This window comes from Rana temporaria, chromosome 2 (genome assembly GCF_905171775.1).
Source record: "Rana temporaria chromosome 2, aRanTem1.1, whole genome shotgun sequence".
NCBI lineage: Eukaryota > Metazoa > Chordata > Amphibia > Anura > Ranidae > Rana > Rana temporaria.
In genome coordinates, this window is record NC_053490.1 from 114,742,914 (window position 1) to 114,815,002 (window position 72,089).

General features: G+C 44.4%; 2 protein-coding genes across 7 annotated transcripts in view; both read left to right on the forward strand.

Annotated features, from left to right (window-relative positions):
* The first annotated feature begins 6,291 nt into the window (after positions 1 to 6,291).
* GTF2H4 (general transcription factor IIH subunit 4) lies at positions 6,292 to 54,604 on the forward strand. 3 transcript variants are annotated; one of them, XM_040340794.1, is made up of 14 exons: positions 6,292 to 6,376; positions 10,725 to 10,844; positions 13,885 to 13,989; positions 21,135 to 21,266; positions 29,900 to 29,996; positions 38,934 to 39,022; positions 41,963 to 42,071; positions 43,454 to 43,522; positions 43,650 to 43,733; positions 45,555 to 45,687; positions 47,343 to 47,473; positions 50,230 to 50,277; positions 52,459 to 52,537; positions 53,975 to 54,604. In XM_040340794.1, the coding sequence occupies exons 2-14, from the start codon at positions 10,726 to 10,728 to the stop codon at positions 54,142 to 54,144; spliced, it is 1,365 nt and encodes a 454-aa protein (XP_040196728.1). In that variant the 5' UTR covers positions 6,292 to 6,376; position 10,725; the 3' UTR covers positions 54,145 to 54,604. The 3 variants fall into 3 exon arrangements, with proteins under 3 accessions (XP_040196728.1, XP_040196727.1, XP_040196726.1); XM_040340793.1 differs by having other exon boundaries at positions 6,298 to 6,380; XM_040340792.1 differs by lacking the exon at positions 6,292 to 6,376 and adding an exon at positions 6,488 to 6,649.
* A 10,709-nt stretch (positions 54,605 to 65,313) lies between these two features.
* The window catches only part of LOC120929394 (E3 ubiquitin-protein ligase TRIM39-like), a 23,044-nt gene continuing 16,268 nt past the window's right edge, over positions 65,314 to 72,089 (forward strand). Inside the window, exons 1-2 of one of the 4 annotated variants that reach the window (XM_040340797.1) lie at positions 65,635 to 65,771; positions 71,463 to 71,574. Coding sequence is in view for 1 of the 4 variants with exons in the window: in XM_040340795.1 (XP_040196729.1) it covers positions 65,315 to 65,528 (214 nt within the window). In the remaining 3 variants the exon portion in view is untranslated. Of the gene's footprint in view, positions 65,529 to 65,628; positions 65,772 to 71,462; positions 71,575 to 72,089 lie in introns of those variants that run through there. The other 3 variants (XM_040340795.1, XM_040340798.1, XM_040340796.1) reach the window with 3 other exon arrangements.

The window sequence follows — 72,089 nt, forward strand, 5'->3', positions numbered from 1 at the left end:
TCAGATCCGCTGGCTCTGATAGGCACTTCCGCACAGCCAACCAGCTGCCGTTATTCAGGTGGTCGGCGCTCAAGTTGAATTAGACCAGCGGCAGCTGGCAACAATAACATACATTCATGCAATGCATGAATGTATGTTATTTCAGTGGCGGTGTGGAGCCACCAGAGGGGGCGGCGCTCCAGCGCCCTCTATAGACGGACCGCCACTGGATGGAAACCTCTGGAGATTTCATTACCATGTGTGACCAAGATCCATCTTTTCCACACCTCATATAGTCTAGGTGCTATGTACATGTCATATGCTGTTGTCATGACTAAATAATATGTGCAAAAGTGAATGAGTCCCTCCACTCTCGGGAGACCTATAAAACTTTGAGGCTGCTGACTGAATAAAAATGGCCAGCATAAGGGGATTTGGCTAGTGGTGGTAACAAAACCACTGCTAGGGGTATGTAGCAGCTGCACTTCTGAGGTGAATAAAAGCATTTACTGGGGACCCTTTAGGGACAAATATCAAAACTCTAGAACTGTTCCTTAATCTTGGACAGCTGTGAATTGTGTAGAAAGAATAGATAAAAATCACACAAATGTAAAAATATAAGAAAATATCAAATAAAATGACAAAACATGTATTATGTATATTTGTTAAAACAATGCCAAACTTCGCTTAGTGGTATATAAGAAGAAGGAGATGTGTTTAGTCAGTGTTCATGAAATATGCCCACATGGGACATGAGTTGTAAAATGTCTGCTACAGGTCAGTAGTTATTAGTGAAGTCACTCCTGAAATCTACCCCAAGAGAGGCAGAAAGGTCATCACTACCAGAAAATGATTCAATTTGTTCACTTCATCAACATAAGTCTGCTTGTTCCAAACCATCACAAGAATGGATAAGGCCCATACATTCTAAATTCCTAACCTTGCGCACTTCCTTCATGTGTTTTTTTATTGTTCTTTCTGGCTGAAAGCACTCCGGCAAGTCAAAGACCACATTGTCCTCTCACATTTAGAGAAAATGCCTGATGTGCGTTATCCAATACAAGGATCCATCTGGTTACAAATAGTTAAACCATTGTACTATTTAAAGCAAGCTGTAAGTAATCTCTCCTGTCATAAAAACAGTATGCTTAAAATGCAAGATAAAAATAAATAAATGCATACCTTTAGTGACGTATTCCATTTTCATCAAGGCTACAGTCAAATGTCTGTACAGGGGAAGCCAGGGGTGGCCACTGGCGAGAATCAGTAGATTTCCACCAATGATTCCTCATGCTGCCTAACAAATGGGGGAGGGGGGGGTGCCAAGCCCTGGTTCACACTGGTGCGATTTGACATGCCAAATCGCATGTCAAACCGGCAGCATCTGCCGACAATTGACATCTGTGCAGAAGCCTGCACAGATGTCTCTGTAATCGCGGCCGAAATTGGGACTGACCAGCGGGAGTGAACCTGGGCTAAAACTGGAAAGTGCAAAATCTGGCGCAACTCTACATAGAAACCAGCTTCTAGGTTTTATTGTCAAAGCTTAAGACCGCTTTCACACTGGGGCATTTTTCAGGTACTTTTGGGCTAAAAATAGCACCTGTAATGCGGCGTACACACGATCGGTTAAACCGATGAGAATGGTCTGATGGACCGTTTTCATTGGTCAAAACCAATCGTGTGTGGGCGCCATCGGTTATTTAACCATCAGTTAAAAAAAAGCCAACTTGTTATAAATTTAACCGATGGATTCCTAACCGATAGGACAAAACTGATCGTTAGTATGCACGACCATCCGTTAAAAATCCATGCATGCTCAGAATCAAGTCAACGCATGCTTGGAAGCATTGAACTTCATTTTATTCAGCAGGTCGTTGTGTTTTATGTTACCGCGTTCTGACACGATCGTTTTTTTAACCGATGGTGTGTAGGCGTGACGGACCATCAGTCAGCTTCATCGGTTAACCGATAAAAACGGTCCATCGGTCTGTTCTCATCGGATGGACCGATCGTGTGTACGCTGCATAAAACGTCTCCCCTGCAGTCTCAGTGTGAAAGCCCAAGTGCTTTCACACTGAGGCGATGCGCTGGCAGGACATTAGAAAATGTCCTCCAAGCAGCATCTTTGGAGCAGTGAAGGAGTGGTGTATACACCGCTCCTGCCCATTGAAATGAATGGGCACCGCTGCCGAAGCACCTGCAAAGTGCTTCAGTAGCGGCGCTACATGGGCGCATTTAACCCCTTCATCGACCTAGGTTAAAAGCGCCCTGCTAGTGGCACAATAACGCTGCTAAAATGACGGTAAAGCGTCTGCTTCAGTGTGAAAGCAGCATAATTGAACTAATTAAAAGCTGATTGGCTACCATACACAGCTGCACCACATATTGAGTGCACCAGTTTGAGTAAGGCCCCTTTCACACTCATGAACCGTTAATCCGTTTTTCATCCATCTGTTGACGGATGAAAAATGGACATCAATGCATTCCTATGGGGAAAACGGATGAGAACGGATGATTATACATTTGCAACCATTTTCAGCGAACTGTTCCGTCAACATCCTTTTTTTTTTTATCAATAAAAGCCCTATTTTTTTACGTTTAAAAAAATTGTATGGGACAAAAAACGAATGTAAACTGACAAATGGTCAGTTTTTCATCTGTTTTTGCATTGGTAGTGGATGTAAAAAAAAAACTGATGAAAAACTCATGAGCACTGATGAAAAACAGATAAAAAACGGATGAAAAGAGCACTGATGGAAAATGGAGGAAAAACGGATACTTGATCTGTTTTGACATGACTGAACTGATGAAATTAACGGTTTGGATGTGTGAAAGGGGCCTTAATCTCCTCAACTGTGCACTGTTTATTTTTTATCTTATTGCTCCCTACTGTGTTTCCATATTTTCCCCAACCATCCCTAAACACCTACCTAACTTCTCTCACAGATCGAGTGCTGTCCCAGCTGTAGCACAGTTCTCCTCACTTCCTGGTCTCACAGGAGACACTAAGAGCAGTGGGAGCCATAGCCTCCTGCTGTTATCAGCCAAACTCCACTGAGGAGGGAGCGAGGGCATATCTTAGTGGCGCTGTGTGTTGTCTATGGATGCACTTCCATGGAGGAGCATCGTTTGTCATCCTCTCCTCTTCTCTAAACCATAAGGGGAGGTGTTCTATAGTCCACAGAAGAGAACTAGGCAGATTATTTTGGATTTTCTTGTAGCACAGGCAAAATACATAGGAAGTTAGGAGGTGTCTGGATTTCAGGCAGGAACAACAGTTATTTTTTTAAACTTGGGTGTACTTAGTAAAATAAATTTTAGAGAGAAGCACTGAATTTTTTTTAGTTTTTTGTTTTTTTGCAGTAACATACCCGAAGCACGTGTTTTTACAGAATGTTATTCCTGCTCTCACTAATGCTGTTGTGTGCACAAATCACCACTAGATGGAACCAGTGACCTATTATAAAAGTATTGAAAGATCAACAATTGCTTTTTTTCTGATTTAGTGGTATGTCATTCTAGCTTTTTAGATTTGTTAGTACGAAATTTATCTAAGGGTGACAATACACACTACAATCTGATTGTACAGTCTCTGTACTATCTTGTTTACATTTACCAAAACCATGTAATATCAGGACAAATCGATCAAATCCAATCAATTTCTATCCAATTGCACAATCCTTAAATTACACGGTAGATGGTAGATCTAAAGGAATTGCACAATCAGATTGTATAGTGTATGACCATTATTAAGTTGATCACACCCACAATCTGATTGTACATTTACCAGCATCTGTGTGATGTGAGGGTCGACCAGGGGCGGACTGACCATTGAGTCACTCGGGCACTGCCCGAGGGCCCCATGCCATGCCACTAGGGGGCCCCATCAGGGTTGCCAGTTTTTTTTTTAGATCTGTCCCTGATATGTCCGAAACCGACATGCTTTTGATGTGAAAATCCCGAGATTTTAGCTGCCCCGCCTCTGCACTGCCTCCTGGCGTGGTGGCCATCTGTAAGCCCGGGGGGCCCCATAATCTTCTATTGCCCGGGGGCCCCATGAGTTGTCAGTCCGCCGCTGGGGTCGACCTAAATCTATTCAATTTGCACCCAGTCCGATCCTCATTCACCATAGTCATTACTAGACATAAACAGAAGACTGTATTTTTAAATGGGTGGTCAACTTTGAATCTTAAAACCATCCATATAAATGCATACCTCCTCAGGTAATAGTGAAGCTACAGCCTCTCTTTTGGTCCTGGTGACTGTTAGCACCAAGAGTAAAAGAAAATCCCTAATTTTGAGAACAGGATGGGGACCCTAGTTCTAGAGACAACCAGGGATTAACTGTCACTTCACTTTAGAGGAGTTCCTTACACTTCCTGTTGTAGCTATGCGACAGGAAGTGAAGAGAAATCTCCCCAATGGGATACAGATGGCAAGAGGAGTTATAAACATCCCTCTCTCTATACAAAAAAAAAGAAGAAAGTTTTAGCTTTCATTCTATTATAATGTAAAAAGCTGGTAATATAATTATAATATAATATTATATTATAATATAATTTCATAATATTTAGATTTCTGTGCCAAAATCTTTAGGATAGAGGCTACCGGCCAATGGGAATAGTCCAACACATCCAGATCTGCAAAAACAGGTATAATATATGTAGCAAGGTCCCAGGCCTCCTTTGGTCTAATGAGCTCCCGGTCTTTCACTAGACCCACTGATTCACTGCCACTGAATCCCTTGAGCTCCTCCAATCTTGATGGTGGTATCTTCCTTAAGCGTCAACCCGGCTTCTTTGCTCAAATGTCACCCCACTGGCCTACTCGGTCCCTGGCTTGACAAAAAAAAAGGCTGCTCTGCAAGCGTCCCCTCCGCTGGCTGGGTCCCTGGCTTGATACCCAATGAAATTTTTTAGATTCTTCACCATCCCCGGTTGGTGAAAATACTACTCCGGTACTTGCTTCAGTTACTCACTGTGGTCCCTGGTAATAAGGTGGTTGGTCCCTTAGTGGCGACAGCTTCCCTTCTACCTCCGACCACGAAAGGTTCTCTGCCCGGCAGAACCGTCACTTCTGGTTGGACTGCAACCCGCAGTCCCATCCCTGCGCTGCTCTCTTGCTTCTGGATAGGCCCTCAGACAGCCTAGCAGCCAGATGTGCCCGGGATAGGCCGAATCTCCAGCCTAGCAGCCCGTGGCGTACGACACATGTCCACCCAGACAGCGGCCTGGGTGGCACAGAACCACGATCACCTGACTCCACCCGAATATATAGGCTCTCCCAGAAGGCCATGGGATCCAAGAAAACTCCTGCCCATTGGCTGAGTTACCCCATATACCCATAACCTGACCTTGGACTGTCCTTCTCATATCAAGTACCAACAAGTACCCGGCAACCTAGTGGTAGAAGAGAAAAGTGCAACAAGGCAAAACTTAGGGAGAAATCAATAGACCTCTATCAATCAACCAGAATAATGACTCCTGGCAAGTAAATTTCTTAGGAGCAACCCTGCCTAACCTCCAGGGTGCTACATATATATGGGATCAGAATATGGGACCGGACATCCTGAACACACAGAAGGCAGCAGACAGGTATTAATCTGCATATATAGTCAGTAATGCTAACACTCCCAAAGTGGTCAGGGCCCAGTATCCAAGTGTCTTCCATGATCCACTCCATTAGCAACCAGTGTCCAGATCAAACAGATGGGAAATCATGCGCAATGGGAAATCATGCGCATTGCAGCTGTCAAGCGTCCGTATTAGAGGGGTTTGACTTTTTTTCTGCCCCTAAACACCTGTCTATGTTAGTCTATGTGCACACATGGACGTTTACAGGCATTTAGAGGCAGAAATCGAAACCCACCAAATTCACATTCAGGAGAGGAGCATTTGGGAAAAAATAAATAAAAAATATCCGATGCACCTAAACGTGTCTAGGCAGGTTTAGTGCTTGAGAGTTTATTAATTTCAATAGCCGGGATTAAATAAATATTCTGGCCATTGAAATGAATGAAGGCACATTGGCTTGACCAAACGCTGACTTAGGTACAGCTTTTCTCCCGAGCAAGGCATTCATAACAGCCTAGTGTGCATGAAGCCAATAACACAGCTCTCTGGTGTGATCTTGTCCTTATTCATTTTCCTTAGACAATGTATACAGCCGCAATCATTGATACACAACACTGAAGAGAACTTCCAGCAAGCGCTCAGTGCGCACTATTACAGCTGTCCAGCAGGGGGAGCCGCGCACTCGCCTTTCCTCGATTGCTTTCCTTTTTGGTTGTTTTTTCGGCTCTCTGGTTGGCTTAGAATAGGGAAGTGGGTGGAGCGTTAAGCAGTGGCTGGAACTTCACAACTTCCGGTTAGCTGAGACTGTGCGTGTATATAAGGCAGGTAAGGGAAAGAGGGTTCGTGTGAGAGTTGGTTAGTCGTCTGACAGATAAGGCAGCAGTGTGTTGGGTTGTCGGGCTGTGGTTTGTCCCACCACATTGTTGTATAGCATGCTTCACATGTGTGAAAGTATACGGAGTAGTCTGCAAGTCTGTGTCTCATCCTGTACAATGACTACCAGGATTGTATGCATTGGGCTTCATACAGACTGCTGACTTCGGACAGTTCTGCTTTCTCTTCAAGCATGAGTGAGCTTGTGTGTGTGTGTGAATGTAGACATGGATAATCACTCTTTGGTACATTACCTGTGTGTGTGAATGTAAGTGTAGACAATGACATGGATAATCACTCATTGGTACATTACATTAGCTGTGTCCTACCAGTAATAGTCCAGCAGATTCCTTTCCTGGGGTGACAACCTTTTCTGAGCAGGAGCAGTGTTGTCACCTTAGGATGCAAGTTCCCTCCCATGATCTACACGTCAATGGGGGCGATTTACTAAAGGCAAATAGACTGTGCACTTTGCAAAGTGCAGTTACATTTTGCAAGTGCAATTGCTCCAGAGCTTAGTAAATGAGCATATATCTCTGCTGACTTCCATCATCCAATCATGTGCCAGCAAAGATTCATTTTATATTTTTCCTTGCACCTGATTGGGTATTCTTTACAAAGTGAAGCTTTACCTCGTTTACTAAGCTGTGGAGCAACTGCAAAGTGCACAGTCTATTTGCCTTTAGTAAATCAACCCTATTGCACTAATACCCCCTGATAACATACACCAGGTCCACCTTCTTTCAGCCAGTGTGTGGAAGCTGATGCCTACTGGGATATATGGCATAGAGATTTAGGGCCCTTCAGTGCTTGCTACCACACTGGGGTGCTTTGCAGGCGCTATAGCGCTCATAATAGCGCCTGCAAAGCGCCCTGAAAGAGCCGCTCCTTTCACTCCAGTGTGAAAGCCTGAGGGCTTTCACACTGGAGCAGTGCGCTGGCGGGACGCTCAAAAAAGTCCTGCCAGCCGCATCTTTGAGGCGCTGTAGTGCCCCATGCCCATTGAAATCAATGGGCAGTGCCTCCGAACTGCCGGCAAAGCGCTGCTACAGTGGTGCTTTGCGTGTGGTTTTAACTCTATTTTGGCCACTAGCGGGGGTTAATAGCGTCTGAAAAGGGCCACAAAAAAGACGGTAAAGCGCTGGTAAAAATATCGGCACTTTACCGCCAACGTCCGCGATGCCCCAGTGTGAAAGTAGCCTAATAGGTATGAGCTTGGACACTATATATAGTGTGTGTGATCACGCACTCCTGGGAAGCGGGCACGCTGACGGCTGCTCGCTATCACTGTGATTATGCACAGCTGTTACTGCGGACTCGATGTCCACCGGCACCCGCTGATTGTTTGTTACAGAGGCAGAACGGCAGTCTGCCTATGTAAGCAAGGCAGATTGCCGTTCTGTCAGTAGAGAAGTCATGGATCCTGTGTTCTTGCAAAAGCAGGGACATGGATACATGTCTTCCCCTAGTAAAAGCACTTCCCATGCAGTACACAAACACTAGCTAGGCATGCAGTTAACCCTTTGTTCGCCCCTCCCAGCCATAGTCAATGGTACAGTTTAAAATCCGGTCAGAGGGTTTTTCTGGTACAGTGATAGTGCATATTTTTAGCACTGATCACTGTTATTAGTGTCACTGGTTGCCAAAAAAGTGCCAGTTAGTGTCCGATTTGTCCGCCGCAATATCGCAGTCCTGCTATAAAGTCGCTTTTTTTAGCACAAACAAAAATAAACTTTGGGTAGAGTGGCTTGGAACCCCTTCCTTTAAGGTGTTTCTCCTTTGTTGCCTGTGTCCCTTTGGCAGATTCTTTTCACTTCCTGCTGCAGGGATACATCAGGAGATGAGTGCGAAATCCCCTCACAGACAGTTGACACCAGACCAGGTGCTCCCATTGGATGATTTTCCCTCATCTTCTGATGTAGTGACAACTAAAATATTTAATGTTCTGTTAACTTTCTGTCCCAGTCACAGTGGCTCTCAGAACACAGAGGGTGAATCCAGACTTTTAATATAGCAGTCGTGGCCAGTCTGCCCTTTATAGTACGTGGTTATGCCTTCACCTTTCAGGTAGCTTGGATTAAAAAAAAAAATTGCAGAAATATATTGAAGTAACGTTTGTTCTGTCATTTTCTTACTTATCTCTCTGTTCATCTGTGATTCAACTATTGATTTGTTAAAGCGTGGGTTCACCCTAAAATATCTATAGACTGTTTTATCCAGCATACTGCTGACATCAACAGTATGCTGTTTTTTTTTTTTATCGGTCTGTACTTAATTTTTCCGTCGTTTTCACCCGGCTTCCGAGTTCTCGCTTCCCCGGGTAGTAAGCGTTCCTAAGCTCTGCATAGATGATTGACGTGCGCGTCATCGCCTTCCGAAAATAACTGAGGGGGAATCGGCACTATGGCGCCTGCGCAGTCAGCTCTACACGGCAGGCGCTGTATAGCGCCGTAAAGAGCCGAGTCCCCGTCGGATATTTTCGGAAGGCGATGACGCGCACGTCAATCATCTATGCAGAGCTCCCCGTCGGGGAAAAGGAGCGACACGCCCACTCCCCACAAGGAATTAGACCCGGAAGTGCGGCTGAAGACAGGTAAGTGTACACATTAAAAAAAAATGACAACGCTACAAGCCTTTATTAAGGATAGAGATGGGTTAGCAAAAAAGTTCATTTTGAGGGTGAACCTCCGCTTTAAACTGTATAGTCCTAAGATCTTCACTGTCACTAATATAAGCCAAGCTATTCTTAGGTACATCTGTAATTTATATGCACTTAAAATATGGAATTAAAGCTGCAGTCCAGGATATTGGCCACTTTCTTAAAGGTGCTGGATTCACAACTATGCAGTTTTAGTGCATTTTGCAGATTTGCATTACAGTCAATTTAACATTTGGAACACGTTCTGTAGAGCAAATCTGCAAAATGCAAAAAGCACAAACAATGCAGAGGTGTGAATCCAGCCTTACTGTGGGTAAGTCTAACGAGAAATGGGAAGTGTGTTATACACTGAGCTGCTTAGAAGGTCAGCTGCTGACACGGCTAAAAAATAATAAATTAGCAAAAACAGAATGTGGAATAAAGTGTAGCGCTTAAATCATGTGCATCATAACAATTGACATGGTAAGTATATGTGTGAATGATGATCACAAATATAATGATAAATAAGACACACTAAATGTGACAAAATTAAACAATAAAAATATTGTATATAATTATAGTCCATGTAGTTGCACTCAACCAAATGAATGATGAAAATGCTTAATACATGTATATATCCAAGTGTAACATAATACAGTTCAAAGGGATGGATTCCACCAAGTGAAGGTAAATGATGTATACACGGAAAACCTTTCTTCTTTAAGTGAAAAATGACCACCACCGGTTGAAAAATGGAGGCTTACCAGAAAGGGCGGACTTGTGGTGACATATATCACCACAGGTCAAAACAGGCTTGTAAATGCGGTTCTCAATCATGCAAGCACAGGGTATGTTGATATACACCTCTAGTTGGCTGATGGATAATACTCCGACAGATGGAAAAACATGCGATGGAAGGGCAAGCTCCCCAGCAATAACGCTCCAAGGGAAGTCAATAATAGTAGGGGAGAAAAGTGGCCACATAGTGTAATCCAGTTTCATAAAAACAATATTTATTTAAAAGCAGCAAGTACACTCACATGTAAGCTGTAAAGTCACACATGTATACAATGGTGAGGCGGCAGTGGAGACAACCCGACACGTTTCATGTAAAAACACTTCATCTGGGGTCTGTGTGTCACCTTGTGGACTTATCACTTTAATTTTAAAATTTTACTGAGCTCTGGAACTACAGCTATCACTTTACTTGCAGCACTTTGACATTAGATCTTCAGGTCTCAACTTCTTCACCTGCAGGGTCATCTGTAGCCGCTCTGCACACCTCTCCTCTCCTCTTGTCCAATCACAAAGCACTTTGTATTAAGTTAAACTGTTCACAAAATACAAAGCCTTTTGTAAATGGGCAGGAGAGGGTAGGGGTATACAGGGCAGCTGCTGTGTAGGAAAGCCGCATCTCTCCTAACAGTGATGGGACTATAGCAATAGCTGTAATCCCAGAATCGATTTCTGACCACCACTGTAAGGGTGCATTCTTCCCACTGGTTTCCAATGTAAGGGGATTTTTCCCACTTGCTTCCAACAAATTGGTTCTAGCAGGGGATCCCCAAAAGCTAAAAATAATCGTAAGGGTTCCTCTACTGCAAAAAAAGGTTGAGAGAGACTGTTCTAAACTAAATATTTTGTTTGTGCACATGCAGGATGAAGCTGCAAAGAGTACATCTAAAGTGCAAGAATCTTCATGAATTTCTTCAAGAACTGAGTCCAGGTGTCCTCGACAGGCTGTACAACCACCCTGCTACATGCTTGGCTGTGTTTAGGTGAATATGATATCTGTAATCAAGTTAATTTATCACAAAAGTAATACCCTTTTTTTTTCACTTTATCACATCCTATTGAGCTCCCAAAATCTATGTGTTCTAAAATATGTTTCCACTGGGACTGTGATTGGCCTCTGCATGCTAATTGCTTGACTAGATCTGAAATCCTAAAGGGGTATTAAAGCAAAGCTGTGTACAGACTATGCACACTAACACATTTACATATTCTAAATAAACATGCAGCCTGGAAGGTCAGGAAAGGGAGGGGATGAGTAAGCCCAGCATACATTGGTCGATGACATCACAGGGGGCGGTGCCACCAGGTGATGTCACCAGGTGGCCCCGCTCCTTACCTATTCAAGAACTGTCAGACGGAGCAGTTGGCAGCTAGCCTTTGTCACAGGCGGGGCTTCTTTTTTTTGGGGGGGGGGGGGGGGGGGGTACGGCAGGCAACGTCATTGACGATGGATCTATATATTTTTTTGTGTTTTAATTTTTAGGACACTTTTGGGGTGAATGACTAGGTGTGCAATGATTCTGATAAGCCCCCTGCCTGCAGACCCCAACAGACCAGTGTTGTGGGGAAGAGGCCGTTTTCCCCATCACACCCCCCCTCCCCATGTTGAGAGCATGCCTGGTATGGTTCAGGGCGGGGGGGGGGGGGGCGGGCGGGCTTGCGCTCGCTCTTTTCCTCTCTTTCCTGACCTACTGGGCTGCATGCATTTATTTATTTTTGGGACAGCACATAATTTTTTCCCAAATTCTTTGATTTTGATTTTTGCAAGCATGTATGGGCCACCGGGAGTAAATGGACTCTGCTGCCTGTTTACACCTGACTGCCCTCCGATCTGATCCACCTAGAAAGAAGGGGACAGAGTCCCTTCCATGTTTTTTTAGTGGAACAGATCAGACGTAGGCAGGTGTAAATGGAGTATGGACAAAGTTAGGTGTCCATAGGGGTGAATAGACCAAACAATCAGGTCTGTCTGAAATACTGACAGGTGGACTTGATCTGACCCTTCATGTGAAAACTCAACTTTTAAATCTTTGCTGTGAACTTTAGGGGTCATTTACACCATTTGCATTAGAATGCTGCCCAGTACAGTCCCATTGCAGACAATTTGCCTTGTTTGCTATGGTGTCAGTTCACACCACTGCGTTGTGTGCTGTGCACTGAAGAAAAGTACTGCTTGCATGCATGCATTACTTTTCTTCAGCGCAGTGGAAATCTATGCATCCTAACACCACTGTATGAAAAGAGCTTATTAAAATATTCCTTGTGTCACTGTCATTTAAAAAAAAAAAAGGAAACCATGATGCACTGGGATCAACGCTTCTGCACTGTGTCTTCCCAGCGCACACACCAGAGTTCAGAAATGGTTTGTTAGAGCTTGTTTACTGCATTGTAAATCACATCTAAACCCAAAAACAATAATGTATATAATTGCAGCTTACCAGTCTGTTGATGTGGCAACTACATTAGTTTTCTTATTTTTTTATTGATTTCTCTTTATTTTAGCTGGTAATTCTGCCATTAACACACTTCCTGTTTTAGGGTAGCAACCAAACTGAGCAAAGCTGTCATCCTAGGATTATATGAAGACTACATAATATCTTCCTCTCTTCTCTATAACAGAGGGGGATGGTATTTTTTGTAGTCCACAGAGATAGCAAGGAACAAATTGATAAACCCATGGAGAGGGGGGAAAAAAACTAAAAAACAAGGGCATAATGAGCTAGCATTGCATACTAGCTCATTATGATATACTTACCTTTGATTGAAACCCCCGCAGCGGTCCCGACACACCGATTTGGCCGGCAACATGTCTCCTGGAGTTACTTCAAGGTATCGCAGGTTCCGGCGCTGGTAAAGGCACGTTGGCTGAAGCAACAGCATGAAAGAGCCGTTGCTTCAGTGCGCATGTGCCAATGACGTCGGCACATGCTGATACAGGGGATATTTCCTAAACTGTTCAGGTTTAGGAGATATCCATAGTAGCTACGGGTAAGCCTTATTATAGGCTTACCTGTAGTAAAAAGTGGTTGTAAACGATTTACATCCACTTTAAGCGGCAGATAGCACTGGAAGTTTTCAAGTCACAACATTTCTAGCTGGATAAACATTTGTTGAACAAATATATAACATTTTCATGGGTACATTCAACAGACCAAACAGGACCAATGTTTTTTTGCATAATAGTTGTGCCCAACCAGTAAAGTTACAAAGTGCACTATCCAGTCAGTAGCTGGTGCCAGCTCTGTTGTACATCTACCCTCACCCTCATGCCCTGTACACACCATCACTTTATGTGATGAAAAAAAACGACATTTTCTGTGAAGTAAAAAATTACGTTTTTTTCAATTTTCAAAGACGAAGTTGCCTACACACCATCGTTTTTCTCACAATGTTCTAGCAAAGCGAGGTTACGTTCTCACCACTTTTTCCATTGAAGCTTGCTTCATAAGTAGCTTCTGGGCATGCGCGGGTGAAAAAACGTCGTTTTAAACGACGTTTTTTACTACACACGGTCAATTTCTGTGAAGTAAAAGTTGACGTTTTGAAAAACGACACATAAAATTGAAGCATGCTTGAATTTTTTTTGGTTGTTTTTTAGAAGACATAAAACGACGTTTTCCCCCACACACGGTCAATTAAAGTGACGTTTTTAAAAACGTCATTTTTTTTCATCACATAAAGTGATGGTGTGTACGCGGCATCAGTGTCAGGCTCAATGAAGATTTTTAATGTACAGTTAGAGAAATCTGTGGAACAATTTTGGTGCCTTGGGAAAAAAAAGTTATGGCAAGTTCTGTATATGATTACATGCTACCTTTTTTATAAATGTTTTCCCCCCAAGATTCTTAATATTTTTACCCAGGATTCATACATTTTCTAACTGAATGGAAAAAAATTGTGAATCTTGGGTGAAAGTTGTGTGAATCTTAAGTGAAAGCATTTACAAATGGGTCCCTATGTGTTACACTTTTTTTCAGTGGTTTTTTTTTTCTGATCTCCCTTTCTGTGTCTTCCATCTCTCAGGGAACTGCCGAGTCTTGCCAAGAATTATGTGATGCGAATGCTCTTTCTTGAACAGCCTTTGCCCCAAGCAGCTGTTGCATTGTGGGTGAAAAAAGAAAACCACAAGTAAGAGATCTAGTTATTCATCTACAATATCTGAAATCAAATGAAATCAATATTTTAATTGCAGTTGCATGTGTGTTTGGTTCTGGACTTCTTCATTAAGGTCAGCCCAGGTAATTATCTAATAGTGCTCTAGAGAAATACATTTTCCAGATTTTTTTTTTTTTATTATTGAGAAATTAACAAAGTATAACAGACAGACACAAAGATCTTGACATAAAATAGCTCCTGGGCCAACCGCATACTGTAGTTTTACTGCTACAGTGTGGGTCGGCTGCGCAGAATCGCATATATATACACGATTGACAATTTCCTGGTAAACAACACAGATCTCTCTACTGACTGTATGTTCTGGTTTTTGCCTCTGTGCAAAGCAGGGAATAAAAACCATCACATCCCTTAGTAAAGTCAGCACACAGTGAACACTGGCTAGGCACATAGTTAACCTTTTGTTTGCCCCCAGATGTTAACCCGTTTCTACCCAGTGTCATTAGAACAGTGATAGTGCATATTATTAGCACTGATGAAATCAGTGTGAGTGTCAGTAAGTCTGCCCTCCAGTGTCAGATTGCTCACCGCACTATTACAGTCCTGCTATAAGTCACTGATTGCCGCCAATACTAATATTAAAAAAAAAAAAAAAACAGTATATACCGTCATTTGTAGACACTATAACTTTCACGCAAACCAATTAATATACACTTATTGGGATTTTCTTTACAAAAGACATGTAGCAAAATACATTTTGGCCCAAATTTATGAAGAAAAGTCTTTATTGGATATGTTTTATAGCTAGAAGTTACATTTTTTTTTTTTTTCAAAATTCAATAAAACATACAAAAAAAAACTGTGGTGATCAAATACCACCAAAACGAAAGCTCTATTTGTATGAAATTTAATTGAAATACATTTCATTTGCATACAGTGTTGCATGACTGCACAATTATCAGGCCAGTACGGGATAGCAAAAAAATGCTCTGATCATGGAAGGGGTCAAATGGATAGGGTCACAAGCATGATCTCGGAAACATTCTCTTACCAAGAGTTTAGAAAATTACATTTCACATCATAGTATTATAGTCATAGAAAAATTGTGCTCAGTATTAAAGGATCACTAAAGGATTTTTTTTTTTAGCTAAATAGCTTCCTTTACCTTACTGCAGTACTGGTTTCATGTCCTTATTGTTCGTTTTTGCTTTGAAGTTGCTGTAATTCTGCTCTGATCTCCACACTTCCTGGTTGTCTTTTTCCTTATAACCATCGTACTGGGAGATTTTCACTGTAGGTCTAAGCTGTCATTACTGTGTGTCTAAAACTTAACAGAACCAATCAGATTAATTTTAAAAACAAAACACTGCCCTGGATTTGTTTGTTTTTGTTCTGTGTGTCTCTCTAGTTCACAGGAACATGAAAACAGTTAAAAAGTGAAACTAACCTACAGGCACATTATATGATTGATTTTTTATCTATTTGTAATAATTTTTAAAAGGAATGTAAGTCACTTACACTGTCGGATCTTAAATGTAACTCGCCACCGGCCGCTAGGTGGCGTTTAAGTTCAGGTCTCATTTGTTTATGCAAATGAGCCTGATACGCCGATTCACGAACGAAATCGCGTCGCTTAACCGTCGCTTACGTCGTTTGCGTAAGCGTAAGCTTACCCCTGCTATATGAGGGGTAACCTTACGCCAGTCCCACGTATGCCATGTTAAGTATGTCGTCGGGTCCGCGTCGTCTTTTCCCGTCGGGTACGTCGTTTTCCTAAGTCGTTCTTGAATACGACTTTACGTCAATGACGCACACGTCGGCGTCATTGACGTTTTCCGCCGAGAACTGGAGCATGCGCACTGGGCTATTTTTAGCCCGGCGCATGCGCAGTTCGATCGGAACGGGGCGCACTTAATTTAAATATAAGCCGCCCCCTTTGAAATACGCGGGGATACGCCGTGCCTTTTATACTACGCCTCCGCAAACTACGGAGCAAGTGCTTGAGGAATATGGCACTTGCTCCAGTAAGTTGGGGCGGCGTAGTGTAAATGGCTTACGCTATGGCCGCGGGAAAAGTACGAGAATCTGGCCCTATGTCTCTATACCCTGTAAACAGTCATTTCAGCAAAAAAAAAATTATTTTAGTGACCCTTTAAGGCATCTGTCTTCAATAAAAATAAATCCTCAAAGGATCAAGGGATACTCAAGGACGGGTAGAGAAAAAGGGGAAGATGATTGGAATTCTCAACCAATCCAAGAGTACATAAGACCTAGTAAAAGCCTGTCTATGTAGATATCATACAATAAAGAAATGTAGAAAAAGAGTGTGTGCGTGGGAAGAGTAGAAAAAAAGAAGAGAAAAAGGGCGAGGAGGTGGGGAAGCAAGGAGGGGATATGGGGAGATGGAAAGCTCAAAGTTATATATGGTTGATAGGAATTGATAAGAGGGAGTAAGAAACAGGCCCCGCCCACAGCTTACAGTGGAAGAAGTGAACACTGAGCACCAAACCTGACTGTCCTAGCTTTGCTATTATCATAGGTTCTGGATACCAGAGTGCCTAGATAAATACATTTAATACTTATCTTAAACATGTGCAAATACATTTGAGACGTGCTAGAGAAAGCTGCAATGTGGGAAGCCAAGATACAGTGTCTTGAATAAGTATTTATACCCCTTGAAATTTTCCACATTTTGTTATGTTTCAACCAATAACGTAAGTTTATTTTATTGCAATTTTATGATAGATCAACACAAAGTGGCACATAATTGTGAAGTGGAAGAAAAATGATAAATGGTTTTCAATTTTTTTTTACAAATAGATATATGAAAAGTGTGGCGTGCATTTGTATACAGCCCCCCCAAGTCAATACTTTGTAGGACCAACTTTCTCTGCAATTACAGCTGCAAGCCTTTTTGGGTATGTCTCTACTAGCTTTGCACATCTAGTGAGTGAAGTTTTTGCCCATTCTGCATTGCAAAATAGCTTAAGCTCTGTCAGATTGGATGGAGAGCGTCTGTGAACAATTGGATTTAGGTCTGGACTTGGCCATTCTAACACACGGATATGCTTTGATCTAAACCAGTTTATTGTAGCTCTGGCTGTATGTTTAGGGTCGTTTTCCTGCTGGAAGGTGAACCTCCGTCCCAGTCTCAAGTCTTTTGCAGACTCTGATGGCTCGTACACACGATCGGAATTTCCGATAAAAAAAGTCAGACTTTTTCTATCGGAAATTCTGACCGTGTGTATGCCCATCTAAATTTTTCCATTGGATGTTCTGAGAAATTCCATCAAAGTTTACATAGAGAATCTCTTTTCCTCCGATGGAGTTCAGTTGGAATTCCGATGTGAGTTTGGTCAGGCAAAAGCCTGATCGTGTGTACAGGGCATAACAGGCTTTCTTCTAAGATTGCCCTGTATTTGGCTCCATTCCACTTCCCATCAACTCTGACCAGTGTCCCTGTCCCTGAAGAAAAGCATTGATGTGCAGGGTGATGTGCAGTGTTAGTTTTCTGCCACACATAGGGCCAGATCCTCAAAAGAGATACTCCGACTTAACTGCTGTTCAGTCTGTGTGTAACTTTGGAAACGATCCTCAAAAGGCTTTTTCCAAAGTTAGACAGAAGATCCGGCATGTGTAATTGAATTACACTGCCTAATTTTAGGATGCAGTACCGCATCCGCCGCTGGGGGCATTTCGAGTCGAAATGCCGTTGCTAGTATGCAAATTAGCACTTAAGGCGATCCACAAAGCTTTCTAGCTTCCTTTTTGCGCCGTAAGTGTTATTTTGCAAGTGTAAAATTAGGGCTCGTTTTACAAAGTGTAAAGTTAGTCACACCTTGTAAAGGCCCATTCCAGCGACGGCATTTGGTATGCTTTCCCGAGGGAGAACTCCACGTCAATTTGTAAACAACAAAACCGGCATGGGTTCCCCCCCAGGAGCATACCAGGCCCTTAGGTCTGGTATGGGTTGTAAGGGGACCCCCCCTACGCCGAAAAATCGACGTAGGGGGTCCCCTACAATCCATACCAGACCCGTATCCAAAGCACGCTACCCCGGCCAGCCAGGAAGGGAGTGGGGACGAGCGAGCGCCCCCCCCCCCCCTCCTGAGCCGTGCCAGGCCGCATGCCCTCAACATGGGGGGGTTGGGTGCTCTGGGGCAGGGGGGCGCACTGCGGGCCCCCCCACCCCAGAGCACCCTGTCCCCATGTTGATGAGGACAGGACCTCTTCCCGACAACCCTTGCCATTGGTTGTCGGGGTATGCGGGCGGGGGCTTATCGGAATCTGGGAGTCCCCTTTAATAAGGGGGCCCCCAGATACCGGCCCCCCACCCTAAGTGAATGGATATGGGGTACATCGTACCCCTATCCATTCACCTGGAGGCAAAAAGTAAAAGTTAATAAACACACAACACAATGCTTTTTAAAATATTTTATTATTCTGCTCCGGACGCCCCCCCTGTCTTCGTTATTAGCTCAATTACCAGGGGGGGCTTCTTCTTCCACTCTCCGGGGGTCTTCCGCTCTCCGGGGGGGCTTCTCCGGACTCCGGGGGGGCTTCTCCGGACTCCGGGGGGCTTCTTCCATCTTCTCCCCTCTTCCGCTCTTGACTCGGCGAACCCCGGTTCTTCTGCAGCTCTCCGGTGCCTTCTTCTTCAGCGCTGGCTGCCTGCTATGTTTGTGTGTTAGCTCGATTTCAAACAGGCAGCCGGCGCGGTCTTCTGTGACGCCAGGGTCTTCTGGTCTTCCGATGTTGCCTCGTCGCCTGTTGTCGCTGTAATGATGGAAGCGCGCCTTGCATCCCATTTATATAGGCATCACCGTCCCATCATGCTCCGGCAGGTACCCACGTGGTGGGTGCCTACCCACGTGCACCCACCACGTGGGTACCTACCGGAGCATGATGGGACGGTGATGCCTATATAAATGTGATGCAAGGCGCGCTTCCATCATTACAGCGACAACAGGTGACGAGGCAACATCGGAAGAACAGAAGACCAGAAGACCCTGACGTCACAGAAGACCGCGCCGGCTGCCTGTTTGAAATCGAGCTAACACACAAACATAGCAGGCAGCCAGCGCTGAAGAAGAAGGCACCGGAGAGCTGCAGAAGAACCGGGGTTCGCCGAGTCAAGAGCGGAAGAGGGGAGAAGATGGAAGAAGCCCCCCCGGAGTCCGGAGAAGCCCCCCCGGAGTCCGGAGAAGCCCCCCCGGAGAGCGGAAGACCCCCGGAGAGCGGAAGACCCCCGGAGAGTGGAAGAAGAAGCCCCCCCTGGTAATTGAGCTAATAACGAAGACAGGGGGGGCGTCCGGAGCAGAATAATAAAATATTTTAAAAAGCATTGTGTTGTGTGTTTATTAACTTTTACTTTTTGCCTCCAGGTGAATGGATAGGGGTACGATGTACCCCATATCCATTCACTTAGGGTGGGGGGCCGGTATCTGGGGGCCCCCTTATTAAAGGGGACTCCCAGATTCCGATAAGCCCCCGCCCGCATACCCCGACAACCAATGGCAAGGGTTGTCGGGAAGAGGTCCTGTCCTCATCAACATGGGGACAGGGTGCTCTGGGGTGGGGGGGCCCGCAGTGCGCCCCCCTGCCCCAGAGCACCCAACCCCCCCATGTTGAGGGCATGCGGCCTGGCACGGCTCAGGAGGGGGGGGGGGGCGCTCGCTCGTCCCCACTCCCTTCCTGGCCGGCCGGGTAGCGTGCTTTGGATACGGGTCTGGTATGGATTGTAGGGGGACCCCCTACGTCAATTTTTCGGCGTGGGGGGGTCTCCTTACAACCCATGCCAGACCTAAGGGCCTGGTATGCTCCTGGGGGGGGAACCCATGCCGGTTTTTTCTTTGAAAATTGGCATGGAGTTCTCCCTCAGGAATGCATGCCGCTGTCATTTTTTTTTCCCCGACGCAACTTTAAGCCGTCGCGATCCTCAAAACTCGGCGTAACGTAACTTCGCGCATGCGCAGTACGGCCGGCGCGGGAGCGCGCCTCATTTAAATGGGACTCGCCCCATTTGAATAGGAACGCCTTGCGCCGGCGGAATTTTAGTTACACAGCCTGAAATTTCTAGATAAGTGCTTTGTGGATCAGGCACTTAGGTAGAAACTTTAAGGCAGTGTAACTTAAATTGGATTTTTTAAGTTACGTCAGGTTTTTGTGGATCTGGCCCATAGCGTTTTGCTTTTAGGCCAAAAAGTAACATTTTGGTCTCATCCACCCAGAGCACATTCTTCCACATGTTTGCTCTTTCCTCCACATAGCTTTTCTCAAACTTCAAATATGGCTTCTTATGGCTTTCTTCCAACAATGGCTTTCTTTTTGCCACTCTTCCATAAAGTCCAGATTTGTGGAGTGCACGACTTATAGTTGTCTTGTGGACAGATTCTCCCACCTGAACTGTGGATCTCTGCAGCTCCTCCAGAGTTAATATGGACCTCTTGGCTGCTTCTCTGATTAATACTCTACTTGCCCGGCTTGTCAGTTTAGGTGGATGGCCATGTCTTGGTAAGTTTGCAGTTGTACCATACTCTTTCCATTTTTGGATGATGGATTGAACAGTGCTCTGTGAGATGTTTAAAGCTTGGGATATCTTTTTATAACCTTACCGTGCTTTAAACTTCTCCACAGCTTTATCCCTGCCTTTCTGGTGTGTTCCTTGGCCTTCGTGATGCTGTTTGTTCATTGAGGTTTTCGAACAAACCTATGAGGGCTTCACAGAACAGCAGTTTTTATACTGAGAAAAAAATTGCACACAGGTGGACTCTATTTACTAATTAGGTGACTTATGGAGGTATCAGAGTAAACGGGGTTGAATACAAATGCATGCCACACTTTTCAGATATTTATTTGTAAAAAAAAATTGAAAACCATTTATCATTTTCCTTCCACTTGACAATTATGTGCCACTTTGTGTTGGTCTATCACATAAAATCCCAATAAAATCCATTTACGTCTTTGGTTGTAATATGACAATGTGGAAAATGTCAAGGGGTAGGAATACCTTTTCAAGGCACTGTATCTTTGACATTTCAAATGTTTCAAAAGCATCATATGAAAACATAATTTGTTTAAAAGCATTGATATCTTTGTAAACACACACTTTAGTGTTTTAGTAAACTAAATCTTCTTATTTTTATATTTTACTTTACCAGGGAACATGAAGAGAACACACAAATCTTGTCTGGTCTGCGACTGTGGCACACTCAACAGCTCCCCGGTGGACTGCAGGGGTTTATCCTGAATTCAATTTTCAGAGAAAACCTAAGAATTGCATTACTGGGAGGGTAAGGAAATGTGTTTTTACTACTTATTCATTCAAATAGTGCTTTTCATGTCATAATAGTCTATTACATTTACAATTAATATTTAGTATTTTAAAATCCCTTATAATGTTTGGGCAAAATTTTAAAAATGATATTTTGTTACTCCTCTGCAGTACAAGCACATTTCCTAATGTTTTGTCTTTTTTAAATGTTTTTTTTTTTTTTTTTAAGTACAGAAGACCTTTTTTTTTTTTGTTGCAAGAGATCCAGTAAGCTCCTAACTGTAGTGAGCTGACATTGTTGTCATCCCTGTTTCTTCAGAGGTTTCCCCTATTGGAATGCATAACGCTGTACTCTTTTATGTTATGTGAATGAGTATGATATAGTTTTAAAAGAGCATGCCACCCTTAAATTATATGTAAACCCTAACAATGAACTTCTGCTTTGTGCACTGGTGTGCAGTCATGTTGGAACAGGAAGGGACCATCCCCAAACTGTCCCCACAAAGTTGGGAGCATGAAATTGTCCAACATGTCTTGGTATGCTGATGCCTTAAGAGTTCCCTTCACTAGAACCAAGGGGCCAAGCCCAACCCCACACCATAACTCCCCTCCACCAAATGATTTGGACCAGTGCACGGTCCATAAAGATATGGGTGAGTGATTTTGGGGTGGAGGAACTTGACTGGCCTGAACAGATCCCTGACCTCAAACTGATAGAATTTTTTTGGGATGAATTAAAGCAGAGACTGTGAGAAAGACCTTCTCATCCAATATCAGGGCCTGACCTCACAAATGTGCTTCTGGAAGAATGGTCAAACATTCCCATAGAAACTCCTTCCCAGAAGAGTTGAAGCTGTTATAGCTGCAAAGGTTGGGCCAACTCAATATTGAACCCTACAGACTAAGACTGGGGTGCCATTAAAGTTCATGTAAAGGCAGGCGTCCCAATACTTTTGGCAATATAGTGTATATGCACATAGGGAATATGTTCATCAGACAAGTAAACACATTGACTTTTTTTTTTAGTTTAGAGGTTCTGAATCTCATCTGTAGGCAGATTGCTGAACATTTTAAAAATGTTGGTTTTAAATTAGGATGATTTAAATGAATCAAATTATATATTTACCCTTTTCCAAACAAATTCCCTTTGTCTGGCAGGTCCCTACTTACCTCCTCTGGGATCTGCCGCATCCAACTCTGCAGCCCAGAAATAAAAATCTAGTGCCAAACTGCGGGGAGGTCCCATAGACCATTCCCATTAAATGGCATGTTGCTCCTGCAATACAGGTAGACACGATGAAAAGGGGCTGAAGGAATATCTTTGTAAAAGTCAAACATGTACTTTTACAAAATCATCAAAATAGTGAAGATTTTCTAGAAGAGACAGACATGTGTTCGCTTTTTCTATCTCCATAAGAAAAAACACTGTATTCTTATTACATTTTCTTTACTCCCCTTTAAAGGGTAACTCCACATTTGTGGGGAAATAAAACAGCAAATAAAAAACAAATGTCTTATTTAGACATGAGGTTGGGGAGGGGGGGCGGTAAAAATGTATGGTTGAAATATGTTTTTGCTGCCCACGGTCCCACTCCTTAACCTGTTCCTTACCGCACCATTGACAAATGACGTCCGCAGGAACCCTTCGTCTTACAGAGTGGACGTCATATGACGTCCACCGCGTCTCACTGCTCCTGCGGCCCCCTGGGGGCTCGTATTGCGGCGATCGGGGAAGAGGCGTGTCCCCCGGACACAGCCCAACCCCGCACAGCACATCCCATCCCCGATCCGGAGCCGTTCGTGCCGCTCTTCGGTTGTTTATGTGACCGGCTGCATTCCATCACAGCCGGTCACATTGCATCCTTCCGTCTTGCATGCCGCTCGTGCGCGGCCCCCGGGGGCGCAGCGATCGGGGACGAGGCTCGTCCCTTGGACATAGCCCAGCCCCGATCAGGGTAAAGAGCCAATGAAATTTGGCTCTTTACCACGTGACCGGCTGTGTCCAATCACAGCCGGTCACAAGTGTAAACAAAGCAGACTGTAACTGCTGTTGCTGTGTCTTTCTCCTCACACACCGATCCTGTGTGAGGAGAAAATCTGAAACAGTGAGTTACAGTGTTGCAATTGTAAAAAAGTGTCACCTACTGTGCCCAGATTGTCCCCCCCTGAAATAAAGAGTACCTGTCACCCCTCCATCAACAGTACCAGAGTACCTGTCACCCCTCCATCAACAGTACCAGAGTACCTGTCACCCACCCCAAACAAAAGTACCTGCACCCCCCCCCCATCAAGAGTACCTGTCACCCCACCATCAAAAGTACCTAAGTACCTGTCACCCACCCCAATCAAAAGTACCTGAGTACCCGTCACCCCCCCATCAAGAGTACCCGAGTACCGTCACCTCCATCAGGAGTACCGTCACCTCCATCAGGAGTACCCGAGTACCGTCACCTCCATCAGGAGTACCGTCACCTCCATCAGGAGTACCCGAGTACCGTCACCTCCATCAGGAGTACCCGAGTACCCGTCACCCCCATCGGGAGTACCGTCACCTCCATCAGGAGTACCCGAGTACCGTCACCTCCATCAGGAGTACCCGAGTACCGTCACCTCCATCAGGAGTACCGTCACCTCCATCAGGAGTACCCGAGTACCGTCACCTCCATCAGGAGTACCCGAGTACCGTCACCTCCATCAGGAGTACCGTCACCTCCATCAGGAGTACCCGAGTACCGTCACCTCCATCAGGAGTACCCGAGTACCCGTCACCCCCATCGGGAGTACCTGAGAACCGTCACTTCCAATCAGAAGTACCTGAGTACCGTCACCCCCATCAGGTGTACCCGAGTACCCGTCACCCCCATCAGGTGTACCTGAGAACCGTCACCTCCATCAGAAGTACCCGAGTTCCGTCACCTCCATCAGGAGTACCCGTCACCTCCATCAGGAGTACCCGTCACCTCCATCAGGAGTACCCGTCACCTCCATCAGGAGTACCTGTCCCGTGAGCCCAGCAGTGCCTGACGTGCAGCCAATTTCTAGCTGACATACAGCCCATTAGTCCTTGTCGTGCAGCCCTGTCCTACAGCCAGCCACCATGTCCAAAAGATTTTACACCACAGAACAGGCATACCAAGTGCTAGCCCAGACCGATGAGAGCAGCGGGGAGCTCTCAACGTCCCAGTACAGTTCTGATTCAATTTCCGATTCTGGTTCGCAATATGAGCCCCCCGAAGGCAGTATATCTGAATCAGAGGAGGAAGTAGTCCGTCCAAAAAAACGACGGACTGAACCCCAGGCAGCTACCAGCAGAGCCGGACACCCCAATGGCCAATCAGCAAATGCCAATGGCGCTAGACCCCAGGAGGAGAGGCCAAGTACAAGCACTTCTAGACCCCAGGAGGAGATGCCAAGTACAAGCACTTCTAGACCTCAGGAGGAAAGACCCAGTACCAGCTCTGAAATTCCACGCCAAAGAATTAGGGCCCAAACCCATCTTCCGGATGCCTTGGCCAACCCATTGTGGCTGCCTTCTAGCACAGGGTCAGCCACAATCCCCCCTTTTACAGCACAGCCAGGTGTGCAGGCCAACACCGAAGGTTTCTCTGAAATAGATTATTTTAATTTATTTTTCACTGATGAGTTACTTCACAGCATCTTAGACCAAACAAATGTTTTTGCACATCAGTTCATTGAAACCAACCCCAACTCATGCTATGCCCGCCCCTTTGTATGGAGACCCCTAACAATCCAGGAGCTTAGATTGTTTTTAGGCCTTACGCTAAACATGGGGCTTACAAAAAAAAAATGAATTACATTCATACTGGTCTAAAAAGCCCATCCACCATATGCCACTTTTTTCTTCTACAATGCCCAGGTCCCGCTATGACATGATCATGCGGTTTTTGCATTTCAGCGATAACTCACAGTGCCCCCCCCCGAAATCATACGGACTTTGATAGATTGTATAAAGTTCGCCCCCTAATAGATTTTTTTAACAAGAAGTTTGCCGAAGTTTACATCCCGGAACAGAACATCTCTGTGGACGAATCCCTGGTCCATTTCACAGGCCGGCTGGGAATCAAACAATATATTCCCAGTAAAAGAGCGAGGTACGGCTTGAAGCTAAACAAGCTCTGCGAAAGCTCCTCCGGCTATGTGAATGCCTTTCGTGTGTACGAAGGCAAGGACTCCCAGCTCCAGCCCCCTGAGTGTCCATCGTATATGGGAATAAGTGGGAAAATTGTATGGGAGTTGGCATTCCCACTTTTCCAAAAGGGGTATCACATATACATGGACAATTACTACACCAGTCTGCCCCTTTATCGCCACCTATTCCTAAATAAAACTTTGGCCTGTGGTACTGTACGTAAAAACAGGAAAGGCTTCCCACAGTGTCTAGTTACCACAAGGCTACAAAGGGGGGAATCGGCAAGCCTGAGGAACGAAGAAGTTTTGGCCGTGAAGTGGAGGGATAAGAAAGACGTTTACGTCATGTCCACCATCCATGATGACACCTCAGTGGAAATTCACAGGAGACGCCGCACCGTTCAAAAGCCTTACTCTATCAGCGAATACAATAAATTCATGGGGGGGGTGGATTTAAATGATCAAATGCTGCAGCCCTATCTCTCAACACGCAAGTACCTCTTTTGGTACAAAAAAATTGCAATATACTTGATCCATATGGCCCTTTATAATGCATATGTCACTTACCACAAAACAACGGAAATGCCCATCCCCTTCATCAGATTTATTGAAAAAATTGTCACTGCCCTGATCTATCCGCAAGTCTCCCCCCCAGAAAGCATTCGCTCTGATTGTGTCAGCAGATTGCACGAGCGTCATTTTCCTGAAAATATTCCACCATCAGCAACCGGAAGAAGACGCCCAAAAAAATGTCGGGTTTGCAGCAAAAGTGGAATTAGGAAAGACACCAGTAACTATTGCCCCGACTGTCCCAGCCAACCTGGCCTATGTAACGGAAAATGCTTCAGACGATATCACACTCTCGAAGACTATTAACCAAAATTTCTAATAGACTGCCATTTCCCCAGTTTCAAATTATGTGCTGATTATTTCCCTGCTGCCTCAACCAACCAACCTAATGCCTCAACTCAACTGACCCTGGCCTGTTAATCGACTATGCCTCTGCCTGCTGTCTGCATTGTTTATCCGCCATTTTTCTGCCTTTCACGTGAACTGACCCTGGACTGTTTCTCGACTATGCCTCTGCCTGCCGTCTGCATTGTTTATCCGCCATGTTTCTGCCTTTCACGTGAACTGACCCTGGACTGCTTCTCGACTATGCCTCTGCCTACCGTCTATTTATGCCTTTTACCTGCACTGACCTCGGCTTGTTGACCATGTTTTTGCCTGCCCCTTGGACTGATCTTTTACCCTGCTACACAGGGGTCTCACATATGTGAGGGGCCCCAGAATAGTGTTCGGAGTTCAGAAAACCAGTTTTTGGTTTTCTGTGTTCCCAGAACAGGGTCTGGTTGCCCGGAGGCTTCAAAGCGATTTGGGTGGGAGAAGCCTCTACCCCTGTCCCCATTCTTCTCTGACCGAGGCCCTAAACTTGATGGTCCTGCCTGCTGCCTGGACTTTGGCTGCACTAACCATACCTCTGACTGCACTATGGACAGTATTCCTGCCTGCTGCATGGACGATCCTTTCGCTGCTGCTGACCGCATCTGCCTGCTACCTGGACCGATGCTCTCCTCTGTGGACCACTGCACTACAAAGACAGCAGGTAATCTTTTCTTTACTCTTTACTCAGAAGAATGTATTTTGGTTTATAATTGGTATGTACAGTACATGCTATGGGTTAGAAATATGAAGGACCTTCAACAATGTCATAGGTTGGCAGGAATTTGTGTGTGTAATTTATGCTCCTAGAACGCCTGTAGGTGCTACTTCAATGTTGGACCTCTGTATATGGCCAGGCTGTGTAAAAGTCTCACACATTTGGTATTGTTTTACTCAGGAGGAGTAGCAGAATGTATTTTGGGGTGTCATTTTTGCTGTGTACATGCTATGTGTTAGAAATATCTTATAAATGGACAACTTTGTGTAAAAAAAAAATGCGTTTTCATTTTTTTCCCCATTTTCCAAAAACGTCTGGAAAAAAATGAACCGTTCAAAAGACTCATTATGCCTCATAGATTATACGTTGGGGTGTTAGCTTTCCAAAATGGGGTCATTTTGTGGGAAGTTCCGTTGTCATAGTGCTCCAGGGCCTTCAAAAGTGTAACAGGTGGTTGAGAGATTAGATGTGTAATTTATGCTCCTAGAACGCCTGTAGGTGCTACTTCAATGTTGGACCTCTGTATATGGCCAGGCTGTGTAAAAGTCTCACACATTTGGTATCGTTTTACTCAGGAGGAGTAGCAGAATGTATTTTGGGGTGTCATTTTTGCTGTGTACATGCTATGTGTTAGAAATATCTTATAAATGGACAACTTTGTATAAAAAAAAATGCGTTTTCATTTTTTTCCCCATTTTCCAAAAACGTCTGGAAAAAAATGAACCGTTCAAAAGACTCATTATGCCTCATAGATTATACGTTGGGGTGTTAGCTTTCCAAAATGGGGTCACTTTGTGGACAATTCCACTGTCCTGGTGCTCCAGGGCCTTCAAAAGTGTAACAGGTGGTTGAGAGATTAGATGTGTAATTTATGCTCCTAGAACGCCTGTAGGTGCTACTTCAATGTTGGACCTCTGTATATGGCCAGGCTGTGTAAAAGTCTCACACATTTGGTATCGTTTTACTCAGGAGGAGTAGCAGAATGTATTTTGGGGTGTCATTTTTGCTGTGTACATGCTATGTGTTAGAAATATCTTATAAATGGACAACTTTGTGTAAAAAAAAATGCGTTTTCATTTTTTTCCCCATTTTCCAAAAACGTCTGGAAAAAAAATGAACCGTTCAAAAGACTCATTATGCCTCATAGATTATACGTTGGGGTGTTAGCTTTCCAAAATGGGGTCACTTTGTGGACAATTCCACTGTCCTGGTGCTCCAGGGCCTTCAAAAGTGTAACAGGTGGTTGAGAGATTAGATGTGTAATTTATGCTCCTAGAACGCCTGTAGGTGCTACTTCAATGTTGGACCTCTGTATATGGCCAGGCTGTGTAAAAGTCTCACACATTTGGTATTGTTTTACTCAGGAGGAGTAGCAGAATGTATTTTGGGGTGTCATTTTTGCTGTGTACATGCTATGTGTTAGAAATATCTTATAAATGGACAACTTTGTGTAAAAAAAAATGCGTTTTCATTTTTTTCCCCATTTTCCAAAAACGTCTGGAAAAAAATGAACCGTTCAAAAGACTCATTATGCCTCATAGATTATACGTTGGGGTGTTAGCTTTCCAAAATGGGGTCATTTTGTGGGAAGTTCCGTTGTCATAGTGCTCCAGGGCCTTCAAAAGTGTGATAGGTTGTCATCTAATGAGATGTGTAATTTCTGCTCCTAGAACTCCTGGAGGCGCTACTTACATGTTGGGCCTCTATATGTGGCCAGGCTGTGTAAAAGTCCCACACATGTGGTATCACTATACTCAGGAGAAGCAGCAGAATGTATTTTGGGGCGTCATTGTAAGTTTGCATGTGCTGTGTGAGAGAACTAACTTGTTATTATGACAATTTTGTCATAAAAAAAACAAATCTTAATTTTCCCAAGAATTGTGGGAAAAAAAATACAACTTCAAAAAATTCACCATGCCTCTTACTAAATACCTTGGAATGTCTACTTTCCAAAATGGGGTCATTTGGGGGGTATTTGTACTTTGCTGGCTTGTTAGGATCTCAAGAATTAGATAGGACGTCAGTACTTCAGGTGTGATCAGATGTGATCATTTTTCAATGATTTGCACCATAGCTTGTAGACTCTATAACGTTCACAGAGACCAAATAATACACACTAATTTGGGTTATTTTTACAAAAGATATGTAGCAGTATACATTTTGGCCCAAATTTATGAAGAAAACATTTTTTTTTGCAAAATTTTAAGATAGAAACGAAAAAAAAGTGTTTTTTTTTCGAAAATTTCTCTCTTTTTTTGCTTATATTGCAAAAAATAATAAACCCAGCAGTGATTAAATACCACCAAACGAAAGCTCTGTTTGTGAGAACAAAATGATAAAAAATTTGTTTGGATACAATGTAGCATGACTGAGTAATTGTCATTCAAAGTGTGAGAGCACTGAAAGCTGAAAATTGGTCTGGGCAGGAAGGGTATATTAATGCCCTGTATGGAAGTGGTTAAGCTGCAAATAGCAACAAACGGGTATTTACATGATGCTGTCGTGATGCTCTACTTCGTGACTGCAGCAAAAAGTACCCAACATATGGCATCCCATTCAAATGGGAAAATGCCGCAAGCCCCCCTTTTGGCCCTTTTTTTTCTGCAAATCTGGGTTAAAACGGGCAACAAGTAGGTGTCGCATCGCTTCCTCACTGTTTTTCAATAATTTCTGAAAGGCAATCCAGCCATGGATCACTCTTCAGAGGAACTGTGGATTTAGATGCATGTCAAAATCTACCTAATTATAAATATTTTATTATTTTTATGTGTTTTGTAGTCTGTCTGCATGAATTGTACCTTTCTGATTATTTTACTTTGATCTTTCTATTTTGTCTTGTTTAGAGGCAAAGCCTGGGCAGATGATGGCAGTCAGCTGGGTCCCGATAAACATGGAAAAGATGTTCTCTCTCTGGATAAATATGCTGAAAGCAGATGGGAGGTGAAGATCAGGTTTACTGTAGCTTACTGGTTGTATTTACAAAGATATTTAGATAATAGGTCATAACATTGAAATGTCAATTCACACTACCAGGACAAACTACTTGAATTTAGTATCAACTCTCTTTAAAAAGTTATTCTTCTGAATTCCACAAATCGCCAATATAGCTGTACAGTATCAGGCAATTTTGTCCAGTTAGTGAATCCCTCCAAACACTACATTGCTCACAAGCTTCTGATATTACTGAATTACATCAGCAGCTTGTAAGCAATGTGTGTGTGTGTGTGTGTGTGTGTGTGGAGCTATTGACTGACCAGACAACACTCCCTAATACAGCATTTTTTTTTTTATTCTCAAGTATACCTTTTTGCAGAGAGTTGCAACTAAGTTGCTACTGGTCTATCGAGCGCAGTGTGAATTGACATTTTGGTTTATTATTTGGGAGATTGACCGTATTTTATACACCTTCTGCGCTAACTTTTTCCACACTGCTACATGTATCTTTTGTAAGGGAATAACATTGATCTGTGCAGGCATTTTACTACCCGATTCTTAGCATTTTACTAGTTGGGTTAATATGGATTTCAAACAAAAGTGTACATTAAAGTGGTTGTTAAGCCACTATAACCTATTCACGCTATCCTCTCTGTTATATAACAATATGGGGTTTATTTACTAAAGGCAAATTCACTTTGCACTGCAAGTGCACTTGAAAGTGCAGTCACTGTAGATCCAAAGAGGACCTGGAAGGAAAATAAAAAAACAGCATTTTAGCTTACACATGATTGGATGATAAAATCAGCAGAGCTTCCCCTAATTTCAGATCTTCCCCCTCAGATCTACAGTGACTGCACTTTCAAGTGCACTTCTAGTGCAGAGTGGATTTGCCTTTAGTAAATCAACCCCTATGTGTCCCAGTGTCTGATCTATATAAAAAAATGCAGATTATACCTGCTATCAGAGTGTCTCCTGGTGCTCACGTGACTCCTCGGCTCTCTCCTCTCCTCATCTGACAGCTATAGCAGGTGGGGCCAAGCACTCCTGTTGATGTCAGCCGGGGAAAGGGGAGAGAGCTGAGGAGTCACGTGTGCACCGGTAGACGCTCTGATATAAGGTATAATCAGCATTTTTTTCATATAGATCGGACACTGGGACACATATTGTTATATAACAGAGGGGGGGATGGAATGAATATATTATATTTCTTAAAGCAGCAGGAGGTTAAGGGGCGGGCACTGTCCCGAGCAGACAGGCAGGGAGGGAGGGGGGAGAGGAGAACAGAGCAGGGCTGCGGATGACTGAGCCACGTAAACTGACCACAGTGTCAAGGCTCAGCAGCCATTATAATTCTTGGTCAGTTTAAAGGAGGGAGGGCAGAACCAACCAGGTTTTTTAGGTGATACAGTGTGCCAAATTACAAAACACAAGCACTGTGCTGTGAACATGCTTTAAGGGAACAGGATCTATTTGTTTGCTCTGTTATTCATGCTTTAAAGGAACCGGATCCTTTTTTTTTTTTTAGGGTAACACATTTTTTACTGTGTGTTGATTGCAAAAAATAGAATTTCAAGTTTTATAAAGCATCGGTGTGGGTCTAGATATGGATTGTTTTGACAGCTTATGTAAGTGCAGTTTTTTTTTTTTTTTTTTTTTTTTAAATTTTTTATTTATCATCAAAAAAGCCGATCCACGTGTGGACCAAAATCAAACAAACATAACATTCGGGGATAACATTACCCTTCATCAGACAGAAAACAGCAAGATTGTACAGTCACATATACAGGCAAAAAGAAAAACAAACTTCATCTTACTAGTCTGAGACCGAAATCTCTCTTTAAGTCTTCCAATCCCGTGAACCAGGTCCCCACGGGGCGGCTTCCCGACCCGTTTTCCGTTTTCTAGTGAAGCAGGGGAGAAAAAAGGATAGAAGAAAGAATAGATAGAGGATAGGTAAAGTTAAGGTAAGAGTTGGGGAGGGGGGGGGGGGGGGGGGCTGCACGAGCATGGCCAACCCCAAAGGCGCCCCTGAGGGCGTAGTGAAGTGTTTAGTTCTCGTTTTGTTTCCTGGTGGATCATGTCATCCCGGGTACTGGGGTACTCCCCACTACTGGTCGAGTCGCCTGGTGGTCGTCCGTTTCTCTGAGTCTCTGTCCCTCCTCTGAGAATCTAAAAATGTTGTACAGTTGCCATGTGTCTGAGTATGCTTCCCTTCGCTGTTGGCTGGAAAGGACTAGATCTTCCATACGGCTGATCTCATCCACCTTGTTTAACCACATAGCCACATTTGGCGGGCGAGAGGACTTCCAGAGGAGAGGCACGCAGGCCTTGGCAGCGTCCAGAAGGTGGCGCACCACCGACTTTTTATATACTCTAGGTGATAAGTCGTTAGCATGTAGGAGGAAGTATGCCGGGTCATCTGGGACTACACTGCCCGTAAATTGCTGGGTGACCCGACGTACCTCTCTCCAGAAGTCTCCAAGCCGCGGGCATGACCAGAAAATATGCAGCATGGTGCCTCTATCCTGTTGGCATCTCCAACAGGTAGCTGTGGTGTCAGGAAATAGTTTACTCAACAGGTCGGGGGTCCTATACCACCGCGTGAGTATTTTATAGTTTGTTTCTTGCGTTCTGGCGCATACCGACGATTTATGTGTGAAGCGGACTATGTTTTGCTTTTTGGTGGCTGAGAAACGCGTCCCCAAGTCTTCCTCCCATCTGGCTAGGGCCGGGATCTGGTAGTCCCCTGGCGGTGTGTTCAGTAACGTGTACATCTGGGATAGGGTGTGGGGGATTACCCCAGAGGTATTACATATGTCCTCCAAGGTCGTCAACGGAATTTGTTCGGTCTGAGGTACCGGTATGCTGTTCAAGAAGTGGCGTAATTGTTGTGTTCTCAGGAAGTCCAGGCGGAATACGCCCTCCGGGTCCATCAGTTCCGCCGCTGACTTCCACCTCCCCCCTGCACTAAAATGAGACGCCTGGAATAAGTCAGCCCTCGCCAGGTCGAGAAATCTCCCGTCTTGGGTTCCTGGTTCAAAAAGGGGGTGGCCAATAATCGGTCTCAATGGGGAGTTCCGTGACGAGAGGGAGAACTTTTCAAAGAGTTCTGCACATACTCTAGTCGTCTGTCCTATTAGGGGATGTCGTGAGGTATGCGTGGGGAGTGATGAGTGGCACCAAGGGGCACGTCTGAGGGGGATCCTACACTGACTTTGTTCCACCTGTGTCCAGAGCTTAATGTGCCCATGCCTGCACCAGTCAATCAGCCTGACCAGGTGTGTCGCCCGGTAGTAGGTTCGTACGTCCGGTAATGCCAGGCCGCCATTTAGCTTGGGGAGAGAGAGTACCTCTCTTCGGAGTCTGGACTTTTTCCCCGCCCATAAGAAGTGGGAAAATACCGAGTGTAGTTGACGGAAGTAGTCTCCCGGTATGTGAATCGGAATCGCCTGTAGGAGGTATAAGAATTTCGGTAGTATGGTCATTTTCAGGATATTGCATCTACCCAACCAAGAGTGGAGGCCACCCGTCCACTGTGACAGCAGCTTCCGGACCTCTGCCAGAAGGGGGGGGAAGTTCATTTTATACAGATGTGACATCGAGGGGGGGATGTGCGTGCCTAGATATTTTAATGCGACCTCCGTCCATTTAAATCTAAAGGTGTTTTTAAGCCGTGTGAGCTGGAGCTGTGGCAGCCCCACCCCCATCGCCTCCGATTTTGTCATGTTGATCTTCAAGTTTGAGAGCTTCCCATAAGCCTCGAACTCTCGGAGGAGAGCTGGGAGTGATGTGTCCGGGTTCGTAAGTGTGAAAAGTAGATCATCCGCGTAGGCGGAGACTTTGTACTGTGTTTCTGCAACTTGTATTCCCGTGATTGCGTGATTTTGGCGCACCCGGCACAAGAAAGGTTCAAGAGAAAGTGCAAAGAGCAGGGGTGAGAGGGGGCACCCCTGTCTCGTCCCATTGGAAATGGGGAAAGCCTCCGACAGCACCCCGTTCACCCGAACCTTCGCCGTCGGTCCCCTGTAAATTGCCGCCACCCAATTCCTCATTTTCTCTCCTAACCCCACATGCTCTACAGTGGACATCATAAACTGCCAGTCTACCCGGTCGAACGCCTTTTCGGCGTCCGTCCCTATAAACAGGCTAGGTGTTTTGCCGGAGGAGGCAATATGCAGCAGGTTAAGTACCTTTACCGTGTTGTCACGGGCCTCCCTAGTGGGTACAAAACCCACCTGGTCCAAGTGTATTAAGTGGGGGAGGTGGCTCTGTAGCCTGGAGGCTAAAACTTTGGTGTATAGCTTGAGATCAGTGTTAAGGAGGGAGATGGGGCGGTAGCTTCCGCAGTTAGCAGGGTCCTTTCCCTCTTTTGGGATTACAGAGATTTGAGCCTGTAGTGTGGTGACATGAAAGGATTTCCCTGATCCTAGTTCATTGAACAGTCTCACTAAATGTTGGCCCACTGATGGGAGCAGTGTTCTATAGTATGCCACTGTGAGGCCGTCTGGACCCGGGGCTTTCCCTGGTTTGGCTGACTTCAGTGCCCCCTGTATCTCAGGGAGGGTAATGGGGTCTTCCAGACTTTCCCGTGCCTCAGACGACAGGGAGGGCATTAGGGATTCGGAGATATATGTTCTCATCTCCTCCTGTGTAGGAGGGGGCTTTGTCAGGTTGTAAAGGGAGCTGTAGTATCGGCGGAATTCTCGCGTAATTTGTTGGGGAGTAGATTGTTTCTGTCCTCCTGGGGATAGCACATGGGGTACGTATGAGGCCAGGCGACGCGCGCGTAGAGTGTTGGCTAGCAGCCTACCACATTTATTACCTGACTCGTAGGTGAAACGTCGGCATGTTTGCAGCGCCGCTTTGGCCTTAAAGTGTAATAGGTCTGTTATCTGAGTACGAACTACATCGAGTTCTGCTCCTGACTGTCTGTTCGGTGTCACCTTGTGCGTCGTTTCTAATGTCTGTAATTTGTCCAAAAGCAGGTTCAGTTGTGCCATACGTTCCTTTTTGAGGCGCGCGCCGTGTTTGATCAAAAGTCCACGTACTACCGCTTTATGGGCCTCCCACACTACCCCCACGTCGCTGTCAGGTGTTATGTTGGTGGAGAAGTAGTGTCCCAGTTCTCTCACCACCTCTGTCATAACTTCGGTATTCTGTAGGAGACTCTCATTCAACCTCCATACTGGTCTCTGGTCCCTCGTCTTGTCAAAAATTGAGTACTTCAGAGTGATCGGGGCGTGGTCCGACCACGTAATTGACCCAATAGCGGCCTCCCGGATCGCGTCTAGTTGTCCGTGGGGTAGCAGAAAATAGTCGAGTCTCGAATAGACCTGGTGGGGTTTAGAAAAAAAGGTATAGTCCCTTTCTCCAGGGTGTAGAAGCCGCCAGGCGTCAACCAGTTGCATGTTATGCAGGGAGGCGTCAATCCGTTTAAGAGTGTCACGCGTCAGGGCTGATGTTCCCGTGGATGTGTCTTCGGTTGGGATTAGGGCGGCATTCAGGTCCCCCCCCACTATCAATTGGCCCTCTGTGAAGCGGCCAAGCTGTCTCAGCCGTTTCTTAAGAAATACGTCCTGTTGGGTATTTGGGGCGTAAAAGTTAGCTAGTGTCACCGTCTTGTCTCCTACCTTGCCCTTCAGGAAGAGGAAGCGCCCCTCCCTGTCCGTCAGAGCATCCATGGGCGTCCACGGTACTCTCACCGAGATCAATATGGACACCCCCCTAGATTTGGCCTCCGAGTACTGAGAGTGATGTGCTATCGGGTAAAATCTGTTTTGCAGGAATGGTAGTCTACTTTCTTTAAAGTGTGTCTCCTGTAAGAGGACGACATCCGCTCCCATGCGGCGCATGTCTTGTAACACCATACGCCTTTTTTCGGGCGTGTTCAGGCCCTTCACATTAAGCGAAACTACGGTAAGGGTGTCCATGCTCGTGCAGTAGGGGGGGTGTAGAAGTGGGGGATCAGGAAAAGCTGACTGGCGCTACGACTTGGGCCACGTATTCAACGCCCTAGGCTATTGAAGTGGGGAGGGGGAATGGGAAAGTTAGGGTTAGGTAGTGGGTAGAAAAGGGAGAAGGAGAGTAGATAGAAGAGGAAAGCAAGTTCAGATGGCAGGCTCCAGGTGGGGCCTCCAGATAAGGAATACTAAGGTAGCCAAGATTGGCTGTCTACACTCTTCGGGAGTATCCCGAGCACCGAGTGTCTTCCTAAGTGGGGAAGTTGGGCTAAACAGAGGCCGAGAGCGAGCCCCCGACCCTCTCCACCCATCCCCGGCCAAAACATATATTATGAAAAAAGGTCAAATCTGTAACCGACATCATATACTATACGTATCTATAATTGCAGGACTTTCAATAATTAAAACATTTAAGTGCAGAGAACATAACAATGCAAACAGTGCATACAGTGCAATTGGGACATTACGTTACCCATAAGGCCATGAGATCAAAATCCCCAACCCTCTGTGACCGGTACTGCCCGGCTCTCCAACCCAGAACCCGCTCCCCACCCCACCAACCCCATGTCAGGTCAGCCCCCCTCCCGGGGATCGGGCCACAGTACGATAGGTAGGTATGGATGGACCCTTATATGACAACCCTGGTTGCCTCTTCACAGCGTCCAGTTCTGTATCCTCAGGAGGGGTCATGACAAAATGAATTGTCCCTGTGTTGTCCAGGGGTCCCCAGAGGGGGTGCCCCCATATCTTCCCTCTCAGGCCCCTCGGGAATCCCCCCCCCCCCAGCAAAGCCCCCACGTCCGTGAGAAAGCCCCCCACCCCGGAGGCAAGGTCTCAAAGCCCATGGGGCGCCAGTTGCCAACGTCCTGACTACCGGACCCTGCGTCTCCAGCAGCAACTGTTCTCCCCCCATCAGGCGTCACAACCTACATCAACCTCCCGACCCCACACGTGGCAGTTCTCCTCCAAGGAGGTATATACAGCCCCTGCGGTGGTTCCGTATCTTGTAGTCCAGGCCCTCTGGTGGGGTATCCCTTCCCAAAGTGTCAACGGGGACATCCCGGCCGGGAGTCCCCACATCCGGGTCATCTGAGTCTGCCATTCTGCGGGGGTCATTAAGGGGGGATATCCCCAGTCCGCGGTCAGTCAGGGGGGGGGGGGAATATCAGACACAGGCGTCCAGTGCCACCCACCCACCGGGCATCTGAAACGGGGGTGCAGAGGGAGGCGAAACCGAGGGCCGGGAAGGGGGGGGCAGCGGGGATCAAACCCAGGGGGAGTCACAGTGCATGTAACCCTTACACAGTCTATCGGGGGGGGGATCGGGGGTCATCAAGGGGTACCGGAACGGATCCCCGGGGGATTCCGCGGTGCGGGTAACTTGCGGGCAGTGGGCAACAGAGCAGAGGGGGGGAAGTCAACTGTACGGCCTACGGCCTACTCACGTCCCGCTCCACCTCGCGCAGAATGGCGTCTCCTCCTGCCCCTCTGAGGCCTCTGCATCTGGGGGCCCCGATAGGCCGCAGCGCCGGAACGGCCAGTTTGGCGGGGGATAAACTGTAGCCAGTCCGGTACCTGGATCGGCTCTGCACCCAGGTATCTGAACAGGGCGGGTAGATCTGCGGCGGTCTGGAGCGAGAAGGCAGTGTTGTCCTTGCGAAAGGTGACCGCCAGCGGATAGCCCCAGCGATATGTGTGGCCTGTTCGCCTGGCCAGGTCCAGCACAGGCCGTAACATGGCTCTTCGGCGCAGGGTCGCCCTTGAGAGGTCCGGGAGGATACGTACTTGGGCTCCGTCTACATCGAGGTCTCCCATGTCCCATGCCCGCCGCAGGATGTCTTCCTTTTGACCATAGCGGTGTAGGCGGCATACCACGTCCCGCGGCCTGTCTTGATCCGCCGGTTTGGGCCCCAGCGCCCTGTGCGCTCTGTCCACCACTACCTCCGCCTCCGGGTCCTCCAGGACCAGCCTGAAGATGCTCAGGACCCTGGCTCCCACATCTTCCCCCCCTTCGGGTTCCGGGATGCCGCGGAGCCGCAGATTATTACGGCGGCTCCTGTCTTCTACATCCTCCAGGTGGAGTTGTAACGAGATGGCGGCCTCCTGGTGACGGTCCCGGGCCTGCTCCAACGCCGCTACGCGGTCTGCCAACGAGGAAACAGTTTCCTCTCCCGAGGTGACCCGGTCGGTCAGTGTCGAGACCTCCCCCCGCACCTCCTGGATGTCTCGCCTGTGGGTTTCCTCTAGGCGGAGGATCAGGGCCTCAATGTCGGTTCTGGTTGGTAAGGCCTGCAGTATGGCTCTCACCTCCGGATGTAGGCCAGCGAGCTCCGGGGTCTGTGCGGACGACATGTCGCCTTGTAAGTTATTCTCCGGGGGCTGATGTGAAAAGGTCATCCAGTCCTCCGATCCCCCAGCCTCCAGCTCCTGTTCTCGTGGGGTTTCTCCGTCTGGGTGTGCGGGGCCTCGTGGCTCAAGTAGGCCGGAATCCAGGGGCGACTCCTGTAGAGTCTTAAAATATCTCTGGATATCTCCTGAGTTCTTCCCCGCCGGGGTCCCCCTTGTTGCTGCTCTTGTCCCGTATCTTTTGGCAGTGTTCATGCCGGTATTATTATATATTTGGCCGAAAACAGGGGATCAGGCCGGGAGCTCTGGTGTAAAGCAGCTTCACTCAGCCATGTCCAGGCCACGCCCCCGTAAGTGCAGTTTTAAAGATGATATCTGCTGTTGTTGCTTCTGATTGATGGATTTTTGTTTGAATCTAGCAAACATGCTAGCCTACACTTGGTATATTTGATCATTCTTATGGTGAATGTTTCCAAATTCAATCATTGTTTTGCAGGGATGGGTGGATAGAGGGCTATTGCACTTTGAACATTCCATACTTTTATATGTCCATCTGGAAGCATTGCAAATTTAGTACCAAATATTTAGTTATGTCTGTAACACTGAAATGTTACTGTTATTTTTTTATTTTCAGGTTATTCTTCAATTTATGGTTGGATCACCAAATGCATCAGTGAGTCAGGATTTATCGCAACTTCTCATTTCAGCTGGTCTCATGAAAAGGTAAGCCTGCGTGTTTTAAAAATGTATCTGTAAATAATGCAATAAAAATCCAGTTTACAATAGCTGGACATGGAGTCCACTAGATATCCTTAGCTTCTGGTAAATGACACATTGTTTCCTCAAATTTGATGAGGGACAACCATGGTATTCAAGTCATTTACATAGTGGTGTTTTGGTGTTGCTTGAACCAAGTCTCCACCTCCAGTGCAGTCATGTCCATCAGCAGCAAGAGGTGATGCAGCCATCTACCATTTGCCCACTAATAAGTGTGGGAAATGGGGTGAAGCAGTGAGGTGATGTGATTTGCTAAAGATTCTACAATCTACTACTTTGAATGCTTATCCTAAGCATTAGTCTAAGAACAGAAGGGCTCCTGCATATTTTTAAGTACAGTATGTGTATTTTTGAACTATTTCCCAGTGTAATATTAAAAATATAAAACACACAAGAGTGGGCAGAGCTGTGTTTGACATTATTATGTGAAGGCATGTTAACAAAGGCCTTTAAAACTGATGTTCAGGTTTACTTTAACTGGAAATAGTTTGTTTGGGCCAAGGTGGCCCAACCAAACCATTTCCTTCACTAATAATTGCACCCGCTGGGCGCTCTGTATAAACAGTATGTAGCCTCAGCTACATATAGTATACAGCTCTGGGTTCGAGCCGAGACTTCCTGTCTCACACCCAGAACAAAATAGCTTTGGCTGAGTGGAACTCACAGGCAGCTTTGTATTCTATCAATAAATACAAAGCTTCATCTGATTGGCCAAGTCAGAGATTGTGACGTCATCAGACTGCCTCTCTGACTCAGCCGATCAGAGGAAGCTTTGTATTTATTGATAGAATACAAATATGCCTATTAATGGCTCAGCCTGATGTTGTTTTGTTCTGGGTGTAAAAAGGGAAGGTCTCGTCTCACACCCAGAACACAGAGCTAAAGCTTATACAGCGCACCCAGTGGGCACACATGTTGGTGAAGGAGCTAGTTATTTTGGGCCAGCATGGCCAAATAAACTACCGGTATTTAACATGAAACTAAACCTGGACATTCGCTTTTAATGAGTGTAGCATGCCAATATTTAAAAAGATTGATATTTGCTTATCTGAATCTAACAAGTGCATGTTGTGCTTATAGAGGATTAGGCAACTCCATTTTATTCTGTCAATGGGGGAGTTTGTTGCATGCAGATTCCTTGATCTTAACAAGCTGCAATGTCTCCTCTATGTGACAGGATCCTGGCAGTTATACATGCTCAGGACCAACATTTAGGGCTCGTTCACACCATACGTAATTGAAAACTGAAAGGAACTGATGGGAAAAGCATGCAGATTTCACTTGCAGAGACATCAGTTTTCATGCACGTTGACATCAGTTTTCATGCTTGTCAGTTTTATGCCCTGTTCACACCAATGTTGACGTCATGTCAGTTTTTTTCTCCTGCAGAAAACTGCATACACGTTGCCGATTCCGACACAGAAAAATCTGCACGTGATACCAGTGTTTTTTGGTGTGAACAGGGCACATAGAGAACATTTGTTTGTTTTTTTGTGCCCTTGCAAAACGCGTGCATAAAAAAACTGACCTCTCTGCACCATGGTGTGAACGAGGCTTAGGCTACATGGCTCCACTTGGAGCCTGGGTTCACACTGCTGCAGTGCGAGACACCACATGTCATTTGCACAGGAATCACAGCACATTCTTGTGCGAATTGCATGCAGTGTCTCTGGGGTGCGATTTGAGCCGTGGATTTGTTTGGCTCAAGTCGCACCGCATTTGCACCAAACTGGTGCACGATCCTTTCTTTTGTCTGCCTCAGAATCAGATTTTGAACGCCCACGATCCGATTCTGAAAATTGTGCTGCAATTTGCAAACCGATTGTGGGGTGCCGTTCACTTAACATACACTCTGCAATCGGTTCGCAATGAACAGGTTGCGGTTTAGATGCGATGTCTAATCCGCCACAAATTTGCTGTGTATTTGCACTGCATCTAGTGTGAAACTAGGTTTAAAGCAGAAAAGCAGGGTAATACATTTCAAATGGATAATTTGTTTGCTCTCATAACTGCTAAATGGTTTGTAATTGTGTTCAGCCAGTCTTGTAATTTAAAAAACATAAGCTATACTGCACATTCAGAGGGGAAACTCAACCATTGTGCCTCTCTTCTTCCAGCTAATACATTGGAATCTGATTTGTCAACTCTTCACAATTTAGTAAAAAAGTGATCAAGGATGGTAGTTTAAGATCTTCTAGAGTAGCCATTCTCAATTAGGGTTCCTACAGAAGTGACTAGGGGTTACTTGAGCTGTGGCTAACTGACTTCCTATGTGAAGGGTTCTGAATAGTTCCAGCTCCAACACCACTTGGCAGAAACAGAGGCTCGGCTGTAAGGGGAGCATTCTTCTCTCTGACCACCATCAATGTAAGGGACATTATCCCAATGACTGCCAATGAACTAATCTTAACCATGTGACCTGAAAATGATTGCAGAGGTTGGGGTTAAAAGGTTGAGAAAGGCTGTTGGCAGAGCCATACAGATAAAATATACATGTACTTCAGCTATGCAGTTATCTGTTTCTTGGCTGATCAACTTGTAATTTATCAGCAATGGCTTGCATTTAATGTGGAGCCAAAGGCTCAGGTAATGCAATTTCATGAAAGGTTGTTTCCCATAAAGCTAGGGAGGAGGAAGCTTGATGGCGAACCTGGATACTTGTGTGATCAGGAAGTGCTGGTGACTTTTAATTTTGAACTTGGCCTAATATTTTTGCAATATCTGTTACATTTTGTTATGTTGTGTGCCTTCCCATGGGACCATGCATGTTACATTTTGGCTGTACTTTATTAGGAAACAATGTTTACTACATACATGCAAAAATGTAATTTTTAAATCCTTTTGTATATGTTTGAACAACATTTTGTTGTTTTGTTCATTCTGTAGTGAGTCTGGAGAAGCTCCAAGCATTTCTTCAGCTGGATTTCAATTCCTACTGCTAGATACAGCTTCACAGCTCTGGTATTTTATGCTACAGTACTTGAAGACAGCCGAAGTAAGTACTTAATCTCTAAGACTTTAATATAAAGTACCCAACTTGTTGTGGCATCTTTAGAGGGTAGACATTTGAAAGATAGTGTGTTACTGCATCACTATCTTCAGATGTTTTCACTATTGTGCTCTTTACTGTTCTTGTTGGAAAGGAAGCTGTACCTGAGAACCTACTATGCCGTGATCTCCCTGCTTCTGCTGGGGAGGAAACTGTACATGGGGAACTATAGTGCAAACACTTCCTATATTACTGCATTATCCATTCTAAAGACCTGTGCTTCTTTTACCTTTCCCCCTTCTGTTGAGTGAAGTTCCACTTTAATGTCAGAATGGGGTTGGGTTTCAAATATTGCAGCTTTGGATAAGGTGTCTTTCTTGTTTTAGGCTACAGTAGGTGACCGCGATATTGTGTCAATCTCGCGCCCTTTCACGGTGAGATTGACCACCTACGTGCCCCGTCGCGGGAGCCAGCGCCGAGCCAGCTCGCCGCAATGGGAAAAACCCATCATAGAAGCGACGGGGATCCGACTTGGATTCCCGCCAATTCTAGCCGCGGCGTTTGGTATGAATCATGAGGGGGAACTCCACTCCAAATTTTAAATAAAAAAACGGCATGAGTTCCCCCCCAGGGGCATACCAGGCCCTTAGGTCTGGCATGGATTGTAAGGAGAACCTCCTATGCCGAAAAAACGTTGTGGGGGTTCCCCCACAATCCATACCAGACCCCTATCCAAGCACGCTGCCCGGCCGGTCAGAAAAGGAGTGGGGACGAGCGAGCACCCCCACCCCTCCTGAGCCGTACCAGGCCGCATGCCCTCAACATGGGGGGGTTGGGTGCTCTGGTGGTATTTACTTGTTCCACTCACCTCCTGGTGGGAACCTGAGGAGCAATCCATTACCTTGCAATCAACTTACGAGCGGCATATAATAAGCGTAAAACCACAGTATGTGCATTCAGGGTAAGGGATTCCTCCTCCAGTGCACCCAGCAGACAAACCATGGTGTTCCTTGGAATCTCGAACATAAATACTTGTGACATCGTATCCAAAACCTCAGTCCAGTAATGGAGAAGTTTGGGTCACCTCCAGAACATGTGGAGAAGATCACCCAAATCTCTCTCCCAGCTTCCCCTGCATGGCAACGCAGAGTCGTCTTGGAGGGCATTAAGGAGGATTAAATAACTCCTAGATATCATCACCTTGTTGTCTCTTGCCAAGAGAACCTCCTGAACTATGGTATGATCTGTAAGATGTAGCCTGGAAAACTGTGACTGTGAGTTTAAAGCATGTCCCAACTGCGAGGACCTATAGAACTGGTCTATTACGGCTTTTTGTTAAGTGTCGGTCTCTGTACCTGTGTGTAATGCCATTGTTTTGTTATCTGCAGTCACGTGGGATGAATCTTGTAGAGATTCTTTCTTTCATGTTCCAGCTGAGCTTCTCAACACTTGGAAAGGTATTATAAGATGTAACACATATTGTAAAGCATGGCATACTAGCCAAAATATAAAACAGTCTATGCTAACATTCATTTATAATGGAAGGCCTTATCGATTTCTTATCCTGTCTTTACTAAATAAAAGGATTACTCTGTGGAAGGGATGAGTGACTCCTTACTGACTTTCCTGCAGCATCTGCGGGAATTTGGACTAGTGTTTCAGAGAAAGGTAAGTGGTTCCTTCCGATATTAAAAATAAGAATGTTTTTGCATCTGAATTTTACGCTTTCAATGTCTAATTGGAGTAAAAATATGTTTTTAAATTGTATTTTGTATCAGCATTTTGTAAGAAAACGTAATTCATAGTGGCTTTAGGCCGATGATATCTATCAATATGCTAACAATATATTCTTTAATTCTCCGATTTACCAATTCATGTTTTTTAAAACTATTTATGTATAACCTGTTTACAAGAAATGTACACAAAGTTGCTGTTCATTTTTGGCTGAAATACTTATCCCTCCATGTACTTAAAGCAGCTCTTCGGTCATTTTTTCATCTTTCCATCTATTAAATCTTCTGCCTTTGTTTTTTTAAAGTGGAGTTCCACCCATAAATATAACATTACATCAGTAGTTTTAAAAAAATGTCATTAGTCCTTTACGAATTTTTTTTTTTTTTTTTTAGATGCCTTCAAAGTGTTGTTGCTAGGCAGAATAGTTAATCTTCCCACTTCCTGCACCTAGGTGCTTAATGCACCGCACAGACTCCTGGGAATGTAGTTGGTGTAACTTACCAGGAGTCTGTGCACTCCCCAGTCTCAAAGAATCATGTGACTTGGACAGCACAGGTGCTGAAACCTGATCTGACACTGCTTGTGCAGCAAGTGCGAGATCTGCAAGGCTGAAATCCAGGAAGTCATACAGTCTGGCTTCATGATGCCCACACTTAAGATGGCCCCAGTCAATTTCTATTTTATAAAGTGTCTAAATGCTGTAACAACCTAACAAAACGGACCTTAGTTTACAGACTAACTTTACTAGAATACATTAAGCTTGTGTATTACAGGGGTATTTATATTTAAAAAGTGAAATTGTGGCCGGAACTCCGCTTTAACTTTGGATAAAAAAAAAAATATGTTTCTGCCAGTAAATACCTTATACTGCCCACTTCCTGTTTCTTGCCTGGTCATTAGCCTAGGCTTATGACATCATGCACAGCTCTCTCTCTCTCTCTCTCTCTCTCTCTCTCTCTCTCTCTGGCAAAGATGTTTTTATTACAAATTATGTGAGCAGTTTTCTTTAAATTAATTATATAACCACTATAGATTCAAATATTAATTTAAAGCCAGCTATGTTGTATCATAAAAAGTCCTTTGTAAGCTGATTATCATGTAAATCAAACTGCATTGCTCTGACTGCAATATTTTTACGCCCAACATAAATCATCAATCGCCCTACATTAGTTGTACCCGTTTTTTCTGCAGCTCTCTCTTCTGCACAGTGTACAAAGTATTTCTGAGCTTTAGGAGGCAGGGGATGGGGGATCTGATGTCACTCACATTTCACAGCTCGGAGAGGAGAGCTTTAGTGTAACCTGAGACATGACTGGAGGGAATGGATACACTTCTCTACACAATCCCATTGGGGTTGAGGCTCTCAGTCGCTGGCTGTGTTCTGGAGGTTCCCTCTCCATCCCCCTGGATTTGTTGGAGTCCACACAACCTGCCAGAAACGACTCGTGCAGATAGCAGAAGAACCACTACAGACAGAAATCACACTTGGTGATTTGGATACAAATACACACGATAGAAGTATATGCTTTGTTCATTTTTCATGACAGAGGTTTACAACCTCTTTAATGCAAAATTCCCGCCAAAATATACAGTGACTAAAAGAGTTTGAATCCAGTTCAGATTTCAGGTACTTATACTGCTTGTATTTTAAAAATGTATTTAAGGATGTATTAATGATTACAGAGCTCTTTTAATTGTGTCTTCTATATCTGCCTCAACTTCAGATTTATTAATGTTATGTCATGTCATTAATAGAGAAAGTCCCGACGCTACTACCCAACACGACTAGCTATTAATCTGGCATCTGGGATATCTGGCTCCACTCTGGATAGCCACAAGCAAGGTTTTATTGTGGTAGAGACTAACTACAGACTCTATGCATATACAGGTAAGCATACCTCCCAAAATTTTGAGATGGGAATGAGGGACACCTACTAGCAAACGTATGTAGGCATAGGACACACCTCCTGCCACACCCCCTTAATGGAGAATTAACCAAAAAAAGGTTAATTAAATCCACAAGGGCTTTTTTTACCAATCCTATTCCTTTATATTGGCTTTTAAAATGTACAAATGCAGCAATTTAGAATTTGGATGAAAGGTTTAGCCATGGGAAACACTTTTGAAAGATAAAAAGTGCATTTTATATACAACTATATAAATAAGACCAAAATGAGGGACAGAGGGACATTGCTCCAAATCAGGGACAGTCTCTCAAAATCAGGGACAGTTGGGAGCTATGCAGGTAAGTGTGCTGTAACATTTTTTTATACTGTGTATGTACTTTAGGTTAGTATTCCATCCAAACGTGTATCTACACAACTGGAGGAGAGGAGTCCCTCCAAAGTGAAGAAAATCTGCTCTTTTACTATAAGTGTGCCCGTTAGAAGACTATAGAGTTAAATAGAGTTAAACATCCCAAATGAGAGGACAGACAGGAATGAAAAACTGTGAGGGGTTTCTTTGGCATTAGATTAATTGTAAGATCTGCATGAATCAGGTGACTCGTGGCCACTAACATTATATAAAAAGTAAAAGCGACATTAAAGTGAATTATTTAAAAAACAAAAACTGATAATATACCTTACATGTAGTTGCTGTTTTTTTCAAAAAAAATAAAATAAAAATAAAAATCCTCAATTGACTTTTGAAAGTGTCCCCTGGCTGTGCAGACCCACACCCCATGGAGTCCTGTAGGAGTCCCCATACCTACACTCTCCCGCTCTTTACTGCAACTGTACATGCAGGGGGACACACACACACACATGCAGGACACATAGCCGCTGTCAATTACCTTGCAGAATAGGTAAGTACAGCAATTTTTGCTTTACAGGGCTAGTTAAATTAGTCTTAAGCCTCGTACACACACGATCGGACTTCAGACAAACTTTTCCGTGAATTTTTGTCCGGAGGGAGTTGGCCTGGCACACCCATAGCATACACACGCTCTGACTTTTCTGCAAACTTTCCCAACATCATGTGGGTTTTCTGCTCTTTACTGCCACTCTTTGGTCAACTTCTGCTATTGTTGGTTGATTTTAACATTGGGTCTGAGCATGTGTATTTGCATTTCGGACAAAAGTCTGATGGATTTCTGTACACACGATAGGATTTGCACCATCAGACTTTTGTTGCCAAAAAGTTTCTCTGTTTGCAGAGCGAACTTTTGTCCGATGAAAACCGAAAAAGTTTGTCCGATGGAGCGTACACACAGTCAGATTTTTTGGAAAACTTGCTCATTTTGAAGTTTGTTGGCAAAAAGTCTGACCGTGTGTATGGGGCTTTAGAATGTGGCATAGTAACGTTAGTTAGTTAGTTTTTGCCTAAACTTCCACTTTAAGTAGAATACAAGGTACACCTGTAATTCAAGATTGTGTTTTAGCATGGATAAATGAAGGTTAATAGATCTAAACTTCACTGACAAGCTAGGAGAACAGCCATGAAATATGTGACCAGCAGCCAAAGGATTAAACCAAAATTGTAAAATGTGCATTTCTTCTTCTATATTTAAAAACAAAAAAAATACATTTGCTGTGTCCTCAGATTCAGAACTGCAGATCGCTCTCATTGCTCTTTTTTCTGAGATGTTATATCGTTTTCCTAACCTGGTAGTAGCGCAAGTCACTAGAGAAAGTGTACAACAAGCTATTGGAAATGGTATCACTGCTGAGCAGGTAAGAAGAGATAAACCATAGTTCTTAAGGTAGTCAAAGAAAAATTAATGTATAATTTTGTTCTTTTGTCAATAAAATAGTAGCACCGTTTTTTTATATTATGGTGTAATGTATACACTTAAAGGCATGCTGTCATGTCATACTAGACATGAGTATGAATATATGCAGTATATACGAGGGGTCTTCAAAAAGTTTCTGCACTTATTTATATTTCATAGAGTTAAAAAAGTGCAAAAACCTTATGAAGAACCCTCGCAAATATGAAACATTACATATGATCATTTTATAATAATTAACAGGCAAAGAGTGAAAAGCAGGACAATAGCTTTCTATTTTAAAAAAAAAAACAGAACTTTTTTGAAAGAGAACTAATTAACAGGAGGATTAGATTAGAGATTGGAGGTTACATACAGAAGATGGATACACAAAAGTATTTCTAGAAATAAAACCGTAAAAGTAAATAATAAAATGACCAAAATGCATAATACTTTCATTTAAAGTGGAGGTTCACCCAGAAATACCACTTTTTACCCTTAGATTGATGCTCATTTGGTCTAGGGGAATCGGCTAGTTGTTTTAAAATCGAAGCTGTACTTACCGTTGTAGAGAGCGATCTTCTCCGCCGCTTCCGGATATGGGCTGCGGGACTGGGCTTTCCTATTTTGATTGACAGTCTTCCGACAGGCTTCCGACGGTCGCATCCATCGCATCACGATTTTCCAAAAGTAGCCGAACGTCGGTGCGCAGGCACCGTATAGAGCCGCACCGACGTTCGGCTTCTTTCGCATTCTCGTGACGCGATGGATGCGACCGTCAGAAGCCTGTCGGAAGACTGTCAATCAAGAAGGAAACGCCCACTCCCGAAGACCCATACCCGGAAGCGGCGGAGAAGATCTATCTCTACAACGGTAAGTACTGCTCGGATTTTAAAACAACTAGCCGATTCCCCTAGACAAAATGAGCATCAATCTACGGGTAAAAAATTTTTTATGGGTGAACTCCCGCTTTAAGATGTGCATGCACATATTGCTAACGAAGAGTCAAATATGGCTCCCAAACCACTGGATGGGGGGCACCTACTCTAAACCTACTGTACAATTGAGGGGTTGACTCTTAATTTTAAAATAAATTAGGAACAAGATACCTAAAAAGGGGAGGGAGGGTTGTAGGCTGTGCTTGCCAAAATTGATGTGTTGGTGCTTCATGTACAAAGCAGCAAGTAGAATGTTTAAATACCGTAATTTGTTTAAAAAGACACTACAACCTTGCCTGTTCAGGGCAAAGGGAACTTTGCAAAGGGCCCCCGACCCACTGATATTCACTTGCTGGGTTCCCCCGTTGCTTTTTCTTCTTCTGCAACAAGCACCAAATGTACCATGTGACCACAATAAGGTGCACTATCACTTTAAATACTTATCACAATTTAGGTTTAATTTAACTTTAAATGAGAATAATATAAAACTGTGAAAAGGCCCGTGTACCAGAAAGTCCATGAGGTGAAATAAACGTGAAAAAAGTCTTAAGATATTGGTTGCAAAATGTGAACCATTTCCGACAAATGCGCACTCCACATGAAAGCCACCAGTGTTCACACGTCTGGCTGTCATACAACTATGTTCTCCTTGCAGTAATCCAATCTGGTATGGCAGATGTCAGGATTTTAAACAAACACAACTCCCATTCCTGGCTGTCCCACTATTCATCAGCCGGATATATTATGGCTTCCACTTTGGCATATAAGGCAAAGGAGAAATAAAAGGCAGATCCCATAGTGTAGCACAGTAAAATAAACTAAACTCTATTGTTATAGTTCACTTACATGATAACAGAAAGAGAACCACAATGTACAGAATCAAAGATGGCACCGCCGCAAGTTCTGCCAGCATGTGCGATAACATCACAGACACAAACTGCCTGGGGTCAGTATCAGTGGGTTGTCGGACCCCTTTGCCAAGACACTGTCACTTTGCCCTGAATCGGCAGAGTGACAATATCAAGTGGCAAATCTTTAAGGAGATCAGAGTTTATAAGTGACGTCTGTATTATTCATATCTGTAGAGAAGATATGATTTTTTAAACTACCATGTTAAAGGCAAAGATAGGATGTGCAACAATGATACCAACTGCCATATAGACATGTTGAGTAAATTAGTTATAAGATGCCAAATGCTCAGACAAAATCATTCTATCAATTGGGAACTTAAATATTGATACTCATAAAATGTAACATGTTTGCCAAATGTGCCACAAATGTGTAATATTGTATTTTCCTCTTGGCATTCCTGAAAAGCATGTAAATGAACATGATGGAAACAGGTGGTAAAGTTTAGATTGTCATAAATGAATTAGCAGCTCCCATTCTACCTTCTGTTGTTTCTATAAAATGCAAAATGTGTACAAGGGTTTTGTAGAGAATTACATATAAAATAAGATTATGTCAATGCTACACATACAATTCAAATGAGACTTTATTAGTAGGGGATTCTTTGCAAAATATTAATAGACTTTGGAATACTTGTACTAGCCAGGTCAGTTTAGGTGGTGCAAACGATTATCTCTGTAAATTGCAGTCTGAATAATAGTTTGTGGTCATTAAGGATAACAGAAAAGGTGACCACTCTGTGGCATCTGCATGTAGACATAAACCACTTCATCACAATGTTTGATGGCAGTGCAATTTTTTACACTAGCCAAGGGAAATTGGAGCGCCTATGTAGGAGATTGAAAGTTCTTAATGTTTGTATTCCAATCTTTAGATAATCCATTTCCTGAAGACTAGAGCACACCCTGTGATGTTGCAACAGGTGAGATATTTTCCTTTGCTAAGGTGTTAAATATCCCATATTTGTAGCAGTTTCTATAGATTTTTCCAATGTTCACTGCATGAATTCAAAGATTGAAAAAAAAAACACATTATAAAAAATGTCACATCTAGGTAAACATATTAACTGTCCTCAGTGGAAAAGTTTTGTACTGTATTTAGAATACCTGACACTTGAGATGTTTCCTCCCTGATTAAATTTTACTTGAACAGACTGGCAATGCACATTTTTTCTTAATTTTTCTTTTGTAATAGTACTGCAGTGGTGTCTTAGGTGCACCCAACATTCTTAAATACTATTTCGCCTCCCACCTTCGATCGTTCCTGTCCAAGTCTGCCCAGACGGTGCCGAATAGGTGGTCGGAAATTGAAATGGGATCATTATACCCAGCTCATCCCTGCTCTCTATTCTGGTCACCTACTCTACTTTCAAGATACCAAATTGCATAGTTTATGTCTGACCTCAATGCTCTTTACTTTGAAGATTTGGCATGCCTGCATTAGTAAGTTGTCACTCTTTGCCATGTCCTCCTTTGTCCAATATACTCTACATTTCCATTATCCCCAATAGCCTATCCTACCCTCAAGTATTACCCTGGGCTGAGGCCGGTTAGTTTCAACAAAGCCAAATTGTTCACCCAGTCACCCGCAGGTTTCGTACATTTGCAGACCTTCAGACTAAATTCCACATCCCCACACATGTTTTTTTTTTCCTATCTACAAATTAAACATTATCTTTTCACACTTTCCCCTTCTCTTATACTACCCAACCCCACCTCCTTTGAACTTATATGTGCTCAAGGCCCCCATCTCCTCCACTTCGATTTCTGTGGGTCGTTGTGTTTATATGCGTAAATGGTCTTTTATTCTTCAAAGCCCATCTCCCTCCCATGTTGGAACAAATTATGGACATCCACTTCCAAAATTTCCAGATGTGTGGCACAGAGAGAGACAGCTTATAAAATCCTTATGTTCTGGTACAGAACTCCTGAAGTACTACATTGTCAGGATTATTCCCCCTCCCCTCTATGCTGGCGTTGTGGTAAAGAAAGAGGTACCCATTTCCATATCTTCTGGCAATGTGAGATTATTGTGCCTTTTTGGTCTATGGTAATGTCTCTGAACCAACGAGTGCTTGATCACTCTTTGTTGATGGGTCCACTACATTGTCTTATGGGCCTTCCTTTTCCTGGTATTGGAAAATCTTTGAACAAATTGGCCTCCTTTATTTTACTAGCAGGTAAAAGAACTATTCCTCTACATTAGTTATCCACTATCCCCCTTCTCAGGCCCAACTTCTGAGGATGATTTTGAAAATCTGTAGAATGGAATATATGACTGCTCAGGTGTGAGATGCTGTAACCCAGTTTAACAAGATATAAGAGGCTTAGGACTCCTCTGAATTTGGTTCTCGCCTGACTGAGACGGGTGGGATTACTAACTTTTACGTTTCTTTTGGGCCCACCCCTCCCGTGTCTATGTTCTCTCTACATTGACCCCTGGTGTATACCTCTATAAGTTATAGTTGTATGTCACAGTTACATTTATTTTCAATGTTTGTTGTTTTTCCTTTTTCTTTGACTTTGATATGTGCAATAGATATCAACGATCTGTGACCCACTTTAATTTTTACCTCTGATTTTGGTACTGTCTCTACATGTGGTGTTTTCTTTGTATGATCTGATTATAGTACTTTGATAAAACTTTAATAAAAATTAAATTATAAAAAAAATAGTACTGCAGTAGGTTAGATGCCATTGAAAAGCAACAGTAGTGTTCAAACTGATTACAGTGTTTGGTAGAAGCTAGCGATTAGACCACCTGAAAATTTCTTATACTGTATCTGTGGGTCAGCATACTCTGCCTGGGCCATTATAGGGGGGGGGGGGGGGGCTCCTGTTCTACCTGCTGGATTTTATATTTATTTTATATAAGGGTGAACACAACAAAAGATGCTGGAACATACAAATGTTGGAAACTCCCAGATAAACAGAAACACAAGAACTATAGTAGAGAGCCCTCATTGTTGGAGTATCCAAGATATATAATGTCAGCAGTGGACTGTATCACTTTTCTACTGACCCTTTAATGGGTGAATGCTTTGGGATGCCTGTACCATGTGTTAGAACTGAAGGTGTAATTTTTTGTCTCTTATTTTTTCCAGACTCTAGTTCTTCCACCAACTATCACTGATCAGGTTCGTCTCTGGGAGCTTGAGAGAGATCGTCTTCGTTTTTCTGAAGGTCTGGATAACCTATTTGTTTTTCGTTTCTTGTCAGTGCTCTGTACAGGTGCCGTTTGTCTACAAATATGAAGAATTTTGCGCTTGTACAGTGGTAGATAATTGAAGAAATATATCCTACTCACTGGCCATATGTGCCAGTTTCTTTATCCCTTTTATGCCTAAGCCAATTTATGACATTTGGTGTATACAAGTTAAAATCCGTATTTTTGGCTAGAAAATTACTTAGAACCCCCAAACATTATATATATTTTTTTAGCAGAGAATCTAGAAAATAAAATGCAGATTGTTGCAATATTTTATGTCACACAGTATTTGTGCGGTGGTGTTTTAAACGCAACATTTTGGGAAAATTTTACTTTCATGAATTAAAAAAAAATGAAAAAGTAAAGTTAGCCCAATTTATTTCCATAATGTGAAAGATAATGTTACGCCGAGTAAATAGATACCAAGCATGTCACACTTTATAATTGCACGCACTCGTGGAATGGCGACAAACTACGGTACCTAAAAATCTCCATAGGCGACGCTTTAAACTTTTTTTACGGTTACCAGGTTAGAGTTACAGAGGAGGTCCAGTGCTAGAATTATTGCTATCGCGGCGATACCTCACATGTGTGATTTGAACACCGTTTTCATATGCGGGCGCGACTTCTGCATTTTCTTTGTTGCGAGAGCTCGCGGGGAGAGGGGCGCTTTAAAAAAGATGTTTCTTATTTATTTTATTTATTTTTATAATATTAAATTGTGTTTTTTTTTATTTTTATTTTTTTACATTTTGATCACTTTTATTGCTGTCACAAGGAATGTAAACATCCCTTGTGACAGTAATAGGTGGTGACATGTACTCTTTATGGAGGGATCGGGGGTCTAAAAGACCCCCAATCCCTCCTTTACACTTCAAAGTATTCAGATCGCCGAAAACGGCGATTCTGAATACTGTGTACTTTTTTAAATCCGGCGCCATTGGCAGCCGATAAACCCGGAAGTGACGTCATGACGTCGCTTCCGTGTTTTCAATGCGGAGACTGAATTAAAGCCTTTTCCGGGCTTGGTGTCAGTCTCTGCCTGGACACAGAAGGCGCCGGATGGAGGATCGGGTCTCTCGGTGGGACGGGAGGCCCGGTCGATTTCTTCCTGGTTAAGTGCCACATACAGGTTACAGTCTGACTGTTTGTTTATTGTACATTCTCCTTCCACCAAAATTATACAAACATTTTTTAAGACAATTGTACAGCCGGATTGAAGTGTGGGTGGTGTGGTTTAGGAAATGTATTTCTAATATCATTAATTGCAGCAAGCTGACAGAGAAATAATGTGAATTTATGTATTATATTCCACCAAAGAAAAATGCATTTAAGAACCTGTGTTGAAGATCTTTGCTGTTTTTCTTATTTCATTGTTTGTTTTTTTCTTCTTCTTTCTTTTCATCCATTAGGTGTTCTATACAATCAGTTCCTTTCACAGGTGGACTTTGAGCTGCTAAGAAATTATGCTAATGATCTTGGTGTACTTGTGTTTGAAAACCCTGCCCGGCGAGTTATGGTCGTTACACAAGCTGGACACCCAGATGTTAAGCGATTCTGGAAGAGACAGAAACACAGTTAATGAGACCAGGATTAAAACTTTTTGGAGCGGAAAGAATGCTGGTTTATAACGAAATGACACTGAGTTTTGTTACTGCTATGGCACCATGGATGGGATTTTATACTGCACGAGGAACTTTTGTGCATAGTTCAGCTAAATACATTTTGCAAGAAGGATCATTGATTCCTGTTTCCAGTTTCTGCACTATGACTTTCAGTGATGCAAAAAGAGATGTATACTTTTTTTATTAAAATCAAGACAACTGATATTTTATTTCAGTTCTCTAATTCTTCAGTTACTGTGAATAAAAAAAAATCATCCAAGACTTTAAGAGCCAGTAGGTATGGGAGCTGGCATTTTAAACCATTATGCTCACAAATGGTGGCTTAATAATGAAACAGCTCTTTGGAATATTTAAAGTGGATCCCGATGCTTTATCTCTAATTGCTGCTACCATAAATAAACTGGTGAGGACAAAATGTTTTTGGGTTTGTTTTTTTTTTTTTTTGTTTTTTTATGTTACCATATGAGGGCCCAGGAACACCCATTGCAAACAACTGAAAGATTCCAGATCTTTTTTTGAAACATAGACCACGTTTATTAACCACTTCCATACCGGGCAGTTATACACACTTCCATACCAGGCCTATTCTGGCACTTCTCTCCTACATGTACAAATCATAATTTTTTTGCTAGAAAATTACGCAGAACCCCCAAACATTATATATTTTTTTTTAGCAGACACCCTAGGGAATAAAACGACGGTCATTGAAACCTTTTATCTTGCAGGGTATTTGCGCAATAATTTTTCAAACGCCTTTTTTTTGGAAAAAAATTGTTTCATGAATTAAAAAAATAAAAAAACAGTAAAGTTAGCCCAATTTTTTTGTAAAATATGAAATATGATGTTACACCGAGTAAATAGATACCTAACATGTCACGCTTTAAAATTGCGCACACTCATGGAATGGCGCCAAACTTCGGTACTTAAAAATCTCCATAGGCAACGATTTGAAATTTTTTACAGGTTACCAGTTTAGATTTACAGAGGAGAACTAGTGCTAGAATTGTTGCTGGCGCTCTAACGCACGTGGCGATACCTCACATATGTGGTTTAAACGGCGTTTACATATGTCGGCGGGACTTGCGTGTGCGTTCGCTTCTGCGCGCAAGCTACCGGGGACAGGGGCGTTAAAAAAATAAATTTTATTTATTTATTTATTTTTATATATTTATTTCTTTTTTTACACTTTTATTTTTTTTTTTTTTTTTTTTGATCACTTTTATTCCTATTACAAGGAATGTAAACATCCCTTGTAATAGGAATGTGTGTGACAGGTACTCTTTATGGAGAGATGCGGGGTCAATAAGACCCCACATCTCTCCTCCAGGCTGGAAAGCATGAAATCGGTGAAAAAAAAATTCACCGATCTCATGCTTGTGGTTGCTTAGCAGCCGCAATCGCGGCTTTGTTTACTCACGGGGACCCGGGCGTGACGTCATCACATCGCGCCCGGGTCCTCCGACGGTCATAGAGATGACTGGTGACCATCTGGTCACCAGTCATCTCTATGCTTCCTGCGAGCGCCGGACGATTCGTTCTCCGGGCCCCCGATGGCACGGGAGAGCCCGGAGAAGCACCGGATGGCGGCGGGAGGGGGGGGATGTCCCCTCGCGCCGCCTGTAAGAACGATCTAGCGGCGGAACCGCCGCTATGATCGTTCTTACGTTGTGCAGAATCGCCGGCACAAGAGAAGGATATCTGAATGATGCCTCTAGCTGCAGGCATCATTTAGATATCCACCCGGAAAGCCCAGGACGTCATATGACGTCCACTCTGAACGGCAGAGGTTCTTTGTGGACGTCATTTTACTATGGGCCGGTAGGGAAGTGGTTAACCAGCACAGAAAAGAGTTTTAGAACATCTGTGTTACAGTATACAGCAAAATATCTAACACTTGAATAAATAAGTGGGCAAAGAAATTGGCAGTAATTCAAATTGCAGTACATCTGCGGACAAAGGGTACTACTGGTACTACTCTTTATAGATCCGCGCTTAGGTGCCAGGTGTGGGCTGCTGCCCCCCCTGAAGTACCCCAAATATGGGGTCTAAAGAAAAGTAATATGTATGAAGGGGTAAATGGCGCTGCCCTATGGTGAGGATGATTGTGCAATGAATGTCGGGTAGCCAAAGGATGGGTAAACCCACATGGGTTGTGAGCTCCTATCACCTCCTCAGTAAAGCCATGTGGGAGGAGCCTGAACGTAGTTGCTAGACTCCACAGGCAATAGGTTACCCTGTTGCTGAACAGCAATATATTAGTGAATCACTCTTCCCGTGATGTGTGTTACCGTTTGCCACTATGTGAATGAGTGGACTAAATATGTTAAGCCCTTCCTCCTAAGGGTAAATAATAAGTGTGTGAAGTTTCAACTCCTAATATGGTGAATGATGTAACTGGATAAAGTGCAAAAAAACTAAATCTGAGTCTCCTGAATAGAGAATAGGTGAAAAAATGATTACTATGTAACAGGTCTCCGAGCCTCCTGTGTAATATGTGTGCAATGCACTAGTAGAAGCAAAAAAACATGAATAATCAAATAAAGTCCTCACAAGGTGAATGAGACTGCAACATAAAAAAAGTCCATAGGCTTCCCAGCCCTCCATAGACAACAAAAAGTGTGCAGGTGCTTTGCTGGCTGTATAAATTTCAATAAGAGTGCAACGGTGCTCTTGAAAAGTGTATGTTCAATAATTCCTAAACCTTAGACCACTGGTGTTTATACATAAATAAACCAATGGGAATACCAATAAAAAACAGAAACATTTATTGAAAATAGTTCCACACAATGCAGATAAATTGTGACTTTTGTGAGATCTTCAAGCGCTGGTCATCATATTGATGTCAAGGTGACTTGCTTGCTTCCCCCTGTAGGTCCCCACTCACCAGAGCTGTGTCCCCCTGCAGGGTTAATGAACAATAAGGAAGTGAGATGGATGAGCTGATCCTCTCTCGGCAGGGCCGGCCCTATGATGGGACCGGGTGGTACCAGGCAGCACTTTTAGGGGGGCAGCATACTGATGCCCGCCAGCTCCGCTACCCAAATAAAATTGATGTCCCTTTTTCCCCACAAATAGAGCTTTCTTTTGGTGATATTTGATCACCTTTGCGGTTTTTATTTTTTGTGCTATAAATATATATTTTTTTAAACTTTTTGCTATAATAAATATCCCCAAAATTTAGAAAAATAAACAATTTTCTTCAGTTTAGGCCAATATGTATTCTTCTACATATTTTTGGTACCAAAAAAAAACACAATTAGCGTACATTGATTAGTTTGCGCAAAAGACATTGTGGCCGCCGGCAATTCACAGGTCCCTTTATACTCCTGGATACATGTATAGAGCCATGGCAGGTCCTGTTTATACTCCTATATACATTTATAGAGCCATGACAGGTCCTCTTTAAAATCCTTTACATGTAAAGAGTCTTGACAGGTCCTCTATATACATGTATAGAGCCATGACAGGTCCTCTTTATACTTTATACATGTATAGAGCCATGACAGGTTCTCTTTATACATCTATAGAGCCATGACAGGCCCTTGTTATACTCCTTTATACATGTATAGAGCCATGTCAAGTACTCTTTATAGTCCTATATACATTTATAGAGCCATGACAGGTCCTCTTGATATTTCTTTACATGTAAAGAGTAATGACAGGTCCTCTATATACATGTATAGAGCAATGACAGGTCCTCTCTATACTCCTTTATACATGTATAGAGCCATGACGGGTCCCCTTTAGTTATCATGATATAAAATAATGAATGTGGGGGCCTTTTGGTTGGCGTGATTTTTTTTCCGAGGGGGGAGGGGGCAGCATTTCATTCTTGGTCCCAGGCAGCACAATGTCTTGGGCCGGTACTGTCTCTCGGTCGGATGGTCTCCTACTTCTGTACCAGTCCCAATCTAATGCTGAGATCCAGGTAGGTATCTTTACTGGTGCCGGCGTCTCATATAGGCAGATCACAAACAAAAAAGTGCCTGCATAGTGCGATGATGATTAAAAATAAATCGAATGTATAAAAAAGGTCTCAATGGACTAAATACCATGCAAGGTATTGGTAAAAAAACAAAATTAATACAAAATCCTTCCGTATCACACTGGGAATGCAAGGTGCTGGCAGCGTGCGTTCCACCACTGCAATCCCCTGAACCAGATGGGACGTAAAGCGTCTGTGTTGACTGGTCAATTGACGCGTTTCGTCATGTGACTTTCTCAAAGGTGATGGAGAAAGTCACATGACGAAATACGTCAGTGACCAGTCAACACAGACGTCTTACGTCCCATCTGGTTCAGGGGATTGCAGCGGTGGAACGCACGCTGCCAGCACCTTGCATCCCCAGTGTGATACGGAAGGATTTTGTATTCATTTTGTTTTTACCAATACCTTGCATGGTATTGAGGCCTTTTTTATACATTAAATTTATTTTAATCATTATCACACTATGCGGGCACTTTTTTGTTTGTGATCTGCCTATATGAGATGCCGGAACCAGTAAAGATACCTACCTGGATCTGAACGGTGGATTGGGACCGGTACAGGAGTAGGAGACCATCCGACCAAGAGAGGATCAGCTCATCCATCCCACTTCCTTATTGTTCATTACCCCTGCAGGGGGGGACAGCTCTGGTGAGTGGGGACCTACAGGGGGAAGCACGCAAGTCACCTTGACATCAGTATGATGACCAGCGCTTGAAGATCTCACAAAAGTCACAATTTATCTACATTGTGTGGAACTATGTTAATTAATTTCTCTGTTTTTTATTGGTATTCCCATTGGTTTATTTATGCATAAGCATTAGTGGTCTAAGGTTTAGGAATTATTGAACAGACACTTTTCAAGAGCACCGTTGCACTCTTATTGGAATTTATACAGCCAGCAGAGCACCTGCACACTTGTTGTTGTCTATGGAGAGCTGGGAAGCCTATGGACTTTTTTATGTTGCAGTCTCATTCACCTTGTGAGGACTTTATTTGATTACTCGTGTTTTTTTTGCTTCTACTAGTGCATTGCACACAAAATACACAGGAGGCTCAGAGACCTGGTACATAGTAATAATTTTTTCCACCTATTCTCTATTCAGGACCTTTTTTACATTTTTTTTTTTTTTGGATCAACTTTATTTCTATCACAAGGGATGGGGAACAAACTTATGTTATAGCATGGACTGTGACAGGTCCTCCTTGAGGTTCAATACATTTTTATTGTATTTTTTAGGCAAGTATAAACAAAAAGTAAGCAAAGTCTGACCGAGCGCCCGACAAAGGGCAGCCCGATCCACAAAATATAGAACACACACATTCCGTAACATAGAGATAAGTGAGTACAAACAGTTACTACATTGAGAAATAGGTATTGCAAATATAATCATATATAAGGCCAATCTGCGGCCCATGATGACCTCCCCTGAACTGAACGCCCCTATGGGATCCTGCTGCGTCCACGACCCAGGGAAGTAAGGGAGAGAAGACCAAAACGGACAGGCAGATGACTTCAGTACCCAGACATGCTCAAACCTCATTCAATAAAATAAAAAATAGAAAAATAGCTGACACATGAAACTATTGGAATGTGTATGATTGGAAAATTGGTATGGCCAGAGGGAGTCGGCCAGGAAAGAAGATGAAAAGACAGAGATAAAGGGAAGAGAAAGCTTGAGGCAGAGAAAGAAGGAGAGAAGGGAGGGGGGGGGAATGGGTAAGGGACAGGGTAAGGGAGACGATGTGCTCAAATCCAACAAGGAATACATCATTTTAAGTTAGGTAGAATAAAAAAAAATTAAATAGCATTAAGTCAAGGCAGATCGAGGTAAAATCAAAACCGCTGGAAGCAAGGTCTGCCACTGTGTTCGGACCCAGAGGCCGGTGTCCGACAGGGAGTCATGGAGCCAATGTGAGCGGGAGTCTATCCTTGAGTTTATCCGAGGTGGAGTAATGCCTCCAAACACTCCAAGTGAAGGAGAATTTAGCATATCTATCAAGGGATTTGGCCTGCAATTCTTCCATAAGCATAATGCCATTCATTTTGTTTATCCATTCGACAATAGTCGGGGGGGGAGATGATTTCCAGTGCCTAGATATCAGCTGCCGCCCAGCACTTAGACATAATTTTAAATGGGTATTTTTCTGAAATCTGGTAGAGCCGGGGAGAATGGAGAGGAGGGCTATAAAGGGAGATGGGGTAAGAGGCTTGCCATAAAGGTCAGAATAAATTTGAAAAATTTGGGTCCAGAACGGGCGGATCCTATCGCAGTCCCACCAAATGTGGCAATACGTACCCGTAGCTGAGGCACATCTCCAGCAAGAGTCAGAGGCCGAAGGGAACATGATCCTGAGGGTGGTCGGCACTCGATACCATCGTGATAACACTTTATAATTTTTTTCTTGAGCATAACTCGATATAGAGGATTTATGAGTGTAGAAAAAAGCTTTGCGCCACTCCGTCTCACTGATATCCCTCCTGAGCTCCTCCGACCAAGCCGTGGTGAATTTAGGTAAGGAACCATGTGTGTGGATCATCTTATAGATCAAAGAAAGGGTATGGCGCTGGGTGTTTGGAAAAGAACAAAGTTGTTCAAACACGGTTAGGGGCCTGTGAACTTGTCCAGAGTCGTGAAGCGTCTTACAGTAAGCTGTCAAATATAGATGTGTAAGCGAGGTCACTCTAGGGGACGCAGTAGCTGCGGCCATCACAAAGGAGCCTGTGGTGTCCAGGTCCTCCTTTATGGAGAGATCTGGGGTCTATTAGACCCCCAGATCTCTCCTCTGGACTCCAAAGCATCTGATCAAACCGAGATCGGTTTGATCAGATGTTTTCATAAGCTGATAACGGCTTGTTTACATGAGACTAAAACTGAAAGTGATGAAATCCTCATCATTTCCAGTGTCTGATGTCACACAGTGGGATGAACTTACCATGCTCCCCTATCAGATATGAGAGAGCCCGGTAAAGGTGGCGGGAGGGGGGTTGACCCCTTTCTGCCATCTGTAAAAGTGATCCAGTGGCTTAATTGCTGATCACTTATACTGTGTAGGGAATTGCCAGCTGAAAACAATGATGTAGCCTGAACTATGATCCCTGTATAACCACTTCAACCATTTATAAATGGTGTAAGGACAGGAAGTGGTTAAACTTCCTGGGTTCCAGGCCTAGGCAAATTATCTCATACATCCAAGGAGTATTCAGGAGGAGAGAAGGGAGTTTTCTTAGCTAAGCACTCTCACGCCTGTATGCCTGTGCCCAAGAGTAGGAGATAGCTGGATTGGAGTAGGGCGTTCCATAGGAAGGGAGAGGCTCATGAAAAGTCATGGAAGCGAGCATAGGAGGAGGTGACAAGGGAGCTAGAGAGCAGAAGGTCTTGGAAGGAAAGAAGAGAACAATTTGGTTGGTATTTTCAGACAAGGTTAGTGATGGAGCTGAGTTGTGGATGGCTTTGTAAGTTACTGTTAGAATTTCGAATTTAATTTGTTTGGTGAGTGGCAGCAAATGGCAATCCAATAAGGAGGGAGTTGCAGTAGTCAAGGCAAGACATGACCAGGGAGTGAATTAGAAGATTTCTGGTGTCATTGGTTTGGAAGGGGCATATTTTGGAAATGTTGCGGAGGTTAAGGTGGCAAGCTTTGGACAGTGATTGGATGTGGGGCTGAAAGGAGAGTTGGGAACATGGGGGTGGAAATATTATGAGCTTGGTTTTGATTAAATTGGAAGTGGTGTGAAATCCATACTGCATACTTGACAACAGTTCAGATTTTCCCAGGACAATCCCAATAATTGAACCCTCATCCTGATCCCAGGATTTTGCTTTTGTCCTGAGAATCTGGACTGTTTTTGGCACCGCAGCAGGCTACAAAAACATGGTCATGACTCAGATCCTAGCAGGTCTCTTTCCCAATGTGTTCAGTGGAGAGGGGAGTGGCCTCTGATCCGTGCAGCCAATCGGCTTCTCTCTTCAGTGTACAAGTAGACAATTTACTTGTACACGGAATCTGGTTAGCTGCACAGATCGGAGGCCCCTCCCCTCTCCACTGAACACAGTAGAACAAGACTTGCAAATGGAGCTGCTGCCCACCCTCCGCCCAGTGTGTCAGGCGAGAGGGCACATCTGATGTAAGGAGCGGAGGAACTCCCCTAGGCACACCTGATGTAAGGGGCAGAGGGACTCCGCTGAGCAGTGACCTGATTAAGGAGCGGAGGGACTCCGTTGAGCAGTGACCTAATGTAATGAGCGGAGGGACTCCACTGGGCACACCTGATGTAAGGAGCGGAGTGACTTCACTTGGCACACCTGATGTACTGAGCAGAGGAACTCCGCTGGACACACTTGATGTAAGGAGCGGAGGGACTCTGCTAGGCACACCTGATGTAAGGAGCGGAGGGACTCTGCTAGACACACCTGATGTAAGGAGCGGAGGGACTCTGCTAGGCACACCTGATGTAAGGGGCAGAGGGACTCCGCTGAGCAGTGACCTGATGTAAGGAGCAGAGGGACTCTGCTAGGCACACCTGATGTAAGGAGCGGAGGGACTCTGCTAGGCACACCTGATGTAAGGAGCGGAGGGACTCTGCTAGGCACACCTGATGTAAGGAGTGGAGGGACTCTGCTAGGCACACCTGAGGTAAGGAGCGGAGGGACTCTGCTAGGCACACCTGATGTAAGGAGCGGAGGGACTCTGCTAGGCACACCTGATATAAGGAGCGGAGGGACTCCACTGGGCAGTGACCTGATGTAAGAAGCGGAGGGACTCCACTGGGCAGTGACCTGATGTAAGGAGTCAAGGGACTCTGCTGGGCAGTGACCTGATGTAAGGAGCGGAGGGACCCCACTGGGCACACCTGATGTAAGGAGCGGAGTGACTTCACTTGGCACACCTGATGTACGGAGCAGCGGAACTCCGCTGGACACACCTGATGTAAGGAGCGGAGGGACTCTGCTAGACACACCTGATGTAAGGAGCGGAGGGACTCTGCTAGACACACCTGATGTAAGGAGCTTAGGCACTCTGCTAGACACACCTGATGTAAGGAGCTTAGGCACTCTGCTAGGCACACCTGATGTAAGGAGCGGAGGGACTCTGCTAGACACACCTGATGTAAGGAGCGGAGGGACTCTGCTAGACACACCTGATGTAAGGAGCGGAGGGACTCTGCTAGGCACACCTGATGTAAGGAGTGGAGGGACTTTGCTGGGCAGTGACCTGATGTAAGGAGCGGAGGGATTTCGCTGGGCACTCCTGATGTAAGGACTAGAGGGACTCTGCTAGACACACCTGATGTAAGGAGCGGAGGGACTTTGCTGGGCAGTGACCTGATGTAAGGAGCGGAGGGATTTCGCTGGGCACTCCTGATGTAAGGAGTAGAGGGACTCTGCTAGACACACCTGATGTAAGGAGCGGAGGGACTTTGCTGGGCAGTGACCTGATGTAAGGAGCGGAGAGACTCCTCTGGGCACTCCTGATGTAAGGAGTAGAGGGACTCTGCTAGGCACCCCTGATGTAAGGAGCGGCTGGATTTCGCTGGGCATTCCTGATGTAAGGAGCGGAGGGACTCTGCTAGGCACACCTGATGTAAGGAGCAGAGGGACTCCACTGGGCAGTGACCTGATGTAAGGAGCGGAGGGATTTCGCTGGGCACACCTGATGTTAGGAGCGGAGGGACTCTGCTAGGCACCCCTGATGTTAGAAGCGGAGGGGGTTCTGCTGGGCAGTGACCTGATGTAAGGAGCGGCTGGATTTCGCTGGGCACTCCTGATGTAAGGAGCGGAGGGACTCTGCTAGGCACACCTGATGTAAGGAGCAGAGGGACTCCACTGGGCAGTGACCTGATGTAAGGAGCGGAGGGATTTCGCTGGGCACACCTGATGTTAGGAGCGGAGGGACTCTGCTAGGCACCCCTGATGTAAGAAGCGGAGGGGGTTCTGCTGGGCAGTGACCTGATTTAAGGAATGGAGGGACTCCTCTGGGCACACCTGATGTAAGGAGCAAAGGGACTCTGCTAGACACACCTGATGTAAGGAGTAGAGGGACTCTGCTAGACACACCTGATGTAAGGAGCAAAGGGACTCTGCTAGACACACCTGATGTAAGGAGTAGAGGGACTCTGCTAGACACACCTGATGTAAGGAGCGGAGGGACTCCGCTGGGCAGTGACCTGATATAAGGAGCGGAGGGACTTTGCTGTGGGCACCTGATGTAAGGACAGACTGCTAGGAATGCCTGGTGTTAAGAAGGACTATATTAGAATATTGATCCTCTCAAACCACGAGTACATGGTGTGATCATAGTTCTTAAGGTCTTGCAGGGTGTGTTACAAAAGGGGTGTATAGTTCACAGCATATTGTTGTGATGGATCAACTTTGTCCCTATATGAAAAGGACACTTATTGGTAGAATGGCATGTGACTGAAATGAAAAGGACTTGATCATTGGCTCTTTATGGGGGCCGGCGGGGGGAGCAGAGTAGAGAGCCAATGACTGATAGTCATCGTCTCTCTGTGAGAACCAAGTGATCAGCTGTCTTTGATCACTCGGTTCTGTGTTAGAGTTTTGCGGGTGATAGATGCCACCTAGGTAAGTTTGATTTGGGGAAAAAAAAATGGGAACTTCTATTTTAGATTGGAACTATAGGCAAAACATTATTTTATTTTTCTAATTTTGGATAGAGTGAGTGAGGGTTATGACCTCTGTCATGTTTTATTTTTTTGCTTTGTCCTATTGGTGAGATTTCCCATCACTTCTTGTCCAAAAGCAAAAATAGGAAGTGAAAGAAATTCCCACCAAAGTGAGGGAATCTTGTGGTGTCATCAGGTTCACCAGAACTGGTGTCTCCATTTGAAGATTACCATCTATTCCTGTTCTGGTGACAACCTAAAACTTGGGATTTTCTTTTACTTTCAATTTTGATGATAACGGTAATAAGAACGAATAGTGTGGGCGAATCTCCCTAAGGAGGGGGGGGGGTTAACAAAAATGCCTTCATAATTGACTTGTGTATTTGTATTTCTTGGTTTGTCACAATACTTTCCACAATGAGGAGTAGAAACATTTTAATGTGTGTGAAAGGGAAAGGTAGAAAACGAATTGGTTAAATCTGAGATTCGTGAAAGAGGCGTGGCCATTGGCCGTATGTGGAGCTTTCAACTTCCGGGTGAGGTTTGTTTTGCCCATCGGCCGCATGTGAACAGGACACTGATTGGTGGAGCGGGATGTGAGGGGACTGCAGTGTGCGGCTTTCAACTTCCGGGTGAGGTTTGTTTTGCCCATCGGCCGCATGTGAACAGCTCGCTGATTGGCGGAGCGGGATGTGAGGGGACTGCAGTGTGCGACTTCCAACTTCCGGGTGAGGTTTGTTTTGCCCATCGGCCGCATGTGAACACGACACTGATTGGCGGAGCGGGATGTGAGGGGACTGCTGATTGGCGGAGCGGGATGTGAGGGGACTGCTGATTGGCGGAGCGGGATGTGAGGGGGACTGCTGATTGGCGGAGCTGGTTGTGAGAGGAATGTAGTGTGCGGCTTCCAACTTCCGGGTGAAGTTTGTTTTGGTATCTGGGGATCGTGCCCTACGGGCGGTTCTAGTGCTGTGAGTCCATTTTCTGTCCCTCTGGCTTTGTTTTATTACAGTTTAGAAGATGCATTTATAGTTGTGTATTTGCATTCCTCAATGTGTCACTGTTTTATTGGAATCTTTCAAGCCAAGGGGTCTCTCTGTTGTATTCAGCCAGTGAACGTGTTATATTCAAAGTGTGTTTAAGCAGGGACTATGAGGTGTCAGTGCATGTAAATGGCTTTGCATAATTTCCACTCTTTTGAGTTTTCTAAGAAGTTGTAGAAAGCTTAACCACTTCAGCCCCAGACCATTTGGCTGCCCAAAGACCAGAACACTTTTTGCGATTCGGCACTGTGTCGCTTTAACCACTTAAAGCGGGGGTTCACCCATCAATTTAACAGTTTGAAAAAGCAGTTACATTCCTGGCATGCCGGGAATGCTAACTGTCACATTGGTTGTGCTGTCAAACCATCCAATGGCTGGTGTCATAACTGATCACATGTGCAGCATCATGGCAGTTAAAGATTAAAGGGGTGGTTCACCCTAAAAACGACTTTTTTTTATTACAATGGCCCCCTACATTACAATACGATTAAGGCTCTTATTATTTTTTTGAAGCTGTACATACCTTTGTACAGCATATTCACCCGTTGCGAGGAGTGGGCGTTCCTCACATGTCTGTGATTGACATTTTGCCCAAAAACTAGCTCCCCCCGTCGCGTAAGCCGCGTCACGATTGGCGACAGTCGCCGAACGGCGATGCGCACGCGCAGTATAGCGCCGACTCGCCGTTCGGCTCCTTTCGCCAACCGTGACGCGGCTTACGCAACGGGGGGGAGCTCGTTTTTGGGCAAAATGTCAATCACAGACATGTGAGGAACGCCCACTCCCGCGGGACTCGCAACGGGTGAATATGCTGTACAAAGGTATGTACAGCTTCAAAAAAATAATAAGGGCCTTAATCGTATTGTAATGTGGGGGGCCATTGTAATAAAAAAAAAGTTGTTTTTGGGGGTGAACCACCCCTTTAAACAGAGGCCAAGACGCGCCTTAGCAGCCGTCAATCAACTCCTCTTCGCTTAGAAACGCCCATTCCCCGCTCGGAGACGCAAAACAAGGGCTTTTATAACGATAAGTACAAGTAAAAAAAAAAACAGCATACTGCAGATGTTAGCAGTATGCTACAGCTAATGTCAAAAAGTGGATTTTTGGGTGATCCTTCGCTTTAAGGACCACCTCCTGCACATTTACGACGGCAGAATGGCATAGCTGGGTACATGCACGTACCTGTACGTTGCCTTTAAGAGCCCAGCCGTGGGTCGCGCGGACCCGATCGCCGCCGGTGTCCCGCGATCGGTCACAGGAGCTGAAGAACGGTGAGAGATGTGTCTAAACACACCTTCCCCGTTCTTCACTGTGGCAGTGACACTGATCGTCTGTTCCCTGATATAGGGAACGATGATCAGTGACGTCACACCTACAGCCACACCCCCCTACAGTAAGAATTACTCCCTTAGACCCCTTTCACACCGAAGCGTTTTTTACAGCGTTTTAGAGTTAAAAATAGCGCTTATAAAACGCTCTCCATGCATCTCGATGGACACCCTTTCACACGGAGTCCTGCAAGCAGCATCTTTGGAGCAGCTTTTGGGCGCTGAAAAAAAACACTCCAAAAACGCCCCTCTCCATTGAAATGAATTGAAAGCACTGTAAAAACGCTTTACCCTTTCACACTGAGGCACTGCAAAAACGCCCTAAAACGTTAGCGTCTTAGCGGTGCTTTACCAGCACATTGGGATTGCAGATGAGGCTTCGCTCAAAAAACGCTGTAATAACGCTCGAAAAACGCCCCAGTGTGAAAGGGGCCTTAGGGCACACTTAACCCCTTAGCGCCACCTAGTATTTAACCACTTCACTGCCTTTGTCATTTTCACAGTAATCAGTGCATTTTTATAGCACTTTTCGCTGTGAAAATGACAATGGTCCCAAAAATGTGTCAAAAGTGTCCGCCATAATGTCGCAGTAACGAAAAAAATTGCAGATCGCCGCCATTAGTAGTAAAAAAAAAAAAATATTTATAAAAATGCCATAAAACTTTCCCCTACTTTGTAAACTAAGGATGAGCTCCAGTGTGTTCGCATGGTACATGTGCAGAGCACGCCAGGAAGTCTGTACGTCGCTGCGCTAATCACAGCCAGGGAGACATTGTCCCGATGCTCGGCTGCAGAGATCGGGAAATGTCTCCCTGGCTGTGATTAGCGCAGCGCAGAATTCCTGGCGGGCTCTGCACGTGTGCTATGCGAACACGCTGGAGCTCATCCTTATTGTAAACGCTATAAATTTTGCGCAAACCAATCGATAAACGCTTATTGCGATTTTTTTTTTTTTTCTTTTTTTTTTTTTACCAAAAATAGGTAGAAGAATGCGTATCGGCCTAAACTGAGGGGAAAAAAAAAGTTTTTGTTTTTTTTTTGGGGATATTTATTATAGCAAAAAGTAAAAAATATTGAATTATTTTCAAAATTGTCGCTCTATTTTTGTATATAGCGCAAAACATAAAAACCACCAAAAGAAAGCTCTATTTGTGGAAAAAAAAAGGACACTAATTTTGTTTGGGAGCAATTATCAGTTAAAGTGACGCAGTGCCGAATCGAAAAAAGGGGCAAGGTCCTAAACCTGCATAATGGTCCGGGTCCTAAGTGGTTAACTGAAAATTGCGCGGTCGTGCCTCCCAAACAAAATTTACGTTGTTTTTTCCCCACAAATAGAACTTTCTTTTGGTGGTATTTGATCACCTCTGCGGTTTTATGGCGGACACTTTGGACACCTTTTGGCACTATTTTGGGACCATTAACATTTATACAGCGATCGGTTCTATAAAAATGCACGGATTACTGTGTAAATGTGACTGACAGTGAAGGGGTTAACCAGTAGGGGGCTAGGAAGGGGTTAAGTGTGTCCTAGGGATGTGTTCTAACTGTAGGAGGGCGTGGCTTACTGTGACATGACCCTGATCGCTGCTCCGGATGAGAGGGAGCAGACGATCAGTGTCCTGTCAGATTCTTGTTTACACATGCATCCCCCGTACTGTGCTCCGTGACACACGATCGCGGGACACCGGCGGACATCGGGTCCGCGGGCACGATCGCGGTAGGGGCGTGCACGCTTGCCGCCGGCAAATTTAAATGGATGTATATATACGCCCATTTGCTTGTCCGTGCCATTCTGTCGACGGAAATGTTTGTGTGGTGGTTGGCAAGTGGTTAAAGCGGTAGTAAATGCCACATTTCGATTTTTTTTTCCTTGCCTAGGTAAAATGAATATCTCCTAAACATGCACCGTTTAGGAGATATTCTAGCGAACAACAGCTGGTGACGTCCCCGGCGCACATGCTCCAAAGGAACGGCATACTCATACTCATGTCGTTCCTTCAGAGCTGTGTGCCGTGGCTGAGACTCCAGCTCGCATGCATCAGAGTGAAGTGATCTGGCTAGGCCATTCAAGTGGCCGTGAACCTGGATGGAACCCCCCGGGTGAAGATGGAAGCCCCTGCAGTGGTGATGGCGTTTCTCAAGGCAAGTCTTTCATAATGTGCTAGTATGTGGCGCATACTAGCAAATTATGGTATTCCTTTGCAGGGAGAAACTTATTTTTTTCCAAATGTTTACTACCAACTTCAAAGAATAAGTTTACTTTTTTTTTTTTTATTATTATAAATGCACATTTTTTTGCAGGTAAAAAAATGTACATATATTATTATTTCTTGCAGGCGCCTGTAAAGCATTGCACCAGTGATCAGCAGATGTCCTGCAAATCTGTCAGTGTATCGGCTTCCTTATACCTCGTACGAGGAAGCCGATACTTTCTGACAGGAAGACTTGATGAACTGCCACAGTGCCGTGGTAGTTAAATGAAAACTACAACTTGATGGACCTTGTAATTTTCCATTCACAAGGGCACTGTGAACGAGTGACGCAGCTGGGTGTCTTTTTAACCACTTAAGCCCCGGACCAATATGCTGTCTAAAGACCCAAGGTGTTTTTACAGTTCGGGACTGCGTCGCTTTAACAGACAATTGCGCGGTCGTGCGACGTGGCTCCCAAACAAAATTGGCGTCCTTTTTTCCCCACAAATAGAGCTTTCTTTTGGTGGTATTTGATCACCTCGGCGGTTTTTATTTTTTGCGCTATAAACAAAAATAGAGCGACAATTTTGAAAAAAATGCAATATTTTTTACTTTTTGCTATAATAAATATCCCCCAAAAACATATATAAAAAAAAAATTTCCTCAGTTTAGGCCGATACGTATTCTTCTACCTATTCTTGGTAAAAAAAATCGCAATAAGCGTTTATCGATTGGTTTGCGCAAAATTTATAGCGTTTACAAAATAGGGGATAGTTTTATTGCATTTTTATTAATTTTTTTTTTTTTTACTACTAATGGCGGCGATCAGCGATTTTTTTTTCGTGACTGCGACATTATGGCGGACACATCGGACAATTTTGACACATTTTTGGGACCATTGTCATTTTCACAGCAAAAAATGCATTTAAATTGCATTCTTTATTGTGAAAATGACAGTTGCAGTTTGGGAGTTAACCACAGGTGGCGCTGTAGGATTTAGTGTACACTTAGTGTGTGTTTACAACTGTAGGGGGGTGTGGCTGTAGGAATGACGTCATCGATCGAGTCTCCCCTATAAAGGGGATCACTCGATCGATGCAGCGCCATAGTGAAGCACGGGGAAGCCGTGTTTACATACGGCTCTCCCCGTTCTTCAGCTCCGGGGAGCGATCGCGACGGAGCGGCTATAAACAAATAGCCGCGCCGTCGTCCCGGATCGCTCCCCGAGGGAACCCGACCGCCGCGTGTAGCGGGGGGGCGTCCCGATCGGACCCCCGACCCACGTCTAGGCAGGGACGTACAGGTACGCCAATGTGCCTGTACGTGCCATTCTGCCGACGTATATGTACATGCGGCGGTCGGGAAGTGGTTAAATATGTGACAGCTAGCGGGGAAGGAGAAGATCGCAGCTAGCTGTCAGATCGGGGAGCTGTCAATTTGTAACATGTTACACCCTGAATATGCGTGTAACATGTTTTACGAAAGGTGAACTTTTCCGTTAACTAAAGGCTCGGTTTTTTTATTTTGTTCGTTTTTTTAGTTTTGTATTGCATGGAGTGGGGTTATAACATTTGTCAGGTTTTTATCGCTGTATGTGCCCTCATTGGGGAGGTGCGCCCTCTTTATTTGTCCTGTTTACTATTATCTTTGAAAGTGAAAAAAAATCCCAAATGTTGGGTAATCACCAGAACAGTAATGGAGGGGAAATCTTCCACTGTAGATCTGGTGTAGATCAGGGATTTCCTCATTTTTGGAAGAATTTCCTCTCACTTCCTGTTTTTTGTTTATGGGACAGGAAGTGAAGGTAAATCTCCATAACCCCTATACAAAATGTTAAGTAACAAGTTTTACCTTTTAGTTCTACCTTAAAGCTGAGCTCCATGAATTTGCCACATGGTCAATGTACTGGCATACTATGAGTTAAAGTGGTTGTTAACCCACTTTCAGAAATGTACATTATCTGTTCTGTCTCTAATGCAGTGCCTCCCTGTCTCTGTGTTTCATAAAAAAAAAAAAACCTCCTTCACCTTGTATATCTCACGGCAGCTCCCAGTGCTCATGTAACCGCCTGTGTCTCCTCTATGCCGTCTCTCTTGCAGAAGTAGCTGACGGGCCTAGATTTCCCCGCTGACGTCGGCGGGACACGAGGAGGAGAGGAGATACGGCAGGTCACGTGATCACTGGGAGCCGCCGTGAGATACGGCGAAGGAGGTATTTTTTTTATCAAAACACAGAGACAGAAAGGATAGTATACAAAGCTATATGTTATTCCTGGAGCAGGATAGTGAGGGGGACAGAGGAGACAGACACAGATGACGGAGGCACGTAAACAGACCACGGTATCAGGGGCTCTGCAGCCATGATTATTGTGGTCTGTTTGCAGAGGGGAAGGTATAGCCAGGCAGGATCAGCCAGGTATTTTAGGGAATACAGGGGGCCAAATTACACAGCACAAGCACCGTGCTGTATAACATGGAAACGAATCTGTGTGTTTTTGTTATTTTTTTTTGTGCTCTCAAAATTCAGGCATTTAGTAGAAAAAAAAGGTGGACAAAGATTTGATGAAAATGTAGCCTTGTGCAGGGCACAGAATCAAGTTTGCTTTACTTCACCCTTCCGCAGCACATGGTCACCTTTTTAATTTCATCGCCCAATGTAAGCTATATTATCCAGGGCAGCTTCTCCTGCTTGCATCAGCTGAGTGGTGCTGTGAGGGCATGAAGGGG

Coding starts and splice junctions, on each gene's coding strand:
- GTF2H4 (XM_040340792.1), top strand. Junction 10,845..13,884: donor ACATGCTTGGCTGTGTTTAG/GTGAATATGATA, acceptor TCCATCTCTCAG/GGAACTGCCGAGTCTTGCCA. Junction 29,997..38,933: donor ATGCTGAAAGCAGATGGGAG/GTGAAGATCAGG, acceptor TTTTATTTTCAG/GTTATTCTTCAATTTATGGT.